Below are 72089 nucleotides of genomic sequence, written 5' to 3'. Positions count from 1 at the left end.
GTGCTACCACTATAGCACCCTTCACAATCTTCCACCATGTTCATACACCTTGTAGTGGTGTATAAGGTTCCAGATTTTGTACCACGTGCTACCACCATAGCACCCTTCACAATCTTCCAGGAACTCTCCCCAAACCCTGTTGCATAACCTATGCTATCTAACTGACCAATAGAGATTAGGTTATTCTTGAGACCAGGAATGTATCTGACATTCTTTAATGCCCATTGATTTCCTGCCAAAGTTTTTATGCCGACATCCCCTTTTCCTTCAATCTCTAAATCTTTGTTGTCGGCAAGATACACCTTCTCGAAATTTCCAGACTTGAAATTTCGAAGCAGCTCTTTATTTGGAGACGAATGAAAAGATTCACCTAAATCTAAAATCAAGGATTCAGTCCAACTGTTCACGTTGAGGATTAGAGCATCCCCAATGTCTTCTGTTGAATGTATAGAATCGTCATCCTCTAATTTGTGATTCTGCTTCCTCTTTGTACAATCGATTCAAAAGTGACTTTTTTCTTCACAACTCCAACACTTTACGTTTGACTTGTTTGGAGATTTTTTCCGATTCTTTGATTTTGATCACCCATTGTTTGGGCCCTTCAATTTGCTTCTTTCCCTTTGGTCAACACTGAGAGCACCACCAGATGAATCCCCAATTTCTCGTTTGCGAAATAATTTTGCTGAGAACTACATCTCGGATTTCATCGAACTTCAGCTTCTCAGATCCTTGGGAACTGCTGATCGCGGCAACAACAGTTTCCCACGACTCGGGTAAGGATGACATCAAAATCAGTCCCTTAATTTCATATTGAATTCGTTTATATGATCAGCAACAGATCCAACTTCAGACATTTGTAGATTGAACAGCCTCCGCATCAAATACACCTTGTTCATAGCTGACGGTTTTTCGTACATATTTGACATATTTGACAGCGCCTTCAACAAATCTGACTTTGTCTTCTCCTTGATGATGTTAAATACCACGTTTCTAGACAACGTTAACCGGATCAGCCCTAAGACCTGACGATCCTTGAGCTTTATCCGGCTTCACTCTCAACAAGGGTTCATGAAGATCTTTTTGGTACAGATAATCTTCAATCTGCATCTTTCAAAAACCAAAATCGGACCCATCGAACTTCTCAATTCCAATCTTTGAACTTTCCATCTTCACAGATCGTTGTGAATTTAGCCTCGCTCTGATACCAGTGGTTAGGATCGTACAACAACGCACACACAAGATGAACACAAAAAACAGGAGAGAAAATATTCAAGGAGGAATATTCAAGAAAAAATATTGGCTAAAGGTTTTATTGATAACTTAAAGTATATACATCAGAGAATACAAAGAATGAAAGTCAAGTACCTCTACGTAAGCACTCACTAAGGGTATATACAGGGTTTCAATTTACCAAAAATGATTTTTTCAAATTTTACTACCTAGTTATATATATCTTACTAAATATCTATGGTATATATATCTTACTAAATATCTACTATATATATTTTTACCAAATAATATCTACGTATCTACCCGATCTTTACTATACATATATCTACTATAGATAGGCATGCAAACAGAGTTTCTACCAGATTACTATAGATAGGCATGCAAAAAGAGTTTCTACCGAATCTCTATTATAAATATCTTTACTATAGATAGGCATGCAAAAAGAGTTTCTACCCGATCTTTACTATAGATATGCATCCGGCTCCAAGCAAAAATTGGGATTATTTTAGGTAAAAAGAAAAAAAAGAAGGGATAAAAAGGCTTCACGTTAGTTAAGCAAAAAGTGGGATTATTTTGTGTAAAAAGAAAAAAAAGAAGGAATAAAAAGAGAAAAAGTAGCTATTAAAGGCTCGTGGCAGATTTGTAAATTTTTGTGGGTATCAAAGCTCTCCTTGTTGCCTGTTTCTCCTCTTTTTCTTTCCTTCTTCAGTGACAGAGGTAGCTCTAATAGCTTCCCAAATGACATTTATACTAATTCTTGTGCATCGTAAGACCATCATCTTCAAGGTGTGCTTACACTTCTCACGTATTGAGTTCATCTCGAAAACCTCGTCAATTGACTTATATAACAGTTCTTTAAAGTTTCCATATTAATAATCAATAAGAAATAAACAATTAAGACAATGTTGCAGTTTCAATTACTTGGATTCCTCGGGTGGCAAGCGCAAAGGTCATTGCGGGAAAATATACTTCGAATGGACGTGTTCTTACGAACAAATTAGTTCACTTTGACAATGATATGATATTGTCTACTTTGAGCATAAGCTCTCGTGGCTTTGCTTTGTGTTTTCCAAACGGCCTCATACTAACGGAGAGAGTATTCTTTTATTAACCTATGATCGTTCCCTAAATTAGCCGGTGTGGGACTTTCATCATCCAATATNAAGCAAAAATTGGGATTATTTTAGGTAAAAAGAAAAAAAAGAAGGGATAAAAAGGCTTCACGTTAGTTAAGCAAAAAGTGGGATTATTTTGTGTAAAAAGAAAAAAAAGAAGGAATAAAAAGAGAAAAAGTAGCTATTAAAGGCTCGTGGCAGATTTGTAAATTTTTGTGGGTATCAAAGCTCTCCTTGTTGCCTGTTTCTCCTCTTTTTCTTTCCTTCTTCAGTGACAGAGGTAGCTCTAATAGCTTCCCAAATGACATTTATACTAATTCTTGTGCATCGTAAGACCATCATCTTCAAGGTGTGCTTACACTTCTCACGTATTGAGTTCATCTCGAAAACCTCGTCAATTGACTTATATAACAGTTCTTTAAAGTTTCCATATTAATAATCAATAAGAAATAAACAATTAAGACAATGTTGCAGTTTCAATTACTTGGATTCCTCGGGTGGCAAGCGCAAAGGTCATTGCGGGAAAATATACTTCGAATGGACGTGTTCTTACGAACAAATTAGTTCACTTTGACAATGATATGATATTGTCTACTTTGAGCATAAGCTCTCGTGGCTTTGCTTTGTGTTTTCCAAACGGCCTCATACTAACGGAGAGAGTATTCTTTTATTAACCTATGATCGTTCCCTAAATTAGCCGGTGTGGGACTTTCATCATCCAATATCTCCCCTCGAACAAAGTACGTCTCTCCTTAATCGAGGCTCGACTCCTTTTTCTTTTGGAGTCTTAGTCCTTTTTTACTATGCCTTCGAGGAGGCTCGACTTCTTTTCTTTTGGAGTCATTTGTTCGACATTTGAGGATTTACCCATCTATGGGCAGGACTAAGTTTAGGGCATGACTCTAATACCAATTTGTGAGTGAAAGAAGATAGTATTACGAAGAGCAAAAAGGCTCTAATACCCATTTGTGAGTGGCTCTAATACCCATTTGTGAGTGAAAGAAGATAGTATTACGAAGAGCAAAAAGGCTCTGCATAGAGAGTACAACAAGATATTTAGAAAATCTACCTAAAGATCTCAGAAAATCGGGTAATAAACGAGTGAAGATCTCAGAAAATCGGGTAATAAACGAGTGTTTAAAAACTAAATCAAATCAAAACTTATTGGTTGATTGACCCCCAGATTATAGGTTTTACCTTGGTAAACTTATTGGTATTGGTTATACTTCCATTGTTGTAACCTATATTTATTTCATATAGAAGTCTATCCAAAATTTAAGCAATTTCTAGCTTTGTTTGGAGGTTAGTCAAATGCACAAGCATGATCAGTGATCATGTGTGGACAATCTTTACACTTCTCTGTAATTCCAAACAATGGAATCATACAATTTTCTTGATGTTATGTTAATGGTTTGCCTTTATTTTAGAGATGAAGATGAAAGGTTCTAAAGGGTAAAGGAATATTTTGAGAGCATATGGAAAAGTGGCTCCTCTCGGGTTGGCTCATCGATTCTCAGCTCAGCTTCGTGGCTCCGTTGGCTCGTCTTTGCGGCTCGCATCGGCTCAGCTTCTCGACTTAGGTGACTCGATATAAAAATTTCATACAATTTCCTAAGTTTTCTTCCCTGCTAAATTCATTGAGGTTAGTAAGACTCGCTTATATTCAATTTTAGGTAGTTTAGGGACTTATAATGGAAATGTTCGATCATGTTTAGCTAGAATAAGATATGAATATGCCCTAAAATATATGATATGGTTTGATATAGGTGAAATTAAGCATTAGAATATATATTTTGAAGCAGCTACCGAGTAATTAGTAACTTTCGCTAACGCTAACCTAGCAAGTGATATTACTATTGGAGTTAGATATATTGAGTGATGTATGATGGTGCATGCCTCCTGACCCCGGTACACATCATACTATTTTATGCTATGCATATGTGTTCCATGTGTAGACATATGATGCCATGTTATATATGCATGTCATATCCATTAGGCAATGTTATGAATGAATGAAATAGTATGTATGTCATGTTATGTGTGTGTGATGGATAATGTGATGATATCCATGTATACATAATGCATTTATGTAATATGTTATGGATGAAAAAGGAGAAACGGAATGATGTTAATGTTATGTCATGAATGTAAACCATGGGGACTTCATGCATGTATGTATGTCATATGCATCGCGATACTTTCTCGTTATGTTATGTTAGTACAGACGCGTACGTTCGATATTTATGTTTTCCATGATATTATGCGGACCTTTCTTTTTTTGTGGCGTCCGATGACGTGTAATGCGTTATGCCTGACCAAGCCATACTCAGGAGGTACGTATACGAGTCTGCCTGGTGGGTCCATGGCGTATACATAGGCCGTGTGTGGGGAAGTACCACACGTCCAACCCTACATACCCTAAGTTGGAAGAGTCTAAGTCATGTTACGATTTTAAAGGATAGGTCCGAAATCATGTTATATGTCTAATTACATCACTAACTCCAACAGTGAAGTGACTTACGGAGTATTTCTTAAAATACTCAAGCCACGTGTTACCTTATATTTATTTTTTTATGTAAATGTAAAGTTCTTATGCATGAATCACCGTGAATGTTGAAAAGACCATGATAGTTAAGATAGATTATGATAGGACAATGTAATACAGTAAATTTCATTAATGGTTGACAGGTGTTTTGATGTCGTTTATTTTATATTTAAAGACGGTTATCTTAATTAATTAATTAATTAATTTAACTGAACATGTGTTTATGAACAAACCCGATTCATAAAATTTTCATTTATATGAACAATTTAACCAAAATAAATTCATAATCCAACCCAAATAATATACATTTAGTTAGATTGATTTGATTTTTCGAATCATCATTACATGCATCCTTGCCCACACAATATGCTTATTCCAACATCCTTATCTTAGGTACCACCTCGAACTATTCAATCCAAATCTCGCTGACAACATCACTTATATATATATATATATATGAACAAAGTTACAGCACTTGCAATATCTTTACATTCCCAGCTCTGTCTTAAGAGGGAAGTATGTCAAAATTTAGTGCAACTCGGATAGTTTGAATTAGTCAAGATACTCGTTTAATATTTGGAGGATATATTAATTATAAAATAGTAATCTGATTTGTAGTATATTTTATTTTATTGTCAAGATTTAGTTAAGTTTATATTTTTGTTATTCGTACTTATTAATTGGCATCTTGTATCCTATTTATACCATTGAATATCAATGAAGATTGAAGTTTCGATCCCAATTCTATTTTGAAGACGGAACCTTCGATCTCATGATTGAACCTTCTATTCTAATTCTATTTTTTATTCTTAACTCTTATGGTTTATTTGAGTAATAATATTTTCGGATCTATTCACGTTTTTTAGTTTAGATATTGGGTGAAAGTAAAGTATAAAAAGAAAAAGAAAAAGAAACACTAGAGATTCCAAGGCAGAATTTATTCTTGCGTGAAGAAACAATAAAAACAAAGGAAGAAGCTTCATGAATGAATCAAAACTAAACAAAACCCTCTTTTTTTTTTCATTCTTTTTATGGTAAAGGAAGCTTCTTAGCACCACCCATCATTCAATCTTGCAACTTTATCATCATCTTTCCCATGGAAAATATAATAATGTAGATGTTCTTTCTAGACAACCCCTTTACTTTTTGCTTTTTCCCATGGCGTTGTTCTTATCTACTAACACCCTTTCTTCTTCATTCTATAAATAATTCATTTCAATTTCTCTTTGTTCATCATTTTTCATTCAAGTTCTTGATTTTTCTTGTCCAATGATGCAAACTGGGCCTCACCACGCAGCAGAAGAAGATGCCCTTCGCGAGGAAAATAACAAGGTTTGGTCGTTGGATAGCCTTTGTGATTTCTTTTCTTTAAATTATTGAATGAAACTCATGATTTTTATTAGTGTTCTTATAGTTTTTTAATGTTTGATCTTTGAAAAGCTCATAATTTATCCGAGAGGTTTTAATATCACATGGGGCAATGATGATCGTTATTGGCGTATTGTCAACTCCGACGAGTAAGTGTCTATTTACTTGAGCTTTTTGATAAATGGTAAATTAACTTGTAATAAGAGTAATGGATAATTTAGTGTGTAAAACCTTATATATTGTGTTAATTTTAAAGCTCCGATTCGAATAGGATGCTTCTTACTTAGTATTTCGAGTTTTTTGATATCTAAACCTATGATCATTCCCTAAATTAGCCAATGGGGAACTCTCTCTCAACAATCCTCCTCTCGAACAAAGTATACTATAGAGCCTTCCATGAGGTCTATAGAGCCCTCGAACAAAGTACACCCTTTGTTTGACAATTGAGTCACTTTTGACTACACTTTCTGGACTCACAACTTTTTTTTGTTCGACATCTGAGGATTCTATTAACATGACTAAGTTAAAGACATGACTCTAATACAATGTTAAACATTATGACTCTTCGCAATAGTATAATATTGTCCACTTTGAACCTAAGCTCTCGTGGCTTTGATTTGGGCTTCCCCAAAATGCCTCATACTAATGGAGATGTATTACTTGCTTATAAACTCATAATCATTATCTAAATTAGCGAATGTGTGACTCTCTCCCAACAATCCTCAACATAGATGATGTTTAATGAAATTAGCTAAGGTGTGTGCAACCTAATTTGATATCAAATTAAGTTATTGGGTTTTGTTGGTTTTGATTCTCGATCAAAACACACCGAAATAAATAACCGAAACAGAAAGAGATAATAAATAACACGATTACTTGAGAACAAAACACGCTATTCAAACAATTCTTCTCCTAGAAATACTCTACAATTAATAACATTTTCTAAAAATTCTCTACGACTAATAACTTCTAATGCTCCTTGTTCGACTTTGAACAAGTAAAGCTCATCGACTCACCGGGATCGAGTGATCTAACAAAGTTGGGTCATTTTGTGCAGGTCGGAGAATTCGAGAGTGGCCGAGCTGAAGCAAGTTTCATGGCTTGAAGTGACATGCTCAACTGATAAAGTAGAGTTTGGAAAGAGGTACAAAGTGGGTTTCAATGTTTTACTAAGGCCAGATGCATTTGGATGGAAAGGGCTTGATGTTTATGTAATGGCTAAGGTTGGGAAGGCAGGAAAGTTCTTCCCTAAGAAAGTGTCTCTTGGAGACGACCACCCAAAGCAAAAGTTTATCATTCCTAAGACGCCTTTAGTAATCTCAATTGATCGTTCAACAGCCAAAGAGAAAAGCATCCACCTTGGGTTGTATGAAGTTTGGAGTTCAAAGTGGAAGGGGGGATTGGAGATCCACAATGCATTCATTGAGAAGGTTGACTAAACTTTGAGCCATAATCCTATGAGGGATGATATGAGATTTCCTTTGTTTTTTAAGCTTTCAAAATGTTATGATGTTTGTAAAAGTAAAAGGATGTCTTTGATGTTGTTGATTCATTTTGTTGCTTAATTGAATGCTATTTATTATTATATTGCTTAATCTATAGCCAAAAACTCGAAACGGGCTTTAGGAAGGACAAGGATCGTTTAGTTCGAAATTTTGTTTCCGATGTTCAAAAATAAGATGACTTATGATGTCTAGAAATTAGGGGGGTTTATGGATTTGGTTAGGTCGAACAGGAAAGCTTTTTAGATTCAGCTCAATTATTCGGGCCGTAAACTTTCAATTCAAACAATTCTTATTTAATAATGAATACAATCCAACCCAACCATAAACTTTTTGAGTTGAGTTGGTTTGGATTTATTAAGTTTTTATTTTTAATAAAAGTAACACCCCTAATTTCCTATTGAAATCAATGTCGTCACTACGTACATAACATGTATATAATGCGCGGAAAATTCATTTAAATGTGTCATAACGAAGCCATAGACTTGTGATCACTTGTAAAGGTATATAGTAAAATGGTGTAAAATTTACAAGTATACTATATCACAATTGACAAGTAATAAGTAAATTATAGATTTCACAAAAAAAAAAAAATAAACATATTACTTTCGTTGATGAAAATTAAGTGAGTTTTTAGTATCATTCAAATGTGTGTTGATGAGTTTATACTATCTAAACAAATATATTCACAGTGGTAACTGCTGTCGAAAAACAGAGAGAAACGAGAAAATCAACAATAATAAGGAAGGTTCATGTAACACCCGAATTCATGAGGTATTATCGACCCTTATTTTTCCATCCTAAGATTCAAAATAGATGCATATAATAAGATCATGAGATTTATTGTAGGTCGAGGACACCGAGACTCAAGTCGATGAAAAAGGAAATTATGCTAAATAGTTGGAAAAAAAAAAAAAAAGTCAAAGTCAACCGACATTTTGGCCCTGTCCCTACTCCTACCTGGTCTATGTGGATAGGATAGAACAAGAAAGAGAGAGAGAAAAGAGGAAAAGGAAAAGAGAGAAGAAAGAAGGAGAGAGAAGTCGGCCGCCCTAAATTTACCGTTGGAGATCAACCCAAGGCAAGAAGCTTTGAATCAAAACTACCGAGAAGAAAACCCGACAAGAGAACCCGAGAACTAAACATGGTATGGTTTTGGTATTTTCATTTCGATTTTACCTAGATATGAGGAGTTTCTTGAGTGATAGATCTAAAATTTTTAAAGTGTATAACTAAAAGAGGATTCACATAGATTTCTGGAAGAAAACTTAGATGAAAATCGGAGTCCAAGTTGGAGAACGGCGAACTGGTCAAGAACCGTAATGTGAGTTTTTCTACATCTTTGAATGTTCTTAATTCACTCAGTGTTCAAGTAAAAAATATAAGAAAAATACGACGGTGCAGGTGGATAGAAACTCTACAATTTTGGTGAAGAAACTAAGTTGATTCGAGTTGTGTGCGTTAAGTTACAGCAATCTGAAAAAAAAAATAGATCGAAAATGTAAAAATCCTAACATTTTGGAAATTTGAAAAACGCGCGAGAGAAAGGGAACCACCGCCAAGCATCGCCCACTGTACGGAGGAGCGCGATGGAAACGACGAGCGACACATGCCACAATTTCACTGGAGAAACGCGTCTGAGCTGCGAGAAGACACGCATCAGGCGCACGGATCTGGGTTGGCTTAAATCTTAACAAACAACCGACACACGACCCAACGTTCGACCCGCGGCTACATAGGAAGCTTGCGCATAAGCACCCTCAAAAGCGCATGAGAAGCACGTGAGTGGTCCATTTTACTTCGTTCAGCCTCCATTTGTTAGTTTTTCACTCTGATTTCAATACTAACCTTACTTTAATGTGAATTAGGACCCATCAAGAAAATTTCAGAATATTTGGAATCCTCTCCAGTAAGAAATTTGAGCTCGGAAAGACACACGTCAACCATGTAAGTAACCATAGGATTCCCATTAGTAATACTTATAGGAACTGCTTGGAATTAGCATGCATGTTGTCAAATTGGTAATCCTAGCTAGCTGGACTTGGTATGTTAGTATATAAGACGTGAAAAAAGAATTAAATAAGCAAATCAACGGTACCTAGAATCGATCGACTATGAATTCACTTTAGGATGAGATTGTGATATTGTATGCATGTGAAAGGAGGAAGGGAAATTTGTGAAATCTGCGCTCCGGGTGAAGATGAACGTTATCTCCCGTTGAGCATGTTTGTTAATATTACATGAACCATGTTAACTCAAGTGGATGATTGCTTGTGGTGTCTTTCTTGTTGAGAAAAAGAAGAAACGACAAACCTAGACTAGAGCGTTTTGTAGTTAAATTTACACTCATACAAACCATTTTCTCAATGATTGCTCCATTTATTCTAATGAGTAAATATGAAATAGTTTATTGTGGTTAAACATGAAAAGAATATCAATTTACATGATTCGAGCCTAATTGTATATTTAATTGAGTTATTTGGTAAAATTTCAAAACATGTATATTGAACCATGACGTTATAGCAAATCTGGAAACAACTCTGTTGGCAATCTGCAAACAAATTGTTGATCCTGAAGCAATACGAAACACAAAATTTTCGGGACTCACATTGAAATTATAATCCAAATCAGCAAGTCAAGTGGGTTATTGACTACCTAATTAGGAACATCCTAGGTGGACGGTTTACTCCTTTTCAACCCTAAATGGGAAGTAATGAAGAATATATAAGAAAAAGTTACCTAAAAAGAGAGGGAGCCACATTTTGGAAAGAAATCGAAAGAGACAGCACATGGCTCTTTTGCAAACTGCTATGAAACCAGAGAATAAGAAGAAGAACCTTAATCCAGCAACTGTGACTATAGAAGGAAAAGAAGACCAAACCGGATAGATTAAGGCAAGGAGGTGGACGTGAGAGCTCATAGGAAGGGAACTTCCATTGAAGGATAACAACAAAGCTTGATAACTCTCTAATTTCTTACTCTCTTTTCTTATTCTATCAATTTTACACGATTGAGATGTGAGTTTTGTCTGTTTAATTCAGTTTGTATGAAGAAATAAACCTTATAGGGGAGACGAGAAAGTTTTATGTAATTTAAGCATGTTGACGGTGTGTTTTTAATTTATTAAAGAGTTGTTATTAAGGATGTACCTATTTGTTTCATTGGTTATTTTATCTACATAGTTGTTCTCTTATTCGGGATAAAAGATGGAGCAATGCAATTCTATTAAATATTCTAGTTCCATTTTAATGATACTTGAAGGTAATAGGAGGGTTGAATAATTCTTCTCTTGTGGCCTTGTTTATAGAAATTACAAAATGATTATGAAAGTAATCATCATGCATGACCATCGAAATAATTAAAAGTAACTAAAATTCACCACAAAGTTCAACAACTTATTTATTTAATGACTGAGTCGTAACTTTCTTATGATTGTTGATTTTCTCACCATGGCATTATGCATAAACCTATTTGAATGATATCTAAAATTCGCTAGTTTACTCATTACTTGCTACTTGTGAATATTACACTAATTTATTTATACATTCACATGCGATCACTGATTATGTTTTACTATGACTTGTATACCTCATAGTGAGTAGGAATGTCTGATGTTGATGGCTAGAAAATGTGTTGGCTGTTTAGACCTACTTGTATGGCCATGTATTGATGACTATTGAATTACCGTGTGATCTAGATGATGTATGTACATGATTGTGAGCTTTTTCCGTATAGTTACTATACTTTGGTAGACTAGTAGTATGTCGAAATGATTAGGGTACACTCTTAATTATGAACTTGTCTCGACTGATGAGGGTCTACCTAGTATAGAGAGATGTGAAGTCACCACCTAAGATCTGTGGTATAGCAGAGTGTGCTACTAAGGGAGCTTAGATTGCACCTAATGATGAGCCTCTAGTGCATTATTGAGGGAGCCTCAAATAGTGCTTAATAGGGAGATTGTTAGGTATCGTTAAGGGAGCAACAACTAGCATTCAACAGTAGACATTATGGAGCCGATGGGTTGATTATAGAGTTGTTACTAATCAAGAATTCTATTAAGAGAGACATGATCCATATATGTTAGATGACACTACAGTTCGAGATGGATGAAGTATCTACATTCTTTTGCACATATCACGTTAGGACCTAGACAAACCAATAAGATTAGTAACCGATCAACTAAGTGCATCTAGAAACCCGAATAACCTAGATGAGTGAAGTACACCTTGAGAGAGGAGTGACAAGGCTTGATAGATCAAATGTAGGGTGATATGGACCATGGAATTGGTAGAGCATAGAAATCCAGACGAGCTCGATGGAGCCGTGCACCTAGGTGTTGTCCTTCAATGACCTATGATATAGATACATGATATTAAGAACATTGAATGGGATGACTCGTAACAAAGCCGTCGTTGACAGAAGTGTTTTGGAGTCGTGTAGCTGCAGTAGGACTTTTAGATCCGTGTCCTATTGTCTTTACGTATTTTGTCAATGTATTCCATATTTTCACATTTTGTGAACTCTTTTCTTTAACCCGAAAATATATTTGAATGATTTTATTAATTTTATAAATTTATATTCTAAAATTGTCAATCTCCATCGTGTTACCTTTTGTTTTAAAAAGCAAAACTTTACGTAACACCAAAAATGGGTTTTACGACTAGTATGTTATTTTTTAAGCTTATTTATTTATTTTTATTAAAGATTTTCTTTATTTACTTATAAGAATCAAATATGATAGTTCAACTAAATCATGTGTATCCTAATGTAAATAGATTATGAAATTTCAATTATGAACGAAAGCTATGAACTTTCATTTATATTTAAACAATAAAATGAAATTATGTAAGTATGACTTTATATCAAATAATAAAAATATAACAAAATTAATAAAATATTGCAATAAAAAAATATTTAGAAATACTATAATATTGAAAAAATGTTATTTAGAATTTAAAAATATACAAACATATTATAAATTTAATAAATAGCCTTATAAAATATTTTTATATGAGCATATAAGTTATACTTTCATGCTCTATTATACCATTAATAATAACTAATACAAAAATATTATAAAAATTCATAAATTTTTAATAATATCCATCGCCGGAAACCTTTCAAAATTCTTTATTCTATTAAAGGTGGTCGCCATGGGAAAAGTTGCCATTTCTACATTCTACATAGCATTTGAGGATGAATTGAAGATGAAGATACACTCTACTATAGCAAAATTCTTCTAACCAAGAGCTCATATTTGACTCATCAAGTATACGTTTGATAGTCATCCATCTTTGCTCACAATATATGCTTCCTCCAAGAATATTACCTTTATTCTTTTGAAGTTTATAGACCTATTACAAAACACAAAGAACAAGACAAAGGAAGAAGTTTCACATAGAGGTAAAAACTGAGGTCGTTGGGTTGCGAGCGTCTACTAGGCTTAATGGACCGTTGGGCTGCGTGTGTCAGGTGGGTTGTGAGAACGGTGGAAACGGGTATGGATATGGGTATCTGACCCGCATTTTGACTCGTGGATCCTTTCTTTCTCACCCAATTTCTTCGAAAGTTTCAATTATATTTCACTCTCTTACTAAAAGTTTCCGATGTACTTCTTCGTTGCTCTTCCATTCAGATCCCGACTATCGTTGACTCCATTTCGATCTGTCTTCCACTCTCGCGAATTTTACAATTGTATCGTATGTATGTTATGGCTCTTTGGTTGAGATTTCCAAAAACCATGTTGTTTTATGTATTATGTGAAGCTAGGAAGAGAATATGCGTGACAAGAATATTAGTTGGGCAATATGGATAAGAATGTTATGCATGATGTAAATAATTTCCAAAATGCCCCTATGATGAAATTTGTGATGAATGTTGTTATATGTTGTCTATTGTGTTAGAAAGAAGTTTCAACAATTGTGATATGTGCTTCAAGTGATTAGTGGATGTTATCTCTCCGTCGAGCTTGTTTTCTTGTATGTGCGCATGATATAGTATGTCTTAGTTCCATGTGTTTGACTGTGTGTTCTTCCTGTAGAGCATGTTTTATGCACAGAGCTAAGGCGTTAGAGTTTGGTTGGCTAGACGATGACCTATGTCAGAACGCCTCTAGTAGACTAAGTACCTTAGGATCATGAGTGACGGTCAGAGGCTTTAGACCCTTGTGCTCCCAGACTAAGAAAGACTCGAGGAGTCAAAACAAAACAACTTGGAAGTAGAAGTCCATGTTAAGCCACCTAGCCGTCCTAGGAACCCAATAGACCTCCTTAGCTCCCAAATATAACCAAGGCGAAGTTTAAATTATAGATTACGCGCTTAGGTTATCGATAAGTACAACTCCCTAGAAAAAACATGAATGAAAGAAACTCAGGTAAGATTAAGGCGCGATAGCTTGTACAGTCTAAACTTTGATTTGGGTCAAAACGTTTCCAACAGACCTTACAGCCTAGGATCGCTAGCAGGAATCAGAGATCTAGACTTAAGTGTACCTAGAGACTTGGATTAGCCTAAAGGAGTTAGCCCTCAGCGTCTTGGAAGCAGAGATGAGATTTAAACTACCTAGACGCCCCTAAGAACCTTGTAGGCCTCCACAGCAACGAAGAACGACCAAGATGGCTCATCAGGCTAAAGAAGTGTCAACAGTGTCACTAGTCTGTCTACTACCCTTTCTACTCCTTTTTTGTACCATCGAGACTCTACTCCAGTTCTTGTACCGTGGTGCTAGGCGTCACCAGTTAGAGTAGCACGACACAAGCCCCTACCTAGTTGAAATGGCTAAGGGGTCTCATGAATAGGATGTCTGTGTTGTAAACCCAACCTTGAGCGAGGGAACATGGGACCACGTAGGTTGGCCCAGTAGCCGACAAGCACATGGGGTATCGTTTTCCCCAAACTTTGGCACTTTATGGTCCCGTGGGAGGATCTGGCGGCTAACCTTCATGTATGATGTTCAAATTCAAATCAAGCCATACTGTTTTGCAGCTTATGAGGTCTATCCTTAACCTAGGACACTGATCATTCACTACATAAGCAAGACAAGCTACCTAAGTCGTAGAAAAGAAAGATTGGAAACCTGGAATAGAACCCTAGGGGGTACGCTTCAATTTAAAAGACTTGCACGGAGTGTCGCGGTACCTAGTTATAATACTGGAACCTAGGCCTAAACTTCATAAAGCCTTAAGTAAAGTCGGTGGATACTTACTAGGTTAAGAATGCAATAAGATACAAGTAGATTGCTTATTGAGTATTTTTCAATGCTTGATAACTCTCCAAAAATATAGTTATATCAAGTTTTTTTACTGTTAATATTGTACTTAGACTCACCATTTTCTCATTAATTGCTCCATTTATTCTAATTAGTATACATGAAATAGTCAATTGTGGTTTAATATGAAAAGAAGATCAATTTGCATAAATCGAGTTTAATTGTACACTTATTGAGTTATTTGGTAAAATTCCAGAACAATTATGCTGAACCATGATGCTGTAGCAAATCTGGAAATAACACTGCTTGCAAATCTGGAAATAAATTGCTGACCTTGATGTTAAAGCAATCCGGAAAGCAAACTTTTCGGGGATGACCTGGAAATTTTAATCCACATCAGCAGTCCACATGGATCATTGGCTACCAAATTAAAAACATCATAGGTGGACGATTTTATCCTTTCTCAGCCCTAAATGAGAAGAAACAACCATTATACAAGGGTAAGGATATCTAAAATAGGGAAAGCCACACTTTGGGAGAGAAATCGGATTAGACAGCAGCAGCCTCCGCTGCTGTGAACTGCTGTGAAACCAGAGAAGAAGAAGAAAATACTAATCCAGCAGCTGTTGTCAGCCGAAGGAAAAGGAAACCAACAAGGATTGATTAGGGCAAAGAGGTGGACGTGAGAGCTCAAGAGAAGGGAACTTCCATTGACGAACGACAACAGACCGGGATAACTCTCTATTTCCTTATTCTCTTTTCTCATTCCATCAATTTTATATGATTGAGATGCGAATTCCTCTGTTTAATTCAGTTTGTATGGAGAGCTAAACTTTATAGGGGAGGCGAGAGAGTTTTATATAGTTTAAGTATGTTGACGGTATGATTTTTAGTTTATTAAAGAGTTGTTGTTAATGATTTACATGTATGTTTAATTAGCTACTTTACATACATAGTTGTTCTCTTATTCGGGAGAAGAGAGGGAGCAATGAAATCCTCTTTGATACTCTAGTTCCATAGCAAGGAGACTTGAAGGGTAATAGAAGGGTTATGAATAATTCTTCTCCTAGAGCCTTGTTAATAGAAATTACAATGATTATGGAAATAATCACCATTCATGACCCTCGGAAGTGGGCTTGAGAATCTATTAAAAGGAACTAAAATCTACCACAAAGCTCGACAATTTATCTGTTTAATCTCTCTTAGCCAAACCTTCTTTATTATAGTTGATTTTCTCATTATTTTCTGTTTTTGGACAGCAGTGGCACTCTGCTTTAATTTTGTTTAAGTAGTCAAAATCACAACACCCACTTGAATGTTACAAAAAAAAAAAAACTCACTTAATTTCCAGCAATTAAATTTACCAAAAGGATAGGTTCTCTTTGGAATCGATAATGTACTTATTACTTGCTACTTGTGATAGTGTATACTTGCACTTATTCTTGTGAGTTTTACATCATTTTAATATATACATTCACAAGCGATCAACGCCCCTAATTTTCTTGCCCCGGATTAGTGACGTCACTACATTGCCTTAAATACATATGCAAAAATTCACAATTAATACTTAAAAATAAATCATGGACTTACATATTTAATTAAAAAATAAGAAGTTTGAAATAACGTAGTCTTGTAACCTGAAATATAAAGAAACTACCTATTAACTATTAAATGTAAAATAATGTATTCTACTACCCTATCTTGACCTATCTTGACTTCATGGCTTTTCTAGTATTCTTCGTCATCTATGGTAACTTTACCTTTACCTAAAAATATAAGGGTAGCATGTGGTTTCAGTTTTTTTTTAGAAAAACTCAGTAAGTCACCTCACTTTTGACGTTAGTAATGCAATAATAAACATAACATGATTGGGACCTATTTTCAAATCATAACATGACCTTATGGTCTTTCCAGCTATGGGTATGGTTCGATGTGCGATACTTCTCCACACACGGCCCACGTATGCGCACATGGACCCACCAGGCAGGCTCGTATCTGTACCCCTTAGGCATGACTTGGTTGGGCACAACGTGTTAACACGTCACCAGATGCCATAGAAAAGGAAAAGCCCACATGATATCATGGCAAATATAAATATCAAAGGTACGAATTCATACTAGCATAACATAATAGGGAAGTAACCCGATGCATATGACATACATACATGCATGAGGTCCCCATGATTTTCATTCATAACATAACATTAACATCATTCCCTTTCTTCTTTCATCCATGATAGTTTCATATATGCATCATGTATACATGACAGTCATCACATAATCCATCACATAAATTTACATGGCAAGACATAACATGACACATAACATTTCATTTCATTCATAACACAACGTAATGGATATCACATGCATACATAGCATAACATCATATGTCAATACATAGAAGAGATAAACATAGCATAAAATAATATGGTGTGTGGAGGGGACATGAGGCATGCACCATCATACATCATTCAATTATCTAACTTCAACAGTAAGGTCACTTACATGATTGGCCTTGTCCAAAGTTATTAATTACTTGGTAGTTGTATCGAGCACTATACTTCGATGTTTAATCACACCTATCACATACTTAGGACATATCAATATCTTAATCTAGATAAACATGATGATTATTTCCGATATAAGTCCTAAAACTATATAAAATTGAGTAAACGGGAGTCTTACTAGCCTTAATTTCCCTTAATGAGGTCAAAAATGGCTTTAGGAGGGTCAAAAAATTGGGGAATGGTATAAATTTTGTACACTAAGCCACCAAGCCGTCAAGCTAAGACGTCGAGTCAAGCCGTCAAGCCGAGTCAACCGAGCTGCTATGCAAGCCAACGACGAGCCAAATTTAAGCCACGGCTGGGGGAGATCATGCGTCGAGTATGTGTGCAGTTGAAGGAGAGGCGCAAGTTGCTTCGAGTCGAGGCGCGAGTTTTTGAGTCAAAAGTTGAACCGACCTCACGCGTTTGGTTTTAGGCTGTGAGTAATTGGGTCATTGAGCCGTGCACGTCTAAAGCAGGTAATTGTTTCGTGGGTTGCAATGGGTTGGGTTTGTGGGTTAGGGCTCCAACTTGAGTCCGAAAGATTCATCTCCTCTACCCGAGAACATAGAGTAAGCCTTCGGTCTTTTCCCCCTCTTTTTCAACGACTTTTCAATGCCGTTTACGTTTTGTAAAGATCACCTGGTTTAGATTGCTGTCAGTTAGTATTTTTTCTGTTAATGTTTCTGATTAAATCTCCTTATAGTTAGGAGTTGATTTAGTTTTGATTTGTTTACTGGTTTGTTACCAGATAACCTGATTTTCTGTGATTTTTAGCAGATTTTTTAAACTTTGTTTTTATATTCTATATATATAGAGTGAGCATTCTTGCTCTTAATAATATATGTTCTAATCAACCATTCAATCACTCATTCTTTCATTAACAAATTGGTATCTGAGTCGTCTTCTCAAGGGATCTATGAGATCAAAATGGAAGGAGAATCCAGCTTTTCAATGGTTACACCACCAATCTTTGATGGAGACAATTATCAAATGTGGGCAGTTCGTATGGAGACTTATCTGGAGGCTTTGGATCTTAGGGAAGAAGTAAAAGAGGATTACGAGGTCCCTCAACTTCCAGCAAATTCTACTGTAGCACAAATCAAAGCACAGAAGGAAAAGAAGACAAGAAAATCAAAGGCAAAAGCTTGCTTATTTACAGCTGTATCTCAATTGATCTTCATGCGAATAATGTCCCTCAAAACAGAAAAGGAAATCTGAGATTACCTCAAGGCTGAATATGAAGGAGATGAGAGGATTTGTGGAATAAAAGTCCTGAATTTGATTAGGGATTTCAAGTTGTAGAAGATGTAGGAGTTCGGTGAAAGAGTACTCTGACAGACTTCTTAGCATTGCTAACAATATGAGATTGCATGGTTCTGTGATAAATGATTCCAGGATTGTTGAAAAGCTGCGGGTTACTGTTCCAGAGAAGTTTGAAGCCACCATTACTACTTTGGAGAACACCAACGACCTATCAAAGATTTCTCTTACAGAGCTCTTGAATTCTTTACAAGCACAAGAGCAAAGGAGGTCTATAAGGCAAAAAGGGGTGATTGAAGGTGCCTTACGTCAGTGAAAGGAGAAATAGATTCATAATGAAGATGACAAGATGCATGCTTCATGAGAAAGATCTTCCAAAACGTTTGTGGAGAAAAACAACAAACACGGTTGTGTGCTTGCAAAATCGAATTTCAACAAAAGCTATGAAGGACCTGACATCATTTGAAGTTTAATATGGTTACAAACCTTCTTTAATGTTTCTTAGAGTATTTGAGTGTCTTTGCTTCACTTACATTCCATAGGTCAAGCATGATAAGCTTGACAAGAAGGTAGAAGCTGGCATTTTTGTTGGGTATAGCACTATATCCAAAGCTTACAGAGTTTTTCAACCACACACTAGTCGTGTTATTGTGAGCCGAGATGTTCATTTTGCTGGAAATGAGCAATGGAATTAGGAAGAACTGACGAAGGTGAATTAGATTTCTAATGCACCAAACAATTTAATCTTTGGTAGCTTATTAAAAGAGTCAGAAGAAGAACGACTAGAATAGTCTGAAGATGAACGACAAGATGCTTTGGTTGATGATGCACCTGTCAGAGGAGCTTTCGGTGACTGAGAAAAACAATACCAGAGAGTTGGTTGATCGACCTTTAAACAGAAAGATAATTGGAGTAGGATGGGTGTTCAAGAAAAAGATTGGAATTCACAGCGTCTAAACAAGGAGGAGTGTTAAAGATCACGTGTTTGTTTAGATTGCTGTCAGTTAGTATCTGATTAAATCTCCTTATAGTTTTGAGTTGATTTAGTTTTGATTTGTTTACGGTTTGTTACCAGATTTTCTGCAAGTAGATTTTCTAAATATCTTTTTGTATTCTATATATATATATATATATAGCCTTCTTGCTCTTCATTATACAATCTTCTCATCAACCATTCAATTACTCATTCTTTCACTAACACAAAGAATCAAGTAAAAGCTGGTTAATTGACAGTGGGTGAACAAATCATATGACATATGACAATGAGTTTTTTGAGGAATTAAAAGACACTTAAGTCAAGAGAGTGAGGATTGAAAATGGTGAACACTTTGAAGTCAAGGGAAAAGACACAGTAGCTATAACAAGCAAGTACAGAATTTATTCAAGATGTTTTATTTGTACCTAATATTGATCAAAATCTAAGTGCTGATTAGTTACTTGATAAAGGCTATAAAGTGTTGTTTGAGAATAATCAGTGCTTGATCAGAGATCTAGTGACAAAGACTTGTTCATGAAAAAATTAAGCATTTCAACATCAACTTATTCTTTGTTCGAGAAGTTCAAAAGAGTAGTGATGTGACTCTTTGCTACTGCAAATCTGAAGATCAAATTGTAGATGTCCTTACCAAACCTCTGCCACTTAGCAAGTTTGAAGATTTCAGGAAAAAGCTTGGAGTTTGCCGCATCTAAACAAAGAAATGTTAAAAGATCACTTGTTTTAGATTATTCTAAATTAGGAGTTTAATGTTACTAGATTTTCTGCATATTTTTAGCAGATTTTTTAAATTTTCTTTTTATATTCTCCCTATATATATTAGAGCTTCTTGCTCTTAATAATATATATTCTAATCAACCATTCAATCACTCAGTCTTTCACTAACACGTTTGATTCCGTCGTCGTTCATCCACCTCTCATTTGTACAATAGCACCACGACACTCCTTTGTTCCTAAATCCCCAAAATCTTCATTGAAATTTGAAATCCTCGTCGTATAATCTCTCGGTCTCCTTCTCAGATAACACTTGATTTCCCTCTCAGCCACGTGTGTAGATTACAAAAGAAAGGAACGTGAGAGTTGGTGATAGAGAGCATGAGAGTGGGGAGGCTTTAAGGGGGAGGTGGGGCGGTTATCCTCGTGATATTAACCCCACTGGAAATCATTTCCAGCGATGTTTGAATATATATATATATTATCAAACCGTTACAATTTCTATACTCACCCTTTTCTCCTTTCTTTTTCAGGTGTTCGTAGGCTGGCGGTCAAGGTAGAAGAGTGGTTGAGAGCTGTGCAATCACAGAAGGAGTCATTCTAGAGCATCCGTCCATTTTTACATTTTGGAGTCTTTTGTATAATTATTGGTGTGTAATATTTGAACTACATTGCCTTATAAATAATTGAATTTAATTTGGATTTCTGATTTAAATTTTATTGGGTTTTCATCTCATGTCTTATTTTACTTTTATTTTTATTTGATTTCACCTTTTGTCTTTTTAGTAATTGTCCAAGATTTGAAGTCTCTAAAAATCGTGTCATGATAATTTTCATACTCATTATAGCTAATACAAAAATTAAGTCATAAATTTTTAATTATATCGTCCACCTTCCAAAAATACTATAAACAGTCAATTATAGGGTTTTTCGTTAGCCAATGGATAAAGCCACTCTCCCGTTTCTTGCCTAAATAGAAATTATTTGTTCTATTAATAGTGGTCAGCATGAGAAAAGTTGCCATTTCTACATAGCATTGGAGGATGAATTGAAGGTGAAGATACACTCTACTATAGCAAAATTCTTCCCAAGAGCTCAAATTTGACTCACCCATGTATACTTATGACATTCATCCATCCTTGCTCACACAATATTCTTCCTTTATTCCTTTGAACTTTTACCCGTTTTTTATTCTTTGAGTGTGGACTTATTACAAAACACAAAGAACTAGACAAAGGAAGAAGTTTCACATACAGTGTAATTGCCTAAGTTCAACACTGTCGTATTTGGACTTTCTCTTTTGAATGTCCCTTTAAGGTGAACAAGATGAAGGAAAAAGTTTTACATAGAGTGTAACGGTCTAAGCACACAGCTAACAGATTGTTAAGAATGAGAAATAGAAATAAAAATAGAATTGGGGAGGTGTGTATTTATTTATATTCATAACCTTTAAATAGGATATAAGCTACCAACTAATACCTATAAAAAAAAATATAAACTAATTAAATATTGAAAATAAAATAAAATATGAAAATATTAAGATATAATATCTAAGATATATTTCATAAATAATATATCTCAACACAGTTATTATCCTTTTTGGACTTTCCATTTCGGACTTCCCTTCAAGATGAACGAGACAAATGAAGAAGTTTCACATAGAGTGTAGCAGCCTAAGTTCACCACTAGTAGATATTATCTTTTTTAGACTTTCCTTTTCAAACTTCCTTTCAAGGTGAACAAGATAAAGGAAGAAATTTTACGTGAGTATAACAGTCTAAGTGCACAGCTAACAAATATTATCTTTTTTGGACTTCCCTTCAAGGTGAACAAGACAAATGAAGAAGTTTCACATAGAGTGTAACAGCTCAAGCCCACTTATAGTAGATATTGTCATTTTTTTTACTTTACCTTTTGGACTTTCCTTCAAGGTGAACAAGACAAAGGAAGAAGTTTCAAATAGAGTATAACCACCTAAGCCCACCGATAATCGATATTGTTCTCTTTGGACTTTCTCTTCGTGGCTTCTTCTCAAGGTTTTTAAAACCTAAAGAAAAGTTTCCACACCCTTACCAAAAAAGCTTCGTTCCCCTCTGCAGTCAATGTGAGATCTCATATACAAGTAAGAAACTAAGGTCACGGTTATGTCTGATGATATCAATGAACCCTTAAAAATCACGGTTATGCCTCCACCATCCGACAAGCCTAACGACAAGCCGAAATCCCCAGAAATCCATTTTGGTTTGCATGAAGTATGGAATAAGAAGTGGAAGGAAGGGTTGACGATTCATCACGCCTACATTGAGAAGGCCGAACCAGCTGATCCCAAAAATGAAGAGTCCTCCTCTCAACCCACCATACCAAAAGAATGAGATTTCATTGGAGGGTTCCTTAGGGTTGTAGGAAAATGTTAAGGTGATGATATACTTAGTTTTATTGTTTAAGTTAAACCGTTATAGTTGAATTATGGTTTACTGTATATATCATATTTAACTTTCTATTATAGACAAATATCTTGTGCAAGATATCTAGTCTTTCTATGTTGTTTACATATTCCTTACGGTTTAGAGCAGCTTGTTGAGCTCCGTAACCTTTTCCTCCCTCTATTCCTTGACCTATTTATTTCTTATTCTTTTTCTTTTTCTTCTTTTCTTACTCTCATATGATTTAAGAAAAAGAGTAAGGTCAGGAAGGAGCGAACGAAACAGCTTTATCAAGCTCTTGAATAAAGAGACAGACAAAGAAATGATGTGATTTTCTTTACCATCCAAAGTCAAAGTCAGAAGACGAAGACGGAGTCTATTTGTTTTTCACCTATTTACACCGAAAGAAAGAAGAAAAGAGAAATTCAAGCACGAAAACTAGTACTCCTCATTCACCTCTCCCTATTTATTTCTTCAAACACGAAGAGTAAAGAAAGCCTCAACTCAAGCAAGATTGATTCGAGAGATGGAACTCGGTCTCGTAGCTTCGCCCCTGTATCATATTTTACCCTTTATTTATATGCAAATATTTGACAAGGTTTTAGCTTAATGAAGTTGGAAAAGTTAGGAGGACGTTCATTTTCCTGTTAATTTGACAAGCATTAGATTCTTCGAGATGGGTGTCACTGAAAAAATTATCCGAAAAATCAACCATATCTTTATACCGTTTGGATCGGGATAATTTTTTTTTTTGACATTTTTCTCATATATTCAACAATTTAAAATTACTAATCATATTGTGACAGTCTCCTTGTATGATTTCTTGTGAAAGTTTATCTAACTTCTATTTAACATATTTTGTAACGACCCTAGATTTATGATAGTCTAAAGTCGCTATTGTAAGCATAACATACTCATTTGTGTGGAAATAATTATTTGAAACTATAACATAAAATACTGTCATAGACTAACGTGTTCCAAGATGTCTTTAAAATAACATAACAATTTCTTAATAAATAAACATAGAGATAAAAACACCTTATTGTAACGTAAGTCTAAAAAAATAAATACAACTATCTTATGCATGTGTTATGGTCTCGACTTGCGATATTGTCATTAGTGGTACAGGAGTGTCTTGCCTTTATCTGAAATAGAAGTAGTGTGTGACTTTATAAGAAATAACTAGTGAGTGACCCATTGTTGGGGTTAGATGCAAACACATGAAATCGTGAATGAGACCTATCCTTTTCGTGTATATTTCCTTGGGCGACTATTGTAAATGGGTAATTGGATGTGTATTTATTGTTCTACACACGGTCCACATGATCATCATACAATGTATTTACTGTTCTACACACGGTCCACAGGATTAAGATCAAGTCGCATATGATCATCATCTGAAATATTAATCTTCTCAATTAACGGAATTATAAAGAGTCATTAAATATTTCTTGGTCTAGTCTTATACAAACTTATTGTATAGGATACCCCCACTTGCGTGTCTCCAAATGAACGATTTGGATCAAATCATTTGTAACAGTTACAAAGTGGGTCATATCAATAGTGTTATCAAAATAAGCCACCCAACCTTATCCATATATTAGACTCTTTAGGTTATTACTTGGACACGATCCTTTTGTATGTCAACCACATATTGTTTAAGATTACATCAATAATCTTGGATTTTCATACGATGGATAATAATTAAATTACAAATAAAATAATAAAAATTATTGTTAAAAACTAAATAATTAATTACTAGGCTTTAGAACATAAATCTCAACCGTTAAATGACCCTAGAGTTCGAGATTGATGAGGCATCCATGTTCTCCTACACATATCACGTAAGGACCTAGACAAACCAATAAGATTAGTAGCAGATCAACTAAGTGCATCTAGAAACCCGAGTAACCTAGATGAGTAAAGTACACTTTGAAGGAGGAGTGACGAGGCTTGATAGATCAAATGTAGGGTGATAAGAACCATGGAATTAGTAGACCATAGAAATCCAAACGAACTCGATGGAGGCGATGCACCTAGGTGTTGTCTTTCAATGACCTATGATATAGACACATGATATTAAGAACATTGAATAGGATGGCTCGTAACAATAGCGGTCATTGGTAGGAGTTACGTATTTTGTCATAGTATTCCATATTTGAATATTTTGTATAACTCTTTTGTTTAACTCCCACATACGTATTTGAATGATTTTATTAATTTTATAAATTTATATTCTAAAATTGTTAATCTCCATGGCATTACTTTTTGTTTTTAAAATGCAAAATTGTATACACCGCTAGCGTTACAAAATATTTAATCACTCTTTAATTATTTATTTGGTACTTCAAACCGATATTATCCTCTTTGAACTTTTTCTTTCAAACTTCCCTTCAAGGTGAACAAGACAAAAGAAGAAATTTCACATCGAGTGTAATCGCCTAAATTCACCGCTAGCAGATATTATTCTCTTTGGACTTTTCCTTTCGAATTCTCCTTCTAGGTGAACAAGACAAAAGAACACATTTCACATAGAGTATAACCACCTAAGTTCACCATTAGCTGATATTATCTTCTTTAGACTTTCCCTCTCGGACTTCCTTTCAAGGTGAACAAGACAATGGAAGAAGTTTCACATAGAGCGTAATAGCCTAAGTTCACCGCTAGCCGATATTATCCTCTCTCGGCTTTCCTTTTCGGACTTCTCTTCAACGTGAACAAGACAAAGGAAGAAGTTTCACTAAATTCACCGCTAGAAGATATTATCCTCTTTGGACTTTCCCTTTCGAATTTTCCTTCAAGGTGAACAAGACAAAGGAAGAAGTTTCACATAGAGTGTAACATCCCAAACCCACTGCTAGCAGATATTGTCATTTTTTTTACTTTCACTTTTGGACTTTCCTTCAAGATGAACAAGACAAAGGAACACGTAGAGTGTAACAGCCAAAGTTTATAACTAACAGATATTGTTCTTTTTGGGTTTTCTCTCTCGAGCTTCCTCTCAATGTTTTTAAAAGCTAGAGAGAAGTTTCCACACCTTTACAAAGAAAGCTTCGTTCCCCTCTCCAGTCAATGTGGGATCTCACATACAAGTAAAAAACTAAGGTCCGTTTGCAAACTCACAATCAAACAAGATTTCTAAAATTTACCAAATATTCTTCAAACTCTATTTTACCCAAACAAAGTCAAAAGTTAATTAAAGTAGGGGAGGCTTTTTAACACCATGTTTATCACTCAAAATCTTTTACTTTTCCACGTTAATCTTTCGATTTTTTCAAATGTCGTGTTGTTCTTATCCACTAACACCCTTTTTGTTCCATCTTATAAAGAGTTAGTTAAGCTAATTTTAAAGATACAAACAAGCATACATTGAAGCTCTTAATTTTTGTTGTGGAAGGTTGTAATAATCCAATAATGAAAGAGGGAACGCAAGAGGAAAAGCAAAAGGACACGCAGGAGGAACAGCAAAAGGGGCCTCACAGAGTACCAGAAGAAGATGCCTTTGTCAAGGAGGGCAACAAGGTTTGCCCATTGGACAGCCTCTTTGTTTTCTTTTCTTTAAACTATTTCGTATGAAACTCAAGATTTTTACATTTTTCTAACATTTGATCTGTGGAAGGTCAAAATTTATCCGAGAGGCTTTAAGATCACATGGGGCAACGATGATCGCTATTGGAAGAAACTCGACGGGTCAGTTTCTCGATTAAGCTTTTCGATATAGTATACTAATGGTTAAACAAACTCATATCAATGAATGAAAATTAAATTAAAATTTAGATTTATAAATATATTATAGCAGATATTGTTTTTTTTAGGGTTTTTATCGAAATTTTCATGCATTTACTAAAGAGATGTCAGGCTCTCCTACTATTTGTAACCACTTAAACCCACCACTAACAAATATTGTTCTCTTTTCCACGCCCTTCTAAATAATGTTTCGTTCTCTTCCCCAACATTTGATCTCACATATACAATATTTGTTTTTTTAAAATATAAGTTGAACTAAATATAATATTACTAAAATTATTTATGTAAGGATATTTATTAAAATTTATTACAAAATAAACTAAAAAAGCTAAAATCTAGTCCCAAAATTAAATTATTTTAATAATTTGTCTTACTAGTGTGATGTCCCACTTTCATGGGGAGGACAACTAACATTTATAAGGTGTGAAACCTTACCCTAGTATACCAGTTTTGAAGTATTGAGGGAAGCTTTAAAGAGAAAGTCTAAGAGGACAATATTTACTAACGGTGGACCTGGGTCGTTACAAATGGTATCAGAGCAAGACACCGGACTATGTGCCAACAAACAAGAAGGCGATGTGTCAATAAGGACGCTAGGCCCTAAAGGGGGTGGATTTGGTAGGGGCCCAAAGAAAAGAGTGTCAGTGAAGGCGCTGGACCCCGAAGGGGAGGTAGATTGTGATGTCCCACATTGGTTGGGGAGGAGAACAAAACACCATTTACAAGGGTGTGGAAACCTTCCCATAACAGACATATTTTAAAGCCTTGAGCGGAAACTCGTATGCTAGGAACAGGTTTTCACACCCTTTCTCTTTCCTAACCGACGTGCTATCACAGAATCCTATGGTTAGATAAGCTATCTATTAATTATTGTCTACAAATTTGTGTCATTTTTGCAGGAGAATAGATTGTGCGGCAGAACTGAAGCAAGTTTCATGGCTAGAAGTAGCATGCTCAACTAAGGAGGTGAAGTCTGGGAAGACATATAAAGTGGGTTTCGAAGTGTCATTGAAACCAGATGCGTTTGGATGGAAGGATGTCGATGTTTATGTGATGGCCAAGGTTGGGAAGTCAGGGAAATACATTTATAAGAAATTCCAACTTGACAAGCCACTCCAACGTGAAAATATATGCATCCCTGATGATTTAAAAGAACCCTTAAAAATCAATGCTACGCCTCCACCATCCGACATGTCGAAATCCCCAGAAATCCATTTTGGTTTGTATGAAGTATGGAATAAGAAGTGGAAGGGAGGGTTGACCATTAATCACGCCTTCATTGAGGAGACCGAACCAGCTGATCCCAAAAATGAGGAGTCCTCCTCTTAACCCCCCCGCCCTATCAAACAAATGAGGTTTCATTGGAGGGTTCCTTAGGGTTAAGCTCGATCGTATACTTGGTTTACTATACTCTTTATTATACACGAATATCTCGTATAGCATATCTAGTCTTTCTTTAGTACTCTTTATTACAAGTAAATATCTGGTATGATTGAGGATATTTAGCGGCTAGGTAGCATATCTAGTCTTTCTTTAGTACTCTTTATTACTGTTTCCATTTTGGATCGGGATTTTTTTTTTCATGCCTCGTGATAACCATTTTGGATGCGATTCGATTTTTTTTTTTTTTTTTGACATTTTTCTCATATATTCAACTATTTAAAATTACAAACCTTATTGTGAGTCTCCTTGTATGATTTCTTGTGAAAGTTTATCTAACTTCTATTTGACATATTTTGTAACGATTCTAGATTTATGATTGTCTAAAATCACTACTATATGCATGACATACTCATTTGTGTGGAAATAATCATTTGAAACTTTAACATAAAATACTGTCATAGACTTACGTGTTTGAAGTTGTCTTTAAAATAACATAACAATTTCTAAATAAATAAACATTAAAGATAAAAACACCCTATTCTAACCTAAGTCTAAAAAAATAAATAGAACTATCTTATGCATGTGCTATGGTCTCGACTTGCGATACTGTCGTCAGCTGTATAGGAGTGTCTTGTTTTGCTTTTACTTGGAAGAGAAGTAGCACATGCCTTAAGTATTTAAGAAATATTCAGTAAGTGACCCCACTGTTAGGGTTAGATGCAAACACATAAAATCGTGAATGGGACTTATCCTTTCAGTGTATATTCCTTTGGGTGGCTATCCTAAATGGGTAATTGGATGTTTATTTGCTGTTCTACACACGACCCACACGTACGAGTAAGGGCCTACTAGTCGGTTCGCACACCTCCTAGGCCCCTTTCTTGGTCAAGTGAGCATTCTCTAAAGCTGTTGTTGCCAAACACCTATTGGGAATAGCGACCGTTGCCAACCCCATTTCATTTTCTTTCATATCATATCATTTTTCAACATAGCCTTTAAGGCATGTATAGGAGTTGAATCTCGTATCATTTATAACATACATGGTTTTTGTGTCACATCATGCATAACATATCCTTTGACATATCATATTATATCATATCATAAAACACGTCACAACATATTTTGTTACGTCAAACGTGTTACACCATAACATATATTGTATCATCAACACGTCACATTATAACACATACCATAATATTAACATAACATATCACCGACATTTCATAATCATAACATATCACACATATCATATCATAACCATATAATAGTCCTATCATTTCATAAACACATCATTCATAGACATGTCATAGTCATATCGTTTCATAAACATATCATAATCATATCATTCACAAACATATCATAGTCATATCGTTTCATAAACATATCATAATCATATCGTTCACAAACATATCATAGTCATATCGTTTCATATACATATCACACATATCAAGCATATGACACGTGCAGAACCACGGGGCACGTGTCATCATACCAATCATCAATTTCTAACCATACTAATGCTAAGGTCACTTACTTGGTTTTCCCTAAACTCGAGTACGTTTGAATTTCATCTCCCGAAGTTGTTCAAAGTATTGTTGAGAGTTATTTCCTATTAGAATGCCCATCTCATTTTTGTTAAAAATTCACATTCCTAGTCAAAATCAACTTGAACTCGGAAATAGAACATTATACTGAATGTAATTGCCTTACTTAAAGGTCAAATTCAGTTCCATGAGGGTAAAAAAATGTAGGAATCGGTATCAAATTATCTATATCGAGCCGGATGGCCAAGTTTTGAGTGGAGGAGCCGAGCCGAGCCGATTAAGCGGAAGGAGTCGACGTCTTCATGCGAGACACGTGTCGCTGTGGGAAGAAGACGCGTGCACGGGTCATGAATCGGGTCGAGGCGTGGACTTCGAGTTGTTGCCTCGAGTATGTGGGTCAAGGCCGAAGCTGGTTGTATGATTGAGCCGAATGGAAGGATGGGTTGTGGATCGTTGCTCTGTGTCTGCTGGACCGAGCTCTCAACTGGGCTGCGACTGCTGCTGAGGTCGTCTGGACTGCGGTTCCTGATTGGCTCGCATACTTGGGCCAAAGATCATGGATTTATTCTTGTACTGGATAACCCAGATCCGACCCGACCCGATACGTTGTCTTTCTAAGAATTTTCTCTCTCCTGCCGAACGACGACGTTTCCATCGCCGTCTCTTTTCAGATACAGAAATTCAAGAACACGTTGTCGTCTGGACTGCGGTTCCTGATTGGTTCACATAGAACTCGTTGAATCCTACCGTTCTATTCTCAAGAACGACGGCTATGTTAATCTCTTGTGTGTCTCATTGGTGGTTTGTGTTAGATCGAAGGTCTCTATTTCACCGGCGTTTATGTCTGATGAGGTAAATCATTCGGCTTCGGTCGTTTTCTCTCAATATTCATGTTTTCTTTTCTTGCAAGTGAGTTTTGAGGAGTGGCTGAAGTGTAGGACTTCTGGTAGGTTCATGGGTTAATTGAAGACGCGGGATCTTTAGCGTCTTGCCGGAATGCATTTTCAGGCGACTTTGTGATCGTTTTTTTAATCTCTGTACCATTACATATTCTTCTTAGAGATAATGTTCCTTATTTATATACCTCGAATCTTTCCCTTAATTAGCGAACGTGGGAATCCAACAAATCTTAGTATAACTTTCTTGTATCATGGTCAGACTATCAATGCTAGCCAAAATAAACGTACTTGTCTTGTAACACTCCAACTTAAGGATAAAAGTAACCCAAGGAAACGAAGGAAAGGAATGAAAAAATTTAAGCCAAGACAAGGTCTTCAACCAGACATTTTTATACTCTAAGAAGTAATTTTAAAGATTTAAAACCTTTGATAGACGATTGGGAAGGAAAAGGCAAGCAAAAGAAGAAAAAGGACATTTTTCAATTTCTAAGAAATTTTTTGAATTTTTAGTTTATATCTAGAAAAAATTTCAAGATAGTCGAAAGGAAAAACTAACTCCAAAGGAGGAAGAATGTTTAGAACTACGAAAATGCTCCTATGCTCAGAATCAGAACTTTCACAGTGACCTCGTACACAAAATTCATCGAATCTTAATATCCAGCCGTTGGATCTTCTCCAAGATTGAACACAATCAAGAACATTCACAGATCACCACATCCAATGGTAAAATTCAAATTGAAAGTCGGTAGCTCGCTGTTTGGAGAGAAATTTTTTTACGAATTATCCAAAAAAATTCAATCTCCAAATCACGACTATTCTAGAGATTTCAATGTCGATGTAAGCTTCCCTATAAAGTTTGAAGTTGAGGCAATAGTATGGAACAAGAATCGAATTGAATCAAGCTCCCAATAACAAGCAATAAGCGTTTAGATTTTGGGTCTCATACTCTCGGGTATCTTCCAAATTCGAGAGCAATCTCCACCATTTCTCCTTAAACTTGTTCCGACAGTTCTAAACTAGATTACTACTCATAAGTTCTATGAAGGAATCGAGTGCTAAAAGTGTCTAGAAACCATTCCCCCAATCAAATCCGCCATTGAAGAACTTCAAAATCCAATTCGAGCTTAACGCAAATTCGTCGAGCAAGGTCAATTCCAATCAATTTCGACACCTCCAAGGAGTGTTCCTATAGAAGACCACGAAGAGAAATAACTCAGGAGAGTGACCAATTGAAGGAAATAAGTTTTGGGCTCAAATTGGGGGTAAGGTCAAATTCCTGCCTACGGTCCATTTTCCTTCAAATTGACAAGTTCTTTAACTTCAAAGGATCAAGTTGAGTAAGTTTGTCACAGCCCAAAATTTGAATCTCGAAATCAAGGGCTGGACCTACCGACTATGCAATGAAAACATGTAAAAGTAAATGGACAAGACGAAATTACAAAAAAAAACTTTAGCAATTATGTAGATGTTTTGAAATCCAAAACAAAGTGTTCGAGTAGCATATGAGTTCAATGAACAGTATGTAAATGGTTTACAAAACTATGCATGACAGATCTAAACAAAAGTATGCACAGACTCCTAGACGCTCCGGGACACTCCTCTGTGGCATTAAGATTCAGCACGCATTCCTGCCTCGAACCATGGCATCACTCACCTGAAAAAAAAAAAAAGTAGAAAGGAATGAGTATAAAAATACTCAGTAAGCAGCCTACTTGTAGGCTCTTTTCGCATCCTTATCTTGGTAGGTAACCACGATCTTTCTCGGGTTTCTAAGAACAGTGATCTAAGCTACAACTCTTTTTTCTGTATCTTAGGAGGCTTTCCCATCTTAAGCAGTAAAATGATCAGTGTCCTGAGGTGAGGCACGACCTCATAAGTAAATCTGAGGGGATCGTATGGCTGGATCTGAATATGTGACTCTCTTTGAACATCATCCATGGAGGTTAGNTGCGACTGCTGCTGAGGTCGTCTGGACTGCGGTTCCTGATTGGCTCGCATACTTGGGCCAAAGATCATGGATTTATTCTTGTACTGGATAACCCAGATCCGACCCGACCCGATACGTTGTCTTTCTAAGAATTTTCTCTCTCCTGCCGAACGACGACGTTTCCATCGCCGTCTCTTTTCAGATACAGAAATTCAAGAACACGTTNGACCCTCACACAGGACCATACATCCACTAAACGGGGTGCGACCTCCTATGTGCCGGTCATCTACTGAGTCATCCTATGTGGCTCCACGTCCCCCGCTCAGGGACGGGTTTCTACGGCCCAAGAGTCTTGTTCAGAAGACTCCTTAGCTATCACCACTAGGTCTGGGCACCTGTCACACTTCCCTATCCGGATCTGCTAAGCTCAACGATCACCGTACCGGAGGAGAGAGGGAAGTGGAGGTTCTGATGACACTATCTACACTGCTCAACTCTAGCGGGCTACCTACAGTTACCGTGGTGACCTATTATTCTTTCTAGGGTGGAACTTGGTGGCTTAGACTTGGATTCATGTATCTCTAGGATTTTCGTGTCTGGTCTCACAAACCTATCGGGTTTGGAATTCTGGGCTCTGGATCCGTCGGTAATCATTTCGCGGGTCTAATTGCACGGTATTCTAGAGGTCCCCCAATCTAGGGTCTCGTCTAGCCTACTTAGTCACAAGCACCCTAATCTAAGCTCATAATTTCTTCCTATTCATCAAGAAAGATAACACAAGCAATCATCATGCATAAGAATTAACATGCAGCAATTCATGCAATATTAACAAACATGCTCAACGGGAAGATAACGTCCATCTTTACCCGTAGCGCAGATTCACAAGTTTCCCATCCTCCTCATGCATACATACTTTATCAGAATCTCAATCAAACAGATTTAATAAACATTTCATATCTAGCTTTCCTTAATCATTTTATTTTCGCAGTTTCCATACTAATATACTAGGTTCGGCTAGCTAAGTTAATGGGTAGTAGCATGCATGCTTGTTCCTTGCGGTTCCTACAAGTACTACTTGTGAGAATCCAAATGGCTACTTAGTTGGTTGACGCGTGCCTTCCCGAGTTTGAGTTTTCTTGACGGAATGGATTCCAACAATTCTGAAATTTCCTTGACACGTCCTAATTTACATAATAATAGGGTCAGCATCAAAATCGGGTCGGAAAACAAGCAAACAGAGACCGAACGGAAAGAAAAACAGTGGCTCACGCGCCCTGGAGGGTTTCTACGCGCAAATCCTACGAGCGTATGCCCACGCGCGGCTTCCCGAGCAAACGCGGGTTAGAGGCATCGGGTCGGGCCGGCCGGATCCGCGTGCCTGACGCGTGTCCGCTACTGGGTGAGGACGCACCTCACTAGTCGGTGATCAACACGTGTCGATCACCGGTTCCGTCGCGCTCCTCCGCACACCGTCCGACGCGTGGCGGCGTCTCCACCCCCTCTCCTGCGTTATTTTTAATTTTCCAGGCCTCTTTCACGTTCCGATCTATTTTCTTCCGATTTTTTTATCTTCCAATCCGTAATGTGATTCAATAGATTTTCTTCACGAACCTTGTAGATCTCATATTCTACTCCTTCGAAACAATTTTCTTATATTTTTCTGATAATTACAGATCTTAATATTTGAGTTCGAATTCGGAGAAAAACACGAGTTCTCACCGAAAATCACGTTTTCTTGAAACTCCGATTCGAACGCCAATCTTGGCCGCCTTCACTCCGAAACTTAACCAGATAAGGCTGTTGAGGGTAAGAGTCCAAGGATCAACACAAAACGTCGCTAACACACGAAAATCTTGATGACTTCTCAATCTAGACACTCGTGGACTAACCTGAAGTTCTTGGACGTTTCGACGAAATAGGAAGGTGCGATTTGTGAGAGCACCTTGCCTCGGACTATTGACGGTTTAGATTGGGGACTCGGATCTCCGGCGTAGGTTCTGATCCGATCTCCTCCTCCTTCCTCAAAAACCCTAATCTTCCTTCATTCTTCTTTCTTCTCTTTCTCTAACGGTGTAAAATGACCATAATACTCCTAAGGTAATTTACCTTTGGTTCATGACCTAGATGACCTCCAAATGCTATGAAACTTTGTAGTAGATCTTATTTTATGATGTTTGATGATATTGTGAAGTTTGAAAGCATTAGAACCCATTAAGTAACAAAACCAAGAATTAGGGTAAAATAACCAAATTGCCCCTTAGACTATTTATGATATTTCAAGGTCTATATGTACTCCAAATGACTTACTACTTTCTAGAAGGTCTGGTCTTAAGGACATGAAGATATGTTTGAGATTTCAAGTTGATTAGAGGTAGTATGGAACCTAAACCAAGTTATGACCCAAGAAACACCTAAAGGAAACACCTCAAGACTCTTCTAAAACCCTCTAAAGAATTCATTATGACTCATGAATTTCTAGAATAACTCAAGCTTGTTACTACGATGGATTCATTTGTTTATGAATGCATGTTACAACTTATGTCTCAATGAATTATGAACCTTAGAAACTTACCAGATTGAGAACCAAGAACAATACCACACAAGCTCTACGACTACCAAGGTAAGAAGAATGCTAGGTACCACTCAAGGATAAGGGACCAAGGCCCTCAGACACAGAAATTCAAGAATGCTAGGTAGTGCTCTAATCATGTCCAATTGTGATCCATGACCTCCCATCATGAGATGCTTTTAGAGGTCCATGTTTTCCTCTTCTAGGTAGGATACCTTATACCATGTTTTCTTAGCAGGATTTCATGTTTGGCCTCATGTTTCCCTCACCTAGATGAGATGCCCTACACCATGTTATGGGTACCCTATTCACGATTTGCAGGATGTCATGTTCATGTTTTGCACCGATCACTTGACCTTTATAGTCTTTCATGGAGAGTAATCTAGGCCCATGATGGAACAAGAATAGAGTAAATTACCTTAGTCACGAATCAAGTACCTTCTAAGTCCTTCCATGGTACAACATGTTCATGACTTAGACTACGTTACTTGAAACGTATGAAGCCTTGAGCATAGGTATTCAGACTATGCCTTTGGAACGTATGAAACCTTAGGCATAGGTATTCAGGTCGTATCACAAGGCAAGCCCTGGATGCAGGATTAGACTGCATCGCTTGGAACGTAAGAAGCCTTGGATGTAGGTTTTCAGACTATGCCGCTTGGAACACATGAGGCTTTGGGCATATGTTTCAGACCGTATCATAGGTTAAGCCCTAGATGCTGGTTCAGACTACGTCGCTTGGAACACATGAAGCCTTGGACGTAGGTTATGGTTGTGTCGCTTGGAACGTATGAGACATTGTGCACAGGTTGCCACGTTCATGACTAGTATCGTAAATCTTAGGGAAAGTGTCTTGGAGAGCAAACCAAGAAACCAAGAAAAGAGCAAGAACCTAGAAAGCATCCAAGAACAAGATAGCAATCAAGGACTAAGATCCAAGTTCTAAGAACAAGGACCTAGAACCTCAATATTAAGGGCTCTTAGAGTAGAACTAAGGTTTAAGAATCCAAAGACCAAGGTCCTCACGATAAGATCATTATAAGAACCCACAAGTCAAGAACAAAATTAAGGGCCCAAGTACTTACAACAAGAACTAGAACAAGAANGTAAGAAGAATGCTAGGTACCACTCAAGGATAAGGGACCAAGGCCCTCAGACACAGAAATTCAAGAATGCTAGGTAGTGCTCTAATCATGTCCAATTGTGATCCATGACCTCCCATCATGAGATGCTTTTAGAGGTCCATGTTTTCCTCTTCTAGGTAGGATACCTTATACCATGTTTTCTTAGCAGGATTTCATGTTTGGCCTCATGTTTCCCTCACCTAGATGAGATGCCCTACACCATGTTATGGGTACCCTATTCACGATTTGCAGGATGTCATGTTCATGTTTTGCACCGATCACTTGACCTTTATAGTCTTTCATGGAGAGTAATCTAGGCCCATGATGGAACAAGAATAGAGTAAATTACCTTAGTCACGAATCAAGTACCTTCTAAGTCCTTCCATGGTACAACATGTTCATGACTTAGACTACGTTACTTGAAACGTATGAAGCCTTGAGCATAGGTATTCAGACTATGCCTTTGGAACGTATGAAACCTTAGGCATAGGTATTCAGGTCGTATCACAAGGCAAGCCCTGGATGCAGGATTAGACTGCATCGCTTGGAACGTAAGAAGCCTTGGATGTAGGTTTTCAGACTATGCCGCTTGGAACACATGAGGCTTTGGGCATATGTTTCAGACCGTATCATAGGTTAAGCCCTAGATGCTGGTTCAGACTACGTCGCTTGGAACACATGAAGCCTTGGACGTAGGTTATGGTTGTGTCGCTTGGAACGTATGAGACATTGTGCACAGGTTGCCACGTTCATGACTAGTATCGTAAATCTTAGGGAAAGTGTCTTGGAGAGCAAACCAAGAAACCAAGAAAAGAGCAAGAACCTAGAAAGCATCCAAGAACAAGATAGCAATCAAGGACTAAGATCCAAGTTCTAAGAACAAGGACCTAGAACCTCAATATTAAGGGCTCTTAGAGTAGAACTAAGGTTTAAGAATCCAAAGACCAAGGTCCTCACGATAAGATCATTATAAGAACCCACAAGTCAAGAACAAAATTAAGGGCCCAAGTACTTACAACAAGAACTAGAACAAGAAAAGAAAGAGTGTGGTACCTTAGCATATCAAGGACACAATTAAGAGCTTACAAGTAGGTTATTTACCGAGTCATTGTACTCATTCTATGTTTTTCATGTTTTTCAGGTAAACAAAGATCTGGTCGAGGTCGGGAGTGAACTCTAGAGCAGGTGCCATAGACACGCCTCACCCATCGTCCTCCACACCTTTTTATTTTAAAATGTTTTGTGTCCAACCCTTATTTTGTGTTTTAACTATCATGTTGTGTTTGATTTGATGTAATATAAATATAATGTATATTCTAGTGTTGTTGATCCAAAAAGTCTGAACCCAAATTCCCTTTATTCTCTCAATCTTCAGCTGGTCACTCCGGTGAATCCCTCTGCTAAGACGATTATTCATATTCCCCAAGTTGAAGAAACAAAGTGATCGACATTCCAATTGGGTGAAGTCGATGGGGAATTTTGTTCGTCAAGAACCCCGAAGTCACCGATGTTGATGAAACGATTCTTTCTCAAGACGCAGAGATGCAAACTTGGTCAATATCAAAAGCATAAAAGAATATTGCAAGAGGGTTAGTTCCACAAAAGAAAAAGGATCTATAGTCACGTTAGATTTGAAGAATAAAAAGGCACAAGGAGAATTATTAAAGCAAGTTGATGCTAAGCTGTGATTTTGGTTGCTTCAACTATTGGTTTGGTTGGAAAATTTCTTGAAGCATGAATGCATGCTCTGTGACTCTTACACATTTCATACTTAGGACTGTTCAATGTTTGTTTATTATGTTATGTGATGGTATGCCGTATGTTATGTTATATTTATATTGCAAGTTATGATATGAGACGCTTATGTCATGTTATAGATTTTGTTGTGACTTCCATGTCGTATGATGCATAATACTTCTGATATGTCAGGCACACTATGTTAATTGAATTACTTTAGAATTTTGGAGATATGGTTATGCTTTCATGTTAGGTTTATGAAAGAATGAATGTATGACCTGCATCATACGTTTACGTCATGATTTAAAGCTGGAAACCTCATGTGTTTTTGTATGTCACGTGCATTGAGATACTTCCCCGTTTTCATGAATATAGATGCGTACATTAAGATATCTATGTACGCCATGATGTTATCTAGCTCCTTTCCGTTTGTGGCTCTAACAACGTGAGTGTGTGCTAGTTGAAGGCAAGCCCACGGGGGACGTATATGCTCATCTGGTGGGTTTATGTGCACGTACGTGAGTCATGTGTAAATAAGTACTACACATCCAATTTTAGCCCAAACTGAAAAGTAGAGTGCAAGACCCTGAAATGTTTTTATGAGACGATAGGTCCTACCATGATTGCTTGTGTTTATATTTTCCGAGCCCAATAGTTGGGTTACTTATTGAGTATTTCTTAAAATACTCAATTTACATGTTACTCTTATTTTTCAGATAAAGGTAAGACACCCCTCGTATAAATGACACGTCATAGTTGGCCATGAGACCGAAGTTAGGATAATTGTATTTATCTTTAAATTGTAGCCCTTAAGTTAGTTCAAGATGTTTTCACTACTTTGAGTTTTTATTATTTTGTTTCCGCTATTTTTTTTATGGTTAGTTTTATTTGAAATAGATTTTACTAATGGGTAAGTCTTAACATCATTTACAAAATGTTTTAAATAAAATCTTCCACGCATATTACACATATTATGCATGGAGTAACGATTAATAAGAAATTCGCGTGGTTACCAAGCAAGAAGAGAAGTTTTTATTGGGCTCATGAGTTTTGTGATGGGTTAGGTTGGGCTTAGATTAGTTCTTGACAAAGGGCCTTTTCAATACTAATCTTCTTCCCTCATTCATATCACCAATTTCCTACCCAACATCTAACTTTGTTTTTCTTTTGGTTTTCCAAGACTTAATGTTGATAATGTTCGAGCATTGATGGCAACTTGAATAGAAGTTTTCTCCTATATTTTTCTCTATACACAATTTGCTTCCCTCGATTCATTTTTATTTGACCTCCAAGTGAAAGGAAGAATGTCATTGAGTGTAACAACTTAAGCCCACCGCTAATAGATATTGTCTTTTTTGAACTTTTCCTTCCAGGTTTCCTCTCAAGATTTTAAAACTCGTTTGCTTGGAAGAGGTTTTCACACTCTTATAAAGAATGTTTCGTTCTCCTCTCCAACCGATGTGAGATCTCATAATGAGACTCAAATCAGCCTACTTGAAGTTCCATCTTCTCTTTTAGCTTTCTTCCTCAAGGTGCTCTTAATCTTTTAGGGTCTTACAAATCCTTTCGTCCTTGAAAGTTTCCAAATCGTGAAATACTTAGGGTAGGATGTACGCACCTCATATTCTCTCGTCTAGGTTGCTTTTATAGCCCAATAGTTAATCTTTCATGTCATTGTTCACACGACGTAGTAAACTCTCCTTTCACCCAGGCTTGCTCATGACCCACCTCGACGTACTCAGGGTCGGTCAATGCTAGGAGAAACCTCCATTCTTGGAGTCTATCATAAAAACGCAAAATGTTGCTTCGTTATCTTTCGTCTAGCTTACTTCCTTTGTTTCCTAAACTCGCTTATTCCAAGTGCTTCACATGGCTTTCATCGGGTCTCACATAGTCCTTGCAAACTCATCATTAGCTGGTGGTATACTATTACGAGTGTGCTTTCATTGTCGTGCCCTTGGTAGCTTACCGTTAACTTTGTACTAAATCTTGATGTCAACTAGGGCCTAACACGACATGACAGGTCATGAGCATACATATCATGCCTAGCGATTGTGGTCTAGTGGCAATGACCTACTACGTTGCTTTAACTAAACCATACGAGGTTTCTTCTTCAATTAGACAAGCACCATGTGCTCCTAGGTGTTCATTCAAATCTTGTCAGTCTATGCTAGTACAATATTGCCTCTATACCCTAATGCCAACATCACAACTCAAAATTGCAAGTCTATGGCCTTAATCTCTTCCCTCACTACCAACCCATAGGCAACAACTTCATGCGTAGACACTCAATCAATTTGACTTTTCTCTTCGAAGGCGATGCCACCATCCATGGCATTCCATATCTTCAGCAAAACTATCCTCTTATCGAGACATCTTTAGTGTTATCGACTATTCTCTTAATGACATTTAACCATCATCCTAATAGGCATCATTTCAGACGAAGTACTATTCTAAGCGTAACTGATACTCGCTAACCTTACAATTATCATACCTAGTTAATGTGAGGCATGGCTTGAGCCAAGTTGAAGGGGACCTGAAAACTCTCTCTATCTAAGGAAAATTGTCTATTAGACCTAACCAATTTAGGGTTCGGATATCAATCTATAACGACCACTTTTTTTAGACTTCGAATTATGGATCGCTAAGTAGAGTTTAGGATGAAGAGGACGATAATTAAATTTACATTAAAGAAATTAAAACGTAAAAAACCTATCCAAATAAAAGTTCCAAAACAACCGATGATGACTCACGTCTAAAAGCCTATCAAGAAGCTTCGAATCTTATACCATGACAAAAAAGGAAAGAGAAAAGTAAATATAATAAAAGGTAAAATAAAACAAATAGCTTCACAAATTTAAAACAAAATAAATCTAATTATAAGCGGATTTTGTTCGAGTTTATTACAAATAGAAAATAGGTTTTGGATATTTCAAATAAAATATAAAAGACCGAAAGTACACAAAAATGACTAATGTCTCGGGACAACCTCGTTTGTGACTGTGCAACTCGAGAGCACTCCCTCATCTTGACCAGTGGTCACAAGTCAAATAAAATATAAAAAATCGAAAATACACAAAAATGACTAATGTCTCAATCCACCTGTAAGCTCTCATCACATCCTTATCATAATAGGATACCATGTATTTTTCTTGGGGCTCTAGGTAATACAGATCTAATCTCTATAACTATCTGAGCAACTGAGAAGGCCTTGAAGTTCCAAACAGCTCTCTTGTCTCATTTTTACTTCTTAGGGGTCTATGCATGTTCCTCAACCTTTTTGTACTTCAACTTAAGTATTTTGCATTGCCTAACTAGAGAATGACCAATATTTTAGGTTGAGGCGCTACCTCAATAACATATGGTAGGACAATATGACATTTACTAGTCTAAACATCATTTATGAAAGGTTAATTGGTGGACCCTTCCAAAGGGCCATAGTGTCACTCTAAATAGGGAAAGCGACTCATGCACTAGCCCGCTACTACGTCTACCTGTGTGGTCCCTCACCATCTCTCAAGATGAGTGCATAAAGGAAAAATCCTATTCAGAAGACCCTAGTCATTTCCATAAGATGAACACACCTAATCATCTCAACGCACCCTAACCTACCTATGCAAAATTAATCATAAAAATAATTTAATTGTTGAGGATTGTTGGGAGCTAATTTAGGGAATGATCATGTGTTTATAAGTAAACAATACATCCCCATTCGTACAAGACTTTTTAGGAAAACCTAAAGCAAATCCACGAGACCTTATGCTCAAAGTGGACAATATCATACCATTGTGAAGGGTCGTGATCCTAACATTAATGTCTTAAAATATATTTTGGGAACATTTATTAATAATATATTTTATCTTATTTTCATAAGTGGGTTAGTAGTATATTTTCTCGTAAGATTTAATTGGTAGCTTCTATCTTATTTAAACATTGTGATTTTTAGCAAAATCTAAGAAAACGTCCCAAACTCTTTCTATGAAATTTGTTATACAACAATAAGATAGGTACTAGAGAGGAAAAGTGTTAGAATATAAGACAAATTTGCATTCCTTCTCCTCATTGCAACCACAACCAAGCAGTGTAAAGAGGAGGCTTTTTGGTTCTTCAACCAATATCCTTTGCTTGGATTCTTCTCAATTTTTTTTTCTTTTCTTTTTTTCTTTTCTTTATTGAAGAATTTAGAGGCTGAATTGAGGTTAGAGGTGAAAAATGCTCAAAAAAAATCTCCCGAAATCTAGGAAAAAAATTAGAATGTTTGGATCAAAGTCAACCGAGGAGTAAAATAGTAATTTTTTCCCTTTGACTATCCTGGGTCCGGGAGACCTTGGTCAGACCAACAAAAAGGAGAAGAAAGAAGAACACACGAAAAGAAAAGGGATTTGTTCAAATTCGGCACGAGAGTTTCACAAGAAGTAAATACTAAATCAAAGAGAAGAAGTTTGAATGTTGAAACGTTCCTTTTCATCAAGAACTTAAAAAGAAAATGAAGGTACATCTTGTGAGTTTTTAGATTAAATTTTTTCGAAAATCCAAAGGTATCTATTTTGGAGAGTTAGAACTTGAAATTTAAACATGTTTATAAGAGAAGTTCTTCATAGATCTTGTATTGAAGTTTGGTTAGAAATCTAAGGTAAAAATTGGAGCTTTAAGAAACCTTTTAGTTTCGGTAAGATCACATCAATTCCAAAGTTTAAACAAGTTTATTANATAAAAGAGGGGGAAAAGACAACAAAAATATATTTTGGGAAAGATGGATTTGAGATCTACAACTCTAGTGAAGGAGTTCAATAGATACAGATATGCGCGAGAAGTTAAGAAATCCCAAAGAAAATAGATTGGAAATCAGAAAACTCATTATATTCGGGAATTAAAATGTAGGTGAGAGGTTTCTGGTGACATGCGTCAACAAATGAGAGGTGGAACGTAGCTTGTGTAGAAAAGGACACACGTAAAGCATGGAACAGTGAAGCAAATTCGGCCGAAAGTGATACGCATCTCGAGTTAGCCGGACCTAACATGAACCCAATCCAAAATCTGCGCGCGACATCCAATCGACCCACAGTCCCATCCATCAATCCAAAACTGGCTTGACTCAAATTAGCCAGCATAGTTGAATGCTAGTAATGAAATTTAAGTCTCACCAGTCAGGATGGTCACAAACATATTGTTTGTGTTTTTCAACCCTAAAATCACTTACGACATTTTTAAATACTCAATCTTTTTTAGGTAGGTGTAAAGACAATGCAAACCACCGACAATAATAGTTATGAATGAGGCTCAAAAAGTTGAGTTGTGATGGAACTCAAGAATGTTGACTTCTTAAATTCCGAGCCTATTTTAGACTCATTTATCTCTCTCCACAATTAATATAATTGGATGGGAATACTTTTGTTTGAAATTTAGATTAAACCTCTACAATTTTGGGGAAGAAATCAAATTGATTTGAGCTACACACAAAAAGATACAAACTCAAAAGAAAATAGGTTGAATACGATATTCTAAGAAATTTGGAAAGAAAATGACGGATGAAACCAATGTGCATACGACAAGTTGGATGGTGAATTGCAGAATGTTGGCCGGCACGGACACTGCAACGTGTTGAGTAAAGGCAGAGGAAGTGCATTTTGGTGCGAGAGAGAGAGAGACGCGTATTGAAGTTTGGTTGGCATGCAAATATCTGTGGAGTGACCCGACCCAACCCAACCCGTATTTTGCCTTCGAACCAATCCACGACCCACAATTTGATCTGAAATCCGTGACCCGAACCTCTTGCTTTCACTTCGACTTAATCTCTACACATCAATGAGTACTCGCAATGTGTTATGCAATGAATGCATTCAAATGTTTTTCATCTTGATTTCAATACTAACCCTATCCGGCATATGTAATCTATGAAAGTAGTCTATCTAATTTTTCTCAAGTAACACTTGTAGGGATAATTAGAACATGCTAACATGCAAGCATATCTTACATTAGGTGGTTAAAATATGCATGTTTAGGACCTCCCACTTGAATTTTTGGATGAGAATACCAGTATATTATAAAAAATTACTGAAGTACCCTTAAGATGTGCTAACATGCGAGCATATATTACCTTAAGTGGTTAGAATATGCATGTTTAGGACTTCATACGGGAAAGTTTGGATGAGAATGCAAGTATTTATAAAAATTTACTGGAATACCCTTAGGATGAGAATTTATGATGCATCTCGATTTTAATGCTTACTATTGTGCTAGAATGAAGGATGAGATCTACTCCTTCAAGGCTTAGCCTCCTCGCTGGCACATCGCCTAGTGTCTGGCTCTGATACCATTTGTAAAGGCTCAAGCCCACTGCTAGTAGATATTGTTCTCTTTGAATTTTCCTTTAGGGCTTCTCTTCAAGGTTTTTAAAATACAATATGCTAGAGAAAAGTTTCCACACCGTTAAAGGGTGTTTCGTTCTTCTCCCCAACCGACGTAATATCTCACATCAAAAGTGATACATCCTTGTAAAAGACCTAACTTTCTAAAACCCTAGATCGACCTATTTTACCATATATATACTTGGAGTGAAAAAAAAAAACATGCCGGTTGTAAACTTAAATTTTATAGGAGTACTTTTTTAAAACCCAAAGCAATTAAAATAGAATAAGAGAGAGATTGCACTCTATTTAATAACTTTCTAGGAAAAATCTAGAATAATTAACATGTCAGTTGTCTCCCGTCGCTACTAGAACACCCTCACATCATAGCTTGTGCATGCTTTTGCTTTTACGTGCAAGCATTTTTAAAGAATACTAGGTGCTGAAAATACTCGATAAGTAATCCCTTGCTAACCGTTCAAAAACATTTCAAACACAGATTTTACCTCGAACTTAAGTTATAACCAAGTTAGAAGCACTCGAATTCTCCTTAATTGAGCAAAATACTATAAATTTGGTATCAAAATACCTTAAATCATCATTTTAAGATTTAAATTTAGGTACAAATTAGAAGGTGGGGTTGATGGGCCTCTAGATTGGGCTAGATTTGAGTTAATAAACATGGACTTGGGATATGGGTTTGAAACCACATCAACATTTCCATGGCGTCGAGACATGTACCATAAATCTTCGATCACGTAAGAGTGTAACAGTCAAAGCTCATCACCGATGTGGAATCTTACAATCCACTTTCTTCAGTGGCCAACGTCTTTGCTGTCACTCGTTTCTTTCTTCAATTGATGCGGGACCCCTCCACCAAATCCATTCCCCTTCAGGACTTAGCGTCTTTAGTTCTCCTCCCCAACTGATATGGGATCTTACAATCCAGTCCCTTCAGGGCTTAGCGTCCTTAGTTCTCCTCCCCAACTGATATGGGATCTTACAATCCAGTCCCTTCAGGGCCCAGCGTACTCGCTAGCATTCATTCCTTTCTCCAATCAATGTGGGACTCCCACCAAATCCACCTCCCTTTGGGGCCCAGCGTCCTCACTGGCAAACTGTCTCATGTCTACCCCCTTCGGGGAACAGCCTCCTCGCTGCACATCGCTCGGTGTCTAGCTCTAATACTATTTGTAACGGCCCAAGCCCACCGCTAGCAAATATTGTCCTTTTTGGGCTTTCTCTTTCGTCCTTACCCTCAAGGTTTTTAAAAAGCGTCTACTAGGAGAGATTCTACACCCTTATAAAGGGTGCTTTGTTCTCCTCCCCAATCGATGTGGGATCTTACATAGAGTGTAGTACTATGGTATCATGTACGAATATGAGTGAGAGACTATAAGTAGTCTATTTATTGAGTTTTATACTCACTCTAATAATGACTAGAAGTTGTTCAAGGATACGAGCAGATCTAGAGTCGGTATTATGTGTGTTTGTTCCCGAATCTAAAATCATTTGATGTTAAGAATGAGAAATAAAAATGGGATCGGAAGTGCTATCTTCATTAATATTCACAACCTTTAAATATGAAACAAACTACCAACTAATACCTAAAAATAAAGGGAAAATATAAACTAATAAATCTTCCGAAGAAGATAAAATATACTACTCATCAAATATACTACTAATCAAATTTTAAAATTTTATTAAGCCGTCATAATTTGTGATAATTATTTTATTTTATTTTATTTATTTATTTTTTTTCAAATGACTTAGAAGCTACGTCTACTAAAAAAAGTCAATTAAAACGGTTACGTGAAGAGGTTGAATTATCTGTATATTTCTTACATTCAAAATTTTGAATTACTTTGCCATTAAAATATAATATAATTAATATATGAAAAAGAAAAAAGAAAAAAAAAAAAAAACATGTTGCCACGTGTTAAGTAGTCTATGAATTAGGATTAAATTGTAAATTAGTTTTATAAAATTTAATTTTAATCACAATTTAAATTTTTTATAATTTTCAACGTTAAAATTATTATAAATACTAAATGATAATATAGATTAATAATAATAATAATAATAATAGTTTTAGTTGGATGCTATTTTGGAAAATAAATTTATAATTAATAATTTAAGATTCCTTCGTTTTTTAAAATAAATAAATACGTAAATAAGATTCATTCACTTAAAACTCTCATGAATTTTTCTTATATATAATTTTATTTTATAAAATAGAAAATGTTATTCTTAAAATCTAATTTTTATTTATTAGATAACGAAGATTTGCTGCGAGGCCATGACAAATAAGGTCGGCACTGCATGCGTTTCTAGAGCTCTGATATCAATTGTAATGACCTTATGTTCCTATTAAAAATAAGATCGTCATTGCATGCATGACATATTAACATTTCATAAACGAGGTTATGAGTTTAAACTATTTCAAAAAAATTCATTCAAATCAAAGTAAACATCAATGGAACAGTAAAAACGAAATAACCATAAGTTCAAAGTAATAGTTACGCGTTGTTTAAATCTTAGGGCTACAATTAGACAGAAATGCAACTATCATAACTGCATTCCTATGGTATACATAATGATGTTGTCATTCATACACGTGCTTGAATATTTAAAAATAATCAGTAAGTATCTCCACTATTGAAATCGGGAAATGCAATTACATNTTTTTTTTTTTTTTTTTTTTTTTAGAAAAACATCATAGTTTTGAACTCTATTTTGGCGAAAATTGGATATGTAGTTCTTCTTTACACATGACTCGTACACACGTGCATGGACCCACCAGGCAGGCGTATAAATATCTCTAGGCCTGCCCTTCAGCTAGCATACGCTCACGCTGCCAAAGTCATATCATGACATACATAGTTATTTTAATGTGCACGTCCGTACTAATCATAATGGAGAAGTATCTCGATGCACGTGATATATAAAACGGCATGAAGTCGCCACACATAAGCTCATGACAGAGGACTGACATAGTATTTCTATGAGACATACATAAAATTATCACATCTTTCATAGATACATATATGACTTTCTAACATAGACATATGGCGAACATGTTAGCATAGTTTTGGTGTGGCTTATGGAGGGACATGCATCATACAACATCGATATCACATCATAATTCCACTACATAGCGTAATCGTCGCATCATAATGTAACTTATACATATCTAGCTTGTAATCATGACATAATGCATATCATAGTATAAACGTAACGTAATACATGTAAAAAAAATCATAAAACACTACACGTGTAGGGGCCCTTGGGCATGCGTCGTTCATACAATAATTAAGTCATCCAACCAAGCCACACTAAAACCAATTACTTGTTAGCTTAAAACTACTTCTTGAAATCTAATTCTACCAAATGAGTCCACCACACTACATTAGAATTTTATTATGAAAATTGGCTCATTTTAGCATAAAATAATCTAAACTTAGCTCTAAATAATTTAAATTAACTAAAAAGCAGTAATACTAACCTTAAAAATCTCTGAAAGTGGACGAACATTTTCCAAAAAGTTGAAATTGGTAGGAAATGATCCAAACATATCAAACGTGAGTCGAATTAGCTGAATATCCAACCTAGAGCTGTTAGAAAATGTATTCTCCAACTAGTTCCGAATGGGTAATGAGATGAAAGGGAGTAATGTTTTTTTTTATTTTTTATTTTTTAATTTTCTATTCATAGTTCTAATTTGTCTGTTGTTACACTTGCTTATCTGTTCATGAGCAAACTTTGAATTGACATACTTAATTTTACGACAAAGTTTGAGTGTACTCAAATTGGGTTGTGTACGAGTATGTAATAAGTCAATCTTTATAGTTAATTCAATATTTTTGAAGAGTTCAACCGTACGGAAAGTGGAGATATTTTTAATTTAAACGTGTTTGCCGTTATTAAATAATACATATGATATTACTACAAATATTAAATAATAAAACATATTTATCAAACACAAAAAATGGAAAGATCAAAATTCAAGGATCAGTAAAAATACAAAAGTCTTAAATGAACTCTAAAAAAAAAAAGAAAAAAAAAAAAGAAAAAACATTGGGAACTCATGTTATTTCTGTGGATTTTTCNTAAAACACTACACGTGTAGGGGCCCTTGGGCATGCGTCGTTCATACAATAATTAAGTCATCCAACCAAGCCACACTAAAACCAATTACTTGTTAGCTTAAAACTACTTCTTGAAATCTAATTCTACCAAATGAGTCCACCACACTACATTAGAATTTTATTATGAAAATTGGCTCATTTTAGCATAAAATAATCTAAACTTAGCTCTAAATAATTTAAATTAACTAAAAAGCAGTAATACTAACCTTAAAAATCTCTGAAAGTGGACGAACATTTTCCAAAAAGTTGAAATTGGTAGGAAATGATCCAAACATATCAAACGTGAGTCGAATTAGCTGAATATCCAACCTAGAGCTGTTAGAAAATGTATTCTCCAACTAGTTCCGAATGGGTAATGAGATGAAAGGGAGTAATGTTTTTTTTTATTTTTTATTTTTTAATTTTCTATTCATAGTTCTAATTTGTCTGTTGTTACACTTGCTTATCTGTTCATGAGCAAACTTTGAATTGACATACTTAATTTTACGACAAAGTTTGAGTGTACTCAAATTGGGTTGTGTACGAGTATGTAATAAGTCAATCTTTATAGTTAATTCAATATTTTTGAAGAGTTCAACCGTACGGAAAGTGGAGATATTTTTAATTTAAACGTGTTTGCCGTTATTAAATAATACATATGATATTACTACAAATATTAAATAATAAAACATATTTATCAAACACAANTTTTTTTTTTTTTTTTTTTTTTTTTTTTTTTTTTTTAATTTTCTAAATAGAAATAAATTATGGATTTATCTGTTGAGGTGGAGCCGTGGAGGACATCGACCGACGACTTCGATTCAATCATTTGCAAGTCCGGACAAACCTCCGCCTCTTTCCTTCAGATTTCTGGTTGCCACGCTTCAGGCATTTCCAAATCCTTATCCGATCCTCATTATTCTGCTCGCCGTCGCCGTCGCTGTCTTCTTCTTCTTCTTTCTTCTCCGATTTGGGGTTCGTTGACCAGCTTTCTGCCTGCGAATTGACCTTCTTTGGTTTGATTGGTATGGCTGTGCTCTTGGAGGAGATAGTGAAGTCGGTGGAGTTGTGGTTGAAGCTGATCAAGAAACCCGAGCCGTACGTCGATCCGAATCTCGATCCTGTTCTTTTGGTTCCGGGAGTTGCTGGTTCGATCTTGAACGCGGTTCATGAGGATACGGGCAAAGAGGAGAGAGTTTGGGTCAGGATATTAGGGGCTGATGCTAAATTCCGAACCGACCTCTGGTCTTTCTACGATCCTTCTTCTGGTAATGTTATTGGCTTTCTATTTTGTTTCGTACCCTAGTTTTTCTTTGTAAATTTCAGGTAGCTTTGGTGATTGGGGGTCGTTTTTATAGCTTTCAATTTGTGTTCTTGTTTTAGGGTTTGGGTTCCCTTGGAATATGATGTTTCGAAATGATTTGATTGCTCAAATTTTTGGGAAAACAAGGAGATGGAAGTCATCAATGTAGTTATTTGTATATGAAGGTGTAAAAACTTAGCTCAGCTTCTCCAGCTTTAGCATATTTTAGATGGCCTTCTAATTTATGAAGTTTGTTATGATTCCCGTATTATCAGTTGTTCAATTGTGTCGTGAGAACTTCATTAATAAATGACTCAAATGTTGTGAGATCTCTGTTGGGGAGGAGAACGAAGTATTCTTTAAAAGGGTGTGAAAATCTCTCCCTAGCAGACACGTTTTAAAAACATGAGGGGAAGCCGGAAAGGGAAAGCCAAAGCAGACGATATTTGTTAGCGGTGGGCTTGGGCTGTTACAAATGGTACTAGAGCTAGATACCGGACGATGTGCTAGCGAGGAGGTTGAGCCCCGAAGGGGGGTGGACATGAGGCGGTGTGTCGGCAAGGACGCTGGCCCCAAAGGGGGTGGATTGGGGGGTCTCATAATCGATTGGAGAAAGGAACGAGTGCCAGCAAGGATGCTGGGCTCCGAAGGGGGTGGATTGTGAGATCCCACATCGGTTGAGGAGGAGAACGAAATATTCTTTATAAGGGTGTGGAGACGCGTTTTAAAACTGTGAGGGGAAAGCCTGAAAAGGAAAGCTCAAAGCGGACAATATCTGCTAGCAGCGGGCTTCGACTATTACAAATGTAGTCAATCCTCGGTTTTAAGAAGAAATGGATTCTACTTAAAGGTCATACTAATTTGTCTTGAAGAGATCTTGCAAAGATTGCCATGAATTAGACGTAGTTTACAATGAATAGGTGGGTACTTAAGTCAATGCTGCCTCAGTATTGATTTTATCCAACGTTACGAATCGATTATAGAACTTGTCAAGTAGTTGGCTGGAAACTGATTTAGTTTTGCAAGACTTGGCTAGTCTGGTTGAGCTGCTAACTTTTCATTTTTCGTAGTTATGTCGATAACACTTTTCCCCTCGAAAACTTGTGATACAATTTTTTTCCGGTTTGCTCTGGTGCTTGTGATATGTGATGAGAAAATGCTTTCAATTGTTGAGGGGGGAAAAAGAACACGAAAAAAGACGAGAAAAGCTTGCCATCATTCTATGTCTTTTTCTAGTGCACTAATATCTTCTTGTGAAACAGGTGAGACTGTATGTTTTGATCCAAAGGTCAAAATCAAAGTTCCTGATGAGAGAAACGGATTGTATGCAATCGATACTTTGGACCCTGACATGGTATACTTTTAGTCTTACTATATACTGAATTTTGCTTTTAAAAATACTTAAGTCCAAACCTGTTGGCACTTGGGATGGACCGAAAGATCTAATCCTTTTCTTCACGTGCATCTGCACACACTAAGACATGTACGTTTTATTTTTAACGATCGGTTTGTATATAATTATGTTTAATCATAGATAAATTTGGGTTTTGTAGATAAAGTATCAGTATATACATGCACGTGTTATGCATACAAGCACGTTCCAACTCTCAATTTCATGAATATGTTGTATTGTGTTTAATGTATGTGGAAAATCTTGTAGGGCTTAGCGATGATTCTTGTCGAAACCGTGTGTAATTTTTATATTTTATCCCAAAACTTCAAGCCATATGAATTCTTGAAAATATTCGATTCAGTGTACAAATATTTTCTGATTGTCTTTCTTCAATTTAGCCAATTAAAGTAGTTGAAACTTATACCTAATAGACTGAACAAGATTTTTATTTGCATCATAGATCATTGGATGCGATTCTGTTTACTATTTCCATGACATGATTGTCGAAATGACCAAGTGGGGTTTTCAAGAAGGAAAAACGCTTTTTGGGTTCGGATATGATTTTCGTCAAAGTAACAGGTATCAACTAAACTTCGGATTATTTTATCACTACTGACATCTTCTTTCAATACCTTTGATATTTTCATTTTCGTGATGTAACTTACATATCAGGTCATATAATACTGTCCCTGCTTTGCACTTTATGCACGACTTGTAATATCCTTATTGAGTTTTCCGATATCGATTGTTTATATTATTCTTAGGTTCCTTGTTCGGGGTCTTGTAACACTTTTTCTTACCTGTTTTTTTCTAGGTTGCCTGAAACGTTGGATCTCTTAGCTGCGAAACTGGAAGCAGTATATAATGCTTCAGGAGGGAAAAAGATTAATCTTATTAGTCATTCAATGGGCGGTCTTTTAGTGAAATGCTTCATGAGCCTGCGCAGCGACGTAAAGATTTTCGTTCTCCACATTCTTTATCTATAATCATCTATAACCGTTTTCATCCGAACTCCTATGGAACTAACATTTTTTTTCAATGGAGGGGCAAAAATCTTGCATTGTATAATTTGGGTGATCCATTCTCTCTACAATTTGCACTGATTAGTTGATTCACATAAAAACACTCCAAGTTATTTTGTTAGTTTATTTCATTTTATCATTTCCTTCGGAGAAGGGTGGAGGCTCGATTCTTCTGTTTCATGTCTATTTTCGTGTATTCCTTCTCCGCTACATGAAGAGTTTTAATCAAATAGTTTCTTATGTTTGTTTGCAGATTTTTGAGAAGTATGTGCAGAATTGGATTGCAATTGCTGCTCCATTCCAGGGTGAGATTCAAAAGTATTTAAGATATGAAAAATTTCTTACCATATTTGTGAGAGTTCATTGTTTTTGCAATTGCTAGTCTGAATAATTGAAATATGGGTTTAACAGGTGCACCTGGATATGTTACATCTACCTTTGTGAGTGGAATGTCATTCGTTAATGGATGGAGAGAGAACTTCTTCATATCAAAGTGGAGCATGCACCAACTGGTATGAATCAAAAGGACGATGTCCATTATATGTTTCACGCTCATATTTATTTTATTTTTTAAGACGGAGGAATTTGGTCTTGTGATTGACGTGGCAGTGTCGAGCCATCTTTTCTCTGGTTACTATCTTTTGACTTTTCAGTTGAGCTTAGTTCTTTCGGTTTGTCGTTAGATTTTAGCCTTTAAGTGGTTTAATACTTATGATAGATTGAATATGTGAGATCCCATATCGGTTGGGGAAGAGAATGAAACACCCTTTATAAGGGTGTGGAAACCTCTCCCTAGCAGACGTGTTTTAAAAACCTTGAGGGAAAGCCTGAAAGGGAAAGCCCAAAGAGGACAAAGCTAGCGGTAGGCTTGGGGCGTTACAAATGGTATTAGAGGCAAACATCGGGTGATGTGCCAGCGAGGAGGCTGTTCCTTGAAGGGAGGTAGACACGAGGCGGGCACCGCCAGTAAGGACGCTGGGACTAGAAGTGGGGGTCTCACATTGACGGGAGAAAGGAACGAGTGGCAGCGAGGATGCTGGGCCCTGAAGGGGGGGTGGATTGTGAGATCCTACATTGGTTGGGGAGGAGAATGAAACACTCTTTATAAGAGTGTAGAAACCTCTCCCTAGCAGATGCATTTTAAAAACCTTAAGGGAAAGTCGGAAAGGGAAAGCCCAAAGAGGACAATATCTGCTAGTGGTGGGCTTGGGGTGTTACAAAATATGTAGAGGTTATTTTGATTTCTTTCCTCTCAAATGTGACTGATACTCGTCTTCTAAAGAAATCGTTCTCCTCTTTTTTTCTTGTGGATTTGTCGAGGTTTGTGTTTTTTTCAGTTTGATATTCTTGTGCAGATTGTGTTTTAGTTTTTGAATTGTATTTAAATTTTTGGATACTCTTCTGGCTTAGTTAATACTCGTTTTTCCCCTCTTCAGCTTATTGAGTGTCCATCGATTTATGAACTAATGGGCTCTCCGGACTTTGATTGGCAACACATTCCTCTACTTGAAGTCTGGAGAGAGAAACTTGACGCGGATGGAAACGCTCACAAGTTGTTGGAATCTTACTCGCTTAAAGAAAGTGTCGAAATACTGACAGAATCTCTTTCGACAAACATGGTGAGTTCTAATTGCTTATTGTAATTTTTCAAAAGGGAACATTATCAGATAAGAACGTTATTCTCATCGATCGTTCTGCTTAGAAAGTTCTTGAAATAGATGATTTTGAAGTAAGGTTTGGAAAGCTTGTGGTTTATGGTACCATTGGTTGTTGTGTGCGCAACTATAAATAAATCACGTACGAGATCGAAGTTATAACACTTTTTTTTCTATATACTTGAACCGAACCAGATTCTTCATGATGGAATGGATATTCCCCTGCCATTTAATTTGGAGATCTTGAAATGGGCGAACGAGACGAGGGAAATTCTAAAGAACGCTAAACTACCTCCTCAGGTCAAGTTTTACAATATATATGCAACAGGTCTCGAGACGCCGCATACCGTTTGGTAAGTCTTCGTTATGCAAAATGATATTTGACGTGAATTCATCGTAGACGAAACGTTTTGATTATTTTGATGTTTGCTTCATCATGTTATTTTCTGATATGTCGAATTTTTCTTGGTTTAGCTATGGAGATGCAGAAAATCCTGTTGCTGATTTACAAAAACTGCGATACATTGAGGTCATTGTTGTCTATTCTATTGCATCTTTTCAATTATGATTTAACATTTTGCTACGCAATTCAATTTTGTCCTATGATTCTCTCTCTTTTAGCTATCTTTTAAGTTATAAAAATCAATCTCGAAAGCTTACTTGAATTTTCTTGATTTCAGCCGAAGTATGTTTACGTCGATGGTGATGGGACAGTTCCCGTGGAATCGGCAATGGTTTGTTACCTCACCCTCTTCTTCTAACTAATCAATTAGGCATTGAGATTCTGCTCCTTGAAATATGTTTCTGCCCCAAACCCTTTTTACTAAGAGTTCCTTGGAGGTTTATTCTGTTTCGTTTCGCTTTTTAGATGATGATCTGATGTATTTTTTCCCATTGTTAAGATAAAATTATGAAGTTTTTAGCTTGGATCCAGAATTTTAGGTAGAATCCCAAAACGTCCCGTAACGTTTTTTACTAAGAGCCTCTTGGTGGTCTGTCCTTGTTTTGTTTTGCTTCGGATGTACTTTAGCCTATAGTTTAGATAATTTTCTACCATGTGAATATGTGATCGTTTTCCGAACATGTAGCTTTCTCACACTGTGTTGCTGCTAATTTTGGTTCATTTTCGTCGAACACAAACATGTAGCTTTCTCACACTCCGTGTTGCTGCTAATTTTGATTCATTTTGGTTGAACACGAACATGTAGCTTTCTCACACTCTGTGTTGCTGTTAATTTTGGTTCATTTTAGTCGAACACGAACATGTAGCTTTCTCACACTCTATGTTGCTGCTAATTTTGGTTCGTTTTGGTCGAACACGAACATGTAGCTTTCTCACACTCTGTGTTGCTGCTAATTTTGGTTCATTTTGGTCGAACACAAACATGTAGCTTTCTCACACTCTGTGTTGCTGCTAATTTGGTTCATATTGGTCGAACACGAACATGTAGCTTTCTCACACTCTGTGTTGTTGCTAATTTGGTTCATTTTGGTCACACTCTGTGTTGCTGCTAACTTGGTTCATTTTGGTCGACGCGAACATGTAGCTTTCTCACTCTCTGTGTTGCTGCTAACTTTGGTTCATTTTGGTCGAACACGAACATGTAGCTTTCTCACACATTGTGTTGCTGCTAATTTTGGTTCATTTTGGTCGAACTCGAACATGTAGCTTTCTCATACACTGTGTTGCTGCTAATTTTGGTTCATTTTTGTCGAACACGAAGATGTAGCTTTCTCACACTGTTGTTTTGGTTCATTTTGGACGAAAGTGATTGCAAAAAATGCTCAGAAGCCATGGTGCTTTTTTCTTTTCAGGCAGATGGACTAGATGCAGTAGCGAGGATTGGGGTCCCTGGTGAGCACCAGCGCGTTCTTAGAGACCACCGTTTATTCCGAAGCCTCAAGCATTGGCTCAAAGCAGGCGATCCCGACCCATTCTACGACCCACTGAACGACTATGTGATCTTGCCAACTGCTTTCGAGGTCGAAAGCCATGTGGACAAGGGTCTGCAAGTAGCTGCTCTAAAAGAGGAATGGGAGATCATCTCCAACGACCAAAATAAACCAGATGAGTTGTGTAATGGGAAGCCATTGGTGAGTTCCATAACGCTATCTCGAGTTGTCGGGGACTGTCCATCTTCGAGGGCTGAGGCTTGCGCAACCGTTATCATTCATCCCCAGAAAGAGGGTAAGCAGCACGTTGAGCTGAATGCTCTTAGCGTATCAGTCGATGCATGAAATTATTTCTCATGCAACGATACGTTGTTTCAAACTAAACTCGACTGCAATCAGCCCCACGAGCGTGCGCAATTGATGAACAATATGTACAGTCATTTGTACTTAATTTATGTGGTGAAAATGTATATTTAAAAATTTGGACACCACTTTTTTATTTTTTTTATTTCTTATGTATATATAAAAAAAAGAAAAAAAAGAAACGCAACTGAATGATTGTTCCTCTGTTCTAAAAACAATGACCCAAATAAAAAAAAGAAGTTTCTTTGGAGTGGTCTAATTGGAAGAAATAGTTTTGGTACACTACACGACACGAGTGATGGGTGGAGGTGAGACACGATCAATATAAAAAATCTTTCTCAAGTTCAGGTGCAGGCAACTCAATCACAAGTGCTCGGACCAAGTTCCAGTTATTAGTGCTTGCGGCCTGAATCACCGATTTGATTGAACAAGTGTAGTGACGCGACCTTCGATTGAACAAATGCAATGACGCGACTTGTGTAGGGACTTTTTGCTGTGGAACCTGCGTTCAGTCTATGAATTCACGTCCCACATTCTTGATTTAAAGTGGTCGGATCAGAGAGGGAACCTCGCAAGAGCACCTAGCAACATCAACATCAATTTTCCGTATTAGATCCTTTAAACTACAACTTAAATGAGAAAGACCCAACGGAACCTGCGTTCAGTCTATGAATTCACGTCCCACATTCTTGATTTAAAGTGGTCGGATCAGAGAGGGAACCTCGCAAGAGCACCTAGCAACATCAACATCAATTTTCCGTATTAGATCCTTTAAACTACAACTTAAATGAGAAAGACCCAACAAACCAAAACCAAATTCGAAAACAACTAGAGGAGAAATCAAATTTGAAAAGAACAACTAAAATGTAAGGAAGAGAGGAGAAAACTCTTCAACATTCATTATTGTATTTAGAAAATAATATCATTAACATTTTTTATTTATTTAAATGTTTATGTCATCCATCAATTACCATCTTAAAAATTTAATGATTTAATTTCCATTATTGGAATTATTAAACTAAAGAATAAAAATAGATGTCAAGGTTGAATTTACATGAAATTAGCTTGCACGATAATTTTTAATTAATTTAATTGGTTCACAGGTAAGCATCAATCAACAACAGCATAATTCAATGATTAAAACTGTTAGACGAACACGACTCTCCCCAATGTTATGATATTATCCACTTTGAACATAAGTTCTCATGACTTTGTTTTGGGCTCCCCAAAAGGTCTCGTATCAACGAAGATATTATTAGTTGATTATAAACTCATGATCATTCTTTAAATTAGCGGATGTGTGACTTTCATCTTCCAACAAAAACCTCATTAGAAGGTAATTAGGTTTTAGAGGTAAAGAAAATTAAATTGTTTTTGGCCAAAAGAATGCTTAGAAAGAACACTTCCTTATAAAGCTCCACAATTGTTGGAAGACCTAAACCAACATATTTGGGTTGAGAGAGAAAGCACTGCAAATAAAAATCAAATCAACCATAATTTCCTTCTTAATCAGGTTTTTCAGATACATTTTCTTCTTAGAAGTTCATAGCACTCTTGTTTTCGGGTATGATTTTGTTGATATATATATATTTGATGGATTTGACGTTGTTCTTGTTTTTGGCTGGATTAAGGTTTAGGGCTTTTTTTTTTCCTACTTGTACTTCTTTTTTAAATTTGATTTGTTTCAATGTATGCGTCGATCGGAATGTTTCAATGTATGCGTAGATCAGAACGTTTCAATGTATGCGTAGATCAACACGTTTCAATGTATGCGTAGATCAGAACGTTTTAATGTATGCGTAGATCAGCACGTTTCAATGTATGCGTAGATCAGCACGTTTCAATGTATGCGTAGATCAGCACGTTTCAATGTATGCGTAGATCAACACGTTTCAATGTATGCTTCGAAACGAGTGTTTGTGATTTAGCAATTTTCTTTTATTTGGCTATGGAATTTCTATATGTTGTACGATTAATTCTCCAGTGTTTTTGGTTTAGGGTTTGAGATTTATACTGTTTTTTATACTACTTATTGAGAATAATGATCGAGAGTTATTCGAAATTTGATCATAACATTTCAATGTATGTGTGAGTGTTTGTGATTTAGTGATTTCCTTTTATTTGGCTATGGAACTCCTATATGTTGTACGGTTAATTTCCCCTCTGTTTTTGGTTTAGGGTTTGAAATTTATACTGTTTTTCGTACTACTTATTGAGAATAATGATTGAGAACTGTTTGAAATATGATCATAACGTTTCAACATATGTGTCGAAAGTGTTTGTGATTTAGCGATTTCCTTTTATTTGGCTCTGTAATTCCTATATACAATATGATTAATTTCCCCTCTGTTTTTGGTTTAGGGTTTGAGATTTATACGGTTCTTTGTACTATTTATTGAGAATAATGGTTGAGAACTGCCCGAAATTTGATCGGACGTTTCAATATATGCGTCGAATCGAGTGTTTGTGATTTAGTGATTTCCTTTTATTTGGCTATGGAATTCCTATATGGTGTATGATTAATTTCCCCTCTTCTTTGGTTTAGGGTTTGAGATTTATATTGTTTTTCGTACTACTCGTTGAGAATAATGACTAAGAACTGAATTGTTTAACGATTTATTAGCTAAAAGCGATGGTGTTATCAGAGGAAGAAATCACGAGACTCTTTAGAGTCCGAAAAACATTGATGCAAATGTTGAAAGATCGAGGCTACTATGTTGGAGATTTGGACATTGAGATGTCAAGAAATCAATTTAGGAATAAGTATGGTGATAACATGAAGAGAGAAGATCTTGTTATCAATAAAGCCATGAGAAATAATAGCTCTGATCAGGTAGAGTTTCATGCTATACAATGATAATATGAAGCGTTAGCGATCCTTTTATTTGTTCCTCTCTTGTTTATGGCTCGTTTCTATAGATATATATATTTTTTCCTGAAGAGCCGAAGGTCGGTGTCAAGACGATGAAAACATATACAAATCGTATGAAATCGGAGAATGTTTTTCGAGCTATATTGGTTGTTCAACAGAATTTGACCCCGTTTGCTCGTACTTGTATAAGCGAAATATCGTCTAAATTCCATTTGGAGGTTTTTCAGGTATTGTTTGAGACTAAGCTGCAAAAGTTTTGTGATTTTCATATCATTGCGCTTATAATTACCCTTTTCTACTTGTTGTTGAAGGAAGCTGAATTGATGGTTAATGTTAAAGATCATGTTCTTATTCCTGAGCATCAGCTGTTGACAAATGAAGAGAAGAAGACGTTGTTGGAGAGGTATACGGTGAAAGAAACGCAGGTGAGTATCGATTTTTTTCCCGAAAGGCACCGAAGTGAACTCATTAAAAAGTCTCTTGAAATGTATATTGTTTTTGTGAGATCCCACGTTCGTTGGGGAGGAGAATAAAACATTTTTTTTATAAGGGTGTGGAAACCTTTCCCTAGTAGACGTATTATAAAAACATTAAGAGGAAGCCCAAAACGGAAAAACTCAAAAAAGACAATACTGTTTGCGATGAGTTTGAGTTGTTACAAATGGTAGTAAGCAAGATTGAGTTGTTACAAATGGTAGTAGAGCAAGATACTGGGCGATGTGCCAGCGAGGAGGCTGAGCCCTGAAGGGAGTTGACACGAGGCGGTGTGTCAGCAAGGACACTCGGCCCTGAAGGAGGTGGACACGAGGCGGTGTGTCAGCAAGGACACTCGGCCCTGAAGGAGGTGGACACGAGGCGGTGTGTCAGCAAGGACACTCGGCCCTGAAGGAGGTGGACACGAGGCGGTGTGTCAGCAAGGACACTGGGTCCTGAAGGGGGGGGGGGTGGATTGGGGGTCCCACATCGATGGGAGAAGGGAACGAGTGTCAGTGAGGACTGTGCCCTAAAGGGAGGTAGATTGTGAGATCCCACATCAGTTGAGGAGGAAAACGAAGCATTTTTTATAAGGGTCATTCCTTAGAAGGGTCTTGAAACCTCTCCTTAGTTTTAAAAACTTTAAGGAGAAGCCCGAAACGAAAAAAAATCCAAAAAGGATAATATCTGCTAGTAGTGAGCTTGAACCGTTACAATTTTGTTCTAACATAATGTTGTGTTTGTTTATCTCAGCTACCTCGCATTCAGGTCACTGATCCAATTGCTCGATATTACGGGTTGAAGCGTGGACAAGTCTTGAAGATCATCCGACCAAGTGAGACGGCAGGAAGGTATGTAACTTATAGATATGTTGTTTGAGATTGCCCTAACTCGAAGTTGAAATCATGGTATGGTACATGTAAATGTGTGAGCACTTTGAGCAGCCATGCTCATCAAATAACTTTTGTTGCTTCCACATCTTTGTTCTTAGCTGCCAAAGCTTTTTGTTGGTTCCATTGTGATGACAACGTTAATTTGCTAGCTTAATTACATTCATTCCAAAAGTATGAGCATTTTGAGGAGTCTACATTGTAAATAACACTTTTCTTCACATTGACATCTTGAAAATTAACGGTTACCATCGCAAACTTAGAACCTCGACAGTCGAGGAGTCAATGCCATTAAAGAGATCTACAGAAACAGAGTGTACGAAAATGTGGATAACGACCAATTGAGGATCTCGATCCCATCAATGGAAAGTTTCTTACGACATTTTATGCGCAAAATATAAATGTTCTTTTTCACAAGAGTGAAGATTAACCCCTCGTCTAACATGGATCATTTCAACCTGTTTTGTTCATTCACATACTTTCTACGAAAATTTTTAGATCACCCAATATAAGAAAGAGAATGAACTTTTCATTTGCATTGCCAAAACATTGGATCTTGGTTTGATTTTTATTAAAAACTAAATGGATTCTTTTGGTTTAACTCTATACCTATCGGTTTAAAGTTCTAATAATGCAAATTTAATTAATTAAATTTTTTGATCAATTGATATCCATACTTCTCGTTGAATTTTTGTTGTGGAATAACTTGTGTTCATGATATAATCATTACAAATAAGATGATTATTTACGAGTTGTTTATGATTATAACTCAGTCTCATTTTATCCAAGTAATTCCATCTTACAATAGGAGCTCAATTCCATCACGCTCATAACTTAGTAAGAGATTAAATATTTCGTGGTTTATACAAATTTATTGTATAAGATACGTCACTTACATGTTTTCTAAGTGGATCGCATCAATATTGTAATAAGAATAAGGCACCGAACATTATCCATGTATTATAACTGCTTTAGGATAATATTAAATTGCAAATAATATTATTAAAAATTAAATAATTAATTACGAGATTTTAGGATACAAATCTCACTAATCTCTAAATTGCAGTGGGTGAATAAGGCATGTGAGGGTGTATACTTGAACTCTTAAAACTCACTTAATTTGCAGCAACAAAAAAAAAAAAAAAGTTTGCTGTATAATCAATAATTTACTTATTACTTGTTACTTATGTGCGGGTGTATACTTGAACTTATTCTTGTGAATTTCACGCTATTTTACTATATACCTTCATAAGCGATCGAGTTTTTTGCACTGATGTTATGGAACCTAATTCAGTTACTTTACTTGTGATACATTATAGTGAGTTGGAGCAAAAAAAAAAAAAAAGCAATAGTAAGCTGAATTTTTTGCTGTTGAATTTAATGTATGAACCCACCTATTCGTTTGAAATTTATTTTGGACTATGAAATAGAGAGAATCTTTAGGCGAAGGTCGATGCAAATGTTGAGAATAACATAAAAGAATATACAACAAGAAGACCGTGGATCCCAACTAAATTAGGAGTTTGCAAAATTCAGCCGTGATTACTAATCCAGTGAGAATCCCTACTAATAATATTAATTCACTAATCCAGTGAGAATCCCTACTAATAATATTAATTTAGCAGATGACCGAGAAATGACAATCATAAAATATGTAAACCCAACTATGGAGGAGCTAAATCTGTGCATTATCAAACCCAAAATGCAATCTACTACTTTGAGATAAAGCTTGTGATGTTTCAAATGCTACAAACCATTGGGCCATTTTATGGACTACCGTTAGAAGGCCCCTTACATCTAAAGTTATTTTTGAGAGTTAGTGGATCGTCTTGATTTAGTGAGTGGATAAAGATGTGATTAGATTGAGTTTATTCCCTTATTATTTGAGTGATGGTGCTAAATCATGGTTGAACACCTTACCACTCGGAGCAATTGATTCTTAGAATAGTCTAGTAGAGAATTTTTTTCTCAAGTATTTCTCACCCACTAGAAATGCACGGTTCAGAAATGAAATTGTTGTTTTTCAACATTTTGAAGATGAAACACTAAGTGATGCGATCACTTACGAGAGATTCAAGAAGATGCTTAGAAAATGCCCTCACCATCGCTACCCCATTTTATCCAAATGGAAACTTTCTAGAATGGACTTAACATTGCTACTAAACATGTGGTGAATCCTATCTTGTGAAATGCATACAATGAAACTTATGAGATCTCATAAAGAATAGCATATAACAATTGTTAGTGGCTGATGTGAGAAGCAATCCAAGAAAAAAGAATCGAGGAGTACTTGAAATTGATGCTTTGACATCCATCAACGCTCAATTAGTTTCAGTGACTAATATTCTCTAGACTCTAGCATTGTGACAAGGCTCATTGGCTAAAGTCGGTCCAAGCTGTTGTTGTTGTAATTTCTCAACCAGCAACTGAGTCTTGTGTATATTGTAGAGAAGAACACGCTCTTGATCTATGTCCAAGTAATCCAATTTTATGTGGAAAATCAAACTAGTCAAGGAAACTAGAAAAATAACCTTTGCTTACCACTTAGGGTTGAGAAACCATCCAAACTTCTCATGGAAGGGACAAACCTCATGCAATTAGTAAAAATCCCCTAAGACAAATTACCCTCCCGGTTTTGGACAACAAAATCAAATGATTTATGGTTTTTAACACGCCATAATCCAAGGGAAATAAAGTAGTCATGCTCAACACATACTAGGGTGTAACACCCGAGTCCCGATGAGATATTAAATACCTGATTTTTTTTATCGAGACCAAATTCCTAAGATTTTATTGACAGTCTTAAGGGTTGAATTTTAAGACTTTGTAGAAGAGAAAAATGCTCGGAAGACTCTCATAAACTTAAAGAAAAACATAAATGAAAAAATGGGAAAAAAAATTAGAAAAATGGTCAAAGTCAACCGAGAGGGGTAATTTGGTCATTATGCCCTCCTTTGGGAGGTTAGTTAAAGGTAAGAAAAGAAAAGAAACAAAAAAGAAAAGAAAAAAAAAGGAAAGAAAAGAAAAGAAAGTAAAGAGAGAAGGGAAGTTCGAGAGAGAGAGAGAGAGGAAAGTAAGTCGATTTCGGCTACAAGAAGTCTGATTCCGGCCGAGCCTCCTCATGTTCTAGGTCCAAAGTCGTTAAGAAACGAGGAAAATCCAAAGGTAAGTTATTGAATTCTTATTCTCGAATTTCTCTTAGATCTATTAAAAATTAGGAGTTAGGTTTTAAATTTGAGTGTGTTAATCTCGGGAGGATTGCACTCGTAAGCCAGGAAGGAAGTTGTAGGAAGGAAGTTGTAGTCCAGTAAAGGGAGTATATGAAATGCGATCAAAATAATGTTTTGATGAATACTCTGCAAATAGAAACATGAGNAAAAAAAAAAAAAAAAAAAAAAAAAAAAAAAAGAGATTGAAAAGAATGATTACTAAAAGATGAACAATCCCGTTAAGTTTGGAACTGTGATAATTCTCGAAGTAGAGATACACCAATCCTTTTTTGTATTTAATTTTACAATCATACCATTTTCTAATTAATTGCTTTATTTCTTATAATCAGTGAGCATGCAATAGTCCATTGTGGTTCCACATGAAAAGAGGATCAACTTGATCAATGACGTATTGATCCACTATACCACCATCTCTTTCTTTCGTGTATAACATATTCTCCGTATCTATGCTTTGTAACTATATGATCAACCAAACCCACGTGATAGGCTATGTGTCTCTGCTATTAAACGAGAGTCTTATTTATAAGAAAATACCCGAACAAATTTTAGCCCAAAAATTAAGGACCTGGCGCACTATAGTTATAACCTTTGTCAAGGTATTTTGACAAAACTACCTGTTAGAAAAGGCGACATAAAAACGAGAGGATGAAATGACGGAGAAATACCCAATTTATTTGAAGGTTAACATACTTTTATCAGTTGCCAAAATTCCTTTTCAAATTTATTTAGCAACTAAACATTTGAGTGAGGATTGTTGGGAGAGGTAAAAGGTTAGTAAAGAATAATTTCTACTTTTCGGAAACCAAAATAAAATAAAATGAGAGCTTATGCTGTGGACAACAAAGTCGGTGATTCCTAACATTATTCCTAACATTCTTCTATTCGATTGTTTTTCTCAAGAAGATCAATTTGACTAATAAATTTAAAAGTAGTTTAAATTTGTGACAGTAATCCTTCCTCATACTTAATAAGTTAAAAAACATTCTTCTAATAAGGTCATCCCAATTGTAATTTGTGTCGGATAATATTTGCTAAAACCAACACACGAGTGGTGAAATTCTCTATTTATAATCATTTAAAGAATCCAATCTAATAAATTATAAACGATATGAGAATATATGATTACAAGATATTTGTCACTAATAATAGAGAAAATATGATACCTACCGTAAATGAACTTAAATATCTAGATATTTGCTTATAATAAAAGGATCAAATATGATAATATGTTAAACTATAATTCATGACTAAATATCCTTAACACTCTCAAGTTGATGAAGACTCGTGGTTAACGTTCTCAACAAATGGTGGATCTTGAGTCCACCCTTCCACCTCCCACTCCAAACCTCGTACATTCCGAAGTACAGACAATGGTCTCCTAGTGAGCTTGATGCAGGTTTCACAGTGATAATAAGACCCTCTTCCGGCATACTAAACTTATTTGGAACAGAACATTTGTTCTCTAGCGACATCTTTTTGTACACAAATCTCCCTGCCTTCCCAATCTTAGCCATAATGTAAACGTCACACCCTTTCCATCCAAAAGCCGCTGGTGCCATCGATACGTTGAAGCCAACTCTATAGCTTTTTCCTGCCTCGACGTTATCAGTCGAGCATGTCACCTCGAGCCACGAAACTTGCAGCAGCTCCGCAGCTGCGCTCGGGTCCTTCCTGAGAGGTTAAATATCGATATATGTCGACCAAAGCATGCAAGTCTTAAATGAAAACAGATAGAGTCGCTTACATGTTTTGGTATCGGCTAGGCAAGCGCCAGTATCGGTCGTCCTTGCCCCATGTGATGTCTAAGCCTTTTGGATAAATTATGGTCTTTTTGTTCTGTGAAAATGAATAAGATTAGATATTGAAGATGGTAGAAGTAAAGGTTTGGATATACCTTAATTTTTTCTATAGCCATTTGATCTCCTTTGTGGTGAGGTGATGAATAGAAAAATCCAACCATCTTTGCTAGAAATAATGGTGAGGGAAAAGGTCGTGTAATGAAGCTTTTTATAGTTACCTTTGTGGGAATATATATATATATATGTATGTATATATATATATATATATATATATGTGTATATATATATATATATATATATATATATAGCTTTTAGACTCCATGGAGGAGTGATTAATGGAAGAATATACAAGAAAGAACTACCCTCATAAATCTAAAATGATGCTACCCTATCGAGTAAATAAAGTTGGAATATTTAGACTATTGACTATAAAAGTTTATACATTGAAAAAAAATCATTGACGACGTGCTAATGAATATCTGTAACGACGGTATTTTTCTTTTAAAATAAGAGTGTTTTTAAGTGCATGTCATGACTGCTCCGTGCAAAAAAGAAACTATCTAAGAACTTTTTATATTAAAAAAATTGACATCGACTCTAGAAAATATGGTAAAAATATAATTAGAATAAAAGAAAAATATTCCATGGTTCGAAGATGAAAATGTTACTAAACTATTATAACAATAGAGTTATGACGTAAATGTAGAAAACTATCTAGTGTGACGTTTATTTTGTAGCTTCATTTGCTGGTGTTATTATCTGTATATGAGCCTCTTGTCTTTACCTAGAAAAATGATAAAACATATGACGAATAATTAAAAATACATAGTAAGTGACACAACTGTTAGAGTTAGAAAATGCAACAATTTGTAACATGTTTTATGACGGGTTGGAACTACTTTTAATGATTGTTTCTTGGGCTCTAATTTCTTTAGGTGGAGTTGGATGCATGATGCTTCTCCATACACAATTCAAGTATGCATGCATAAATTCATTATGTGGGTTCGTATACGTACTCCCTACGTATGACTATGGGCTAGCACAAACTCACACTACAAAAAACCATGGAAAGAAAGGAGTGTGTATAATATTGTGCTATATACATACATATATTACATATTAGAGAAAGTAATACATACTCGCGTGACATATAACATTTCTGAAGTCTTATATAAAGAATCATGGTTCAATGATATGATACACATAATACTTTTTTATTTACCCTAACATAAATTTCATATGAGTTGTAGCTATACATTCATGGTCATAACGTGATTGTATTAACCTAACAAACGTGAATCAACAAATAGGAAGCATATGCAACACAAAACTTCACTCCATAAATAATAGCAAGTAAATAACTCAAAAGTTACTTGTTGTTCATGCATCAATCAATTCATTCAACTTAGTTCATAGGCATTCAAATTTTGTAACGACCCAAGCCCACCGCTAGCAGATATTGTTCTCTTTGGGCTTTCCCTTTCGAGCTTCCCCTCAAGGCTTTAAAACTCGTCTGTTAGGGATATCACAATCCACCCCCTTCAGGGCTCAACGTCTTCGCTGGCACTCGTTCATTTTTCTAATTGATGTGGGACCCAACTAAATTCACCCCCTTTGAGGCCCAGCATCCTTACTAGCACACCGCCTCGTGTCTACCCCCACTCGGGGAATAGCCTCCTCATTGGAACATCGCCCGGTGTCTGACTCTGATACCATTTGTAACGGCCCAATGATACCTTTGGTGCTTGTCAAATTGCTTTAATCGAATGTTATTAGATTCGGTTTCATATCATTTTCACCTACTATATTTATTTATTCTAAAAATCGAATTTAGAGTTTATCCATGAACCAACAAACGATTAATTATCCTAAAAGCAATCCTAAACATTTCAGAAGCGAGTAGAGGAAGCCGTCTAGTCAAACCAAAATACTTTCAGCACGATCCAAAATAGTCAAACCGAACCAATTGAATCCAACCCGAGTAGAGTAGAGGAAGCAAACTCAATAACTTTATTTTACTTTTTCAATTTGACTATAATTATAACGTAAGTGAGGGCCGGCCAATAGGAATATTTTTTCCTTTAGCAAACTTGTATAAAGTATAAATAATAAAATTAGATTCTCACTTGTTATTCTTCTTTCTTTAGCATTGACTTTTGAATTTACCTTTTATTATTCAACTTTTATGGGTTTCCAATTTTGACCCTACTCTTTTTATTCGTTTTATTTTCTTATATTTAAATATAATAGAAATAATAAAAAATTAAAATGCTAGCCATAAAAATAGAAAGAAAGGACCTTGATTTGATTAAAATGTTCTAAAGAGATAATAAAGCAAATAATCATATTATATCATGCTTCATAAACCCATCTTATTTTGCCATGGTAATATGAAAATACTATCACTACTTTATACAAAAGTTATCGAAAAAAATGAATTCTCCTTAGTGTTTTTAGGTTTTACTTTCGACGTTGGTGTGACGTATGACATGCGTGTATTACATAGCAATATGAAAGGAATCCAATAAGATTTTACAAAAGTTACAAAAAATAGTCTTCAACTTTTTAAATACCTCTCATTCTTTAAAAAAAAGTTGATCTTCTCTTACACTATCTATTACATTTTAAGTTCTAAACGTGAGATCACACATCAGTTGGAGAAAAGAATGAAACATTCTTTATAAGGGTGTGGAAACCTTTCTCTAGCAGACGTGTTTTAAAACTTTGAGGAAAAGTTTGAAAGGGAAAGTCGAAAGAAGACAAATGTTTCCAACTTTTATCTCTCTTTCTCAAATTGAATGGTTCACTATGTTGGGTGAAAGTCGGACATCGTGCTAATTTAGGAAATGATCATGGGTTTATAATCAAGGAATACTCTTTTCATGGGTGTGAGGTCTTTTGTGGCTTGCTTGCCCAAAGCAAGCCATAAGAGGTTATACTCAAAGTGGACAATATCATACCATTATGAAGAGTAATAGACGAGAATACCAAGGAATGAAAGCACTGATTCTTGAGCAGATAGGACGGCAATTTGCAGCTAAGGAGAAAAAGAAGAATGACAATAATGAAGAGTAGAAGAACAAAGAAAAAAGTTGGTGGGAATAGAACAATCTATTCGGTCAACTAATTTGAAGAGGAAGTTAGGAAGGTGGCCATGCATGCAGGAATAAGCTTATATTATATAATATATTAGGTTAATCGGTGTGCAACGGGAATAATTCAAAGAGAAAGATACGAAGGCAACTATGCATGTATAAGCTTATATTACGTGAGATCCCACATTTATTGGAGAGAGTAACGAAACATTATTTATAAGGGCGTGGAAATCTCTCATTAGCATACATGTTTTAAAAACTTTGAGGGGAAGCACGAAAATAAAAGTCCAAAGAGGACAATATCTGCTAACGAGAAGCTTGTGCTATTACAAATGTTATCAGAGCTAGACTTTAGATGGTGTGCCAGTGATGACGCTAAGCCCTAAAGGGGAGTGGACACCGGATGGTATGCCAGCGAGGACGCTGAATACCGAGGGAGGGTGGACACCGGACGATGTACCAATGAGAACGTTGAGTCCGAAGGGGGTGGATTGTGAGAAAATTCTATATAAGGGTGTGGAAACCTGGTGTGCCAGTGAGTACGCTGAGCTCTGAAGGACGCTGAGCACCGAAGGGAGTAGATACCAGGCGATGCACTAACAGGATGTTGGGCCCTGAAGGAGATAGATTGTGAGACAATTCCTTATAATGGTGTGAACACCTCTCCCTAACAGATACGTTAACAGATACGTTTTAAAAATATTATAGATAAATGGGTCGATGAGTAATCTTCTATGGCTGACTCGACAGCAGAATAGACATCCACGAAGCAAAGATATGCCTTTAAGGTAAAGTTCCGTAGTGTGTCGGCTATCCTGTCTAGGATTAGAAGATGATTTAATCTAATGGGGTGAAATGACTGAAGGTTCCATTTTTCTTTTTAATTTGCATACATAATTATATTTAAAAAAAAATTAAAAAGATCTTATTCCATTTGACTTCGTAAATTTTATGTCAAGAGAGGACAGTGAGATATATGAGAATCTCACATGCTCCGTTTACATCCGACTTAGAACAGACTCCTAATAAAGCTCTCAGCTTCAAGAAGACATCTAACTTTAAAGGTTTGGTCATCACATCAACTAATTGATTTTGTGTGCTACAATATACTAACTCAACCGTTCCGATTTTTTATAATTCTCTTAGAAAATGAAAGTGTACATAGAAAATGAAAGTGTACATTGAAAATGAAAGTGTACATATATATGTTTGTTTCGACCGTGTAAAACTAAATTCTTTGACAATTTAATTGCAGAACTACTATCACATTGAATGACAGTTGTTTGACTTTGATTTAGACCAAGTTTGTCCATCAGTTATACTGCCTGACATGCACATGAAGCGGCGGCAATGAATTCAGTTTCAGTAGACAAGCTTACAATTGGTTGTTTGTTTTATTGCAAAGAAATAACTGCTAAACTTCTAAAAAAAAACATAACCTAAAGGGCTTTTTCAATCTTCAAAGTCTCGTGCGTAATCGCTATCTGTGTAAGAGATAAAGTCACTATTTCCTTCCTTCTTGTAGAAAATTTCAAAATCAATGGTGCCTTTAAAATATCTTAGCACTCCTTTTGGTGCAGATGAAGCTAAGTAGGTGCTGATAAGTCCTACTACAAACATCACATTGGGTCGAGTGGCTGTGAGATACATAAGACTCCCAAAAATCTGTTTAAAACGAGTCCGGTTTACTTTAACACCTCCTTCATCCTTCACTAGTTTGCAGCCTGGAACAATTGGATTGTGAGCCAGATTGCTTGTCTCCGTTCTAAACCTTTGTAGCACCTCCCATGCATATTTCTTTTGATTAATAAACACACCACTTGATTTCTGCAGTACTTCAAGACCCAAAAAAATACCTCATTTTGCCAAGATCAGTCATATCAAACTCATGCTTCCTGGACTTTTTAAATTCAGAAGCCAGAATATTATCATTTCCAGTAAAAATGAGATCATTAACGTACAAACTTACAATCAAAATTTTACCATCTTCTCTAGCCTTGATGAAAAGAGTGGGTTCATAATCACATTTCTCAAAACCTTCCTTCATGAATGAGCTTCTATACGATTGTACCAAGCACGCAGAGGAACCAGATGTGGGAGTTGAGCTTGAGTTGTAGGGAAACTCACCTAATGATGTTGTAGCAAATACTCATGAAACTCCTGAGACTACTGCTGAAGAACCAGATGTGGAGCAAGATTCCAAGACAACGAAGCAAATGAGAGTTGAGGTTGAGTTGCGGAAAAAAACCACCTAGTGATGTTGTAGCAGATACTCAAGAAACTCCTGAGACTGTTGTAGAGAAACCAGCGGTCGAGCAAGTGACACCTGAATCGGTGTTAAGAAGATCATCCAATACTATTAGAGTACCAGATATGTATGTACCTTCATTACACTATTTGTTGCTGATAAAAGAGAACCAGAGCCCTTTGATGAGGCCCTACAGTTGGAGGATACAACCAAGTGGGAGCAAGCCATGGATGATGGGATGTCTAGGCTTCAAAAATGCGTTGTACTGAGGCTGAGTACGTGACAATAAGTGAAGCTGAAAAGATGACGATGTGGATGACTAACTATCTGGAAGAATTGGGCAAGAAGCAGCACGAAAATATTCTTTATAGAGATAGTTAGAGTGTCATACAGTTGGTGGGGAACCCCGTCTATCATTTAAAGACAAAACAAAGAAGGCGATACCATTGCACTCATAGGTTAGTGGAAGATGGTGATGTGTTTGGAGAAGATAGAGGATGCAAAAAATCCAGCAAACATGTTGACAAAATGTGTTGATGTTGGAATATTGAAGTTGTGCAAAGCCTCAATTGGTATAGTGCAATGAAGATGCTCATGATCGTTTGACAATGAAATTCTTGGTTGACTGGATCAATCTACAAGTGGGAGAATTATTAGGTTATGGAGCTTGATGATTATTTATAGCTTAGTTAATGGTTATACATATAAAACTATATTTGGTAAATGACATATAAAGTAAATTGTCATAAATAGTAAATAGCTAGTTCTGTCTTCTAAAGCTATATATGTAGATAGTTATATATAGTAGATAGTTATATCTGATAAAACTATATATAGTAAGCTAAAAAATATACGTATCCACCCAGGGTCTGAAAATGTATTTTCTGTATTCTCTATATTCTCTCTATATTCTCTCTTATTGTACATACGTGAAGTCATCAATACAAATTATGTAGCCAATATTCTCCTTCCATTTTCTCTATCCTATTCTTTGTGTTCATCTAGATCGAGTGTATACGTTGTTGAGCGATCTTAACAACCTCCTTAACATCACCATGCTCGATGGCGTCCCACATGCCTTGTGCCTGTAAGTTAACATGCATCTTTATCGACCATGCTGCGTAGTTACTCTTCATGAGTAACGGGTACCAGAGCGTTACACTCCCCTCCCTTCCACTCTTTATCATTGTCACTTCTCCTCTGGTGACTTTGTATGGTGATGACATTGTTTCGGCATCCTAACTCTGATACCAATTGTTGAAAATGACTCACGATCGAAATATGTCGAAACAAATAGCTAAAGTAGGAAGAACAACTCGAGGCGAGAGAACTTTTGAAATAAGTAACCTTAAGCACCTATGCTTTTCAATTCTCTATGTTGTTGCGAAAATAACATACATCTCATGAGTATTTACCCTAGACAAAACACAGCTATTTAATCAACTACTAATAATTTCAACAAAAAAACTAACTATTTCTCTAAACATATTCAAGTCAATAACAACTCCACAATTATTCTTTCTTCTCACAATTTAATCA

General features: G+C 36.2%; 5 protein-coding genes across 5 annotated transcripts; 4 read left to right on the top strand and 1 right to left on the bottom strand.

The window, feature by feature from the left end:
* The first annotated feature begins 5949 nt into the window (after positions 1 to 5949).
* On the top strand, positions 5950 to 7843 carry LOC111801528 (protein PHLOEM PROTEIN 2-LIKE A9-like). Its single transcript, XM_023685550.1, has 3 exons — positions 5950 to 6222; positions 6331 to 6407; positions 7316 to 7843. Exons 1-3 carry the CDS (start codon positions 6160 to 6162, stop codon positions 7695 to 7697), a joined length of 522 nt encoding a protein of 173 aa, XP_023541318.1. The 5' UTR covers positions 5950 to 6159; the 3' UTR covers positions 7698 to 7843.
* An 18410-nt stretch (positions 7844 to 26253) lies between these two features.
* LOC111801993 (protein PHLOEM PROTEIN 2-LIKE A9-like) lies at positions 26254 to 28192 on the top strand. Its single transcript, XM_023686254.1, has 3 exons — positions 26254 to 26431; positions 26529 to 26599; positions 27556 to 28192. The coding sequence occupies exons 1-3, from the start codon at positions 26324 to 26326 to the stop codon at positions 27983 to 27985; spliced, it is 609 nt and encodes a 202-aa protein (XP_023542022.1). The 5' UTR covers positions 26254 to 26323; the 3' UTR covers positions 27986 to 28192.
* Positions 28193 to 49104: 20912 nt separating this feature from the next.
* Positions 49105 to 56192, top strand: LOC111801912 (lecithin-cholesterol acyltransferase-like 4). The gene is made up of 11 exons (XM_023686141.1): positions 49105 to 49581; positions 50879 to 50970; positions 51470 to 51588; positions 51824 to 51959; positions 52285 to 52336; positions 52443 to 52543; positions 53468 to 53650; positions 53882 to 54039; positions 54161 to 54215; positions 54367 to 54420; positions 55502 to 56192. Exons 1-11 carry the CDS (start codon positions 49341 to 49343, stop codon positions 55922 to 55924), a joined length of 1614 nt encoding a protein of 537 aa, XP_023541909.1. The 5' UTR covers positions 49105 to 49340; the 3' UTR covers positions 55925 to 56192.
* A 2382-nt stretch (positions 56193 to 58574) lies between these two features.
* LOC111801319 (DNA-directed RNA polymerases II and IV subunit 5A-like) lies at positions 58575 to 60167 on the top strand. The gene is made up of 4 exons (XM_023685269.1): positions 58575 to 58775; positions 58862 to 59041; positions 59126 to 59239; positions 60042 to 60167. The coding sequence occupies exons 1-4, from the start codon at positions 58575 to 58577 to the stop codon at positions 60165 to 60167; spliced, it is 621 nt and encodes a 206-aa protein (XP_023541037.1).
* Positions 60168 to 64505: 4338 nt separating this feature from the next.
* LOC111802632 (protein PHLOEM PROTEIN 2-LIKE A9-like) lies at positions 64506 to 65368 on the bottom strand. Its single transcript, XM_023687064.1, has 3 exons — positions 65303 to 65368; positions 65153 to 65244; positions 64506 to 65079 (listed from the first exon to the last, which is right to left on the bottom strand). Exons 1-3 carry the CDS (start codon positions 65366 to 65368, stop codon positions 64656 to 64658), a joined length of 582 nt encoding a protein of 193 aa, XP_023542832.1. The 3' UTR covers positions 64506 to 64655.
* Positions 65369 to 72089: the final 6721 nt, after the last annotated feature.

This window comes from Cucurbita pepo, chromosome LG09, assembly GCF_002806865.2.
Source record: "Cucurbita pepo subsp. pepo cultivar mu-cu-16 chromosome LG09, ASM280686v2, whole genome shotgun sequence".
Lineage (NCBI taxonomy): Eukaryota > Viridiplantae > Streptophyta > Magnoliopsida > Cucurbitales > Cucurbitaceae > Cucurbita > Cucurbita pepo.
Note: the sequence above shows the minus strand (reverse complement) of the source record. Positions and strands in the feature narration are given on the sequence as shown.

Excerpts from the sequence above, each read along its gene's own strand:
- LOC111801528 (XM_023685550.1), top strand. The coding sequence starts at position 6,160 with ATGATGCAAACTGGGCCTCACCACGCAGCAGAAGAAGATGCCCTTCGC. Across the intron at positions 6,223-6,330 it reads TTCGCGAGGAAAATAACAAG|CTCATAATTTATCCGAGAGG; the intron begins GTTTGGTCGTTG and ends ATCTTTGAAAAG. Across the intron at positions 6,408-7,315 it reads CGTATTGTCAACTCCGACGA|GTCGGAGAATTCGAGAGTGG; the intron begins GTAAGTGTCTAT and ends CATTTTGTGCAG.
- LOC111801993 (XM_023686254.1), top strand. The coding sequence starts at position 26,324 with ATGAAAGAGGGAACGCAAGAGGAAAAGCAAAAGGACACGCAGGAGGAA. Across the intron at positions 26,432-26,528 it reads TTGTCAAGGAGGGCAACAAG|GTCAAAATTTATCCGAGAGG; the intron begins GTTTGCCCATTG and ends GATCTGTGGAAG. Across the intron at positions 26,600-27,555 it reads TATTGGAAGAAACTCGACGG|GAGAATAGATTGTGCGGCAG; the intron begins GTCAGTTTCTCG and ends TCATTTTTGCAG.
- LOC111801912 (XM_023686141.1), top strand. The coding sequence starts at position 49,341 with ATGGCTGTGCTCTTGGAGGAGATAGTGAAGTCGGTGGAGTTGTGGTTG. Across the intron at positions 52,337-52,442 it reads AATTGCTGCTCCATTCCAGG|GTGCACCTGGATATGTTACA; the intron begins GTGAGATTCAAA and ends TGGGTTTAACAG. Across the intron at positions 54,421-55,501 it reads TTCCCGTGGAATCGGCAATG|GCAGATGGACTAGATGCAGT; the intron begins GTTTGTTACCTC and ends TTTTCTTTTCAG.
- LOC111801319 (XM_023685269.1), top strand. The coding sequence starts at position 58,575 with ATGGTGTTATCAGAGGAAGAAATCACGAGACTCTTTAGAGTCCGAAAA. Across the intron at positions 58,776-58,861 it reads GAAATAATAGCTCTGATCAG|ATATATATATTTTTTCCTGA; the intron begins GTAGAGTTTCAT and ends TCGTTTCTATAG. Across the intron at positions 59,240-60,041 it reads ATACGGTGAAAGAAACGCAG|CTACCTCGCATTCAGGTCAC; the intron begins GTGAGTATCGAT and ends TGTTTATCTCAG.
- LOC111802632 (XM_023687064.1), bottom strand. The coding sequence starts at position 65,368 with ATGGTTGGATTTTTCTATTCATCACCTCACCACAAAGGAGATCAAATG. Across the intron at positions 65,245-65,302 it reads TGGCTATAGAAAAAATTAAG|AACAAAAAGACCATAATTTA; the intron begins GTATATCCAAAC and ends TCATTTTCACAG. Across the intron at positions 65,080-65,152 it reads CCTAGCCGATACCAAAACAT|GAAGGACCCGAGCGCAGCTG; the intron begins GTAAGCGACTCT and ends TTAACCTCTCAG.